General features: G+C 35.5%; 4 protein-coding genes and 1 long non-coding RNA gene across 5 annotated transcripts; 4 read left to right on the forward strand and 1 right to left on the reverse strand.

Moving 5' to 3' along the window:
• Positions 1-855: 855 nt before the first annotated feature.
• Positions 856-4705, forward strand: LOC114403495 (transmembrane protein 184B-like). The gene is made up of 6 exons (XM_028366519.1): positions 856-1321; positions 1514-1587; positions 2282-2431; positions 2746-3031; positions 3496-3729; positions 3915-4705. Exons 1-6 carry the CDS (start codon positions 1175-1177, stop codon positions 4278-4280), a joined length of 1257 nt encoding a protein of 418 aa, XP_028222320.1. The 5' UTR covers positions 856-1174; the 3' UTR covers positions 4281-4705.
• Positions 4706-6418: 1713 nt separating this feature from the next.
• LOC114402819 lies at positions 6419-7100 on the forward strand. Its single transcript, XM_028365502.1, has one exon. The coding sequence runs from the start codon at positions 6585-6587 to the stop codon at positions 6918-6920; it is 336 nt and encodes a 111-aa protein (XP_028221303.1). The 5' UTR covers positions 6419-6584; the 3' UTR covers positions 6921-7100.
• Positions 7101-15083: 7983 nt separating this feature from the next.
• Positions 15084-16185, forward strand: LOC114402227. The gene is made up of 5 exons (XM_028364722.1): positions 15084-15228; positions 15301-15405; positions 15504-15576; positions 15668-15763; positions 15841-16185. The coding sequence occupies exons 1-5, from the start codon at positions 15101-15103 to the stop codon at positions 15940-15942; spliced, it is 504 nt and encodes a 167-aa protein (XP_028220523.1). The 5' UTR covers positions 15084-15100; the 3' UTR covers positions 15943-16185.
• A 49-nt stretch (positions 16186-16234) lies between these two features.
• On the forward strand, positions 16235-16841 carry LOC114403144. Its single transcript, XR_003664603.1, has 3 exons — positions 16235-16348; positions 16466-16555; positions 16756-16841. It is a non-coding gene; the product is annotated as an uncharacterized LOC114403144 (long non-coding RNA).
• A 5321-nt stretch (positions 16842-22162) lies between these two features.
• LOC114402054 (uncharacterized mitochondrial protein AtMg00810-like) lies at positions 22163-24321 on the reverse strand. The gene is made up of 5 exons (XM_028364596.1): positions 23549-24321; positions 23245-23440; positions 22763-22831; positions 22331-22492; positions 22163-22222 (listed from the first exon to the last, which is right to left on the reverse strand). The coding sequence occupies exons 1-5, from the start codon at positions 24319-24321 to the stop codon at positions 22163-22165; spliced, it is 1260 nt and encodes a 419-aa protein (XP_028220397.1).
• Positions 24322-72089: the final 47768 nt, after the last annotated feature.

Below are 72089 nucleotides of genomic sequence, written 5' to 3' on the forward strand. Positions count from 1 at the left end.
GTAGTTTGCGTCGAATATCAAGAGCTAATATGAAAAGAAAGCAATTAAGTAAGGTTTCACCATTTAGTCCAAAGGCATGATTAGAGAGCTTCTCAAAATGTTGTTGGTAATCTGCCATTGTACCATACTGCCACAACTTAAAAAGCTTAGCTTGATGGTTCTTGTAAGAGGACGGCCCAAAGCGAACCTCCAATGCACGAACGAAGGTTTCCTAATCAACAAGCTGGTTATTGTTAACATCCATTTATGCCAACTTAGGGCTTCCCCCCTCATATAAAAAGCCACAATAGACACAAGTTGATAAAAGGAAACTTGGTAAAAAGCAAAAATTTGCTCTACTTGAAAGAGCCAATCCAATGTGTCTTAACCATCAAAAGGGATTAACCGAAGTTTGGATAGCCTTGCGCTCAATGGGTCGTTAGTGCAATACAAGCACCGCCAGGAGGAGGTGGATTGTTGTAGGAATGCGCCCCCGATGTGGGGGATAATCCTATGCCCTATTCCATTTGTTTGGAGTATGAGAAAAAAAAGGAAAGAAAATACAACTAATGAAATATTTTCTTTTACTTGATTGGAGTGAAAATGAAAGGAAAATTATTTTATAGATACAAAAATTAAAATTTTTCCTTCTTTTTATTTTCTTTCCAATTCAAATTTTAAACTTTTCTATTTTCCTTCCATCCTACCTTCCATCCCACCGTAGATCATAAGATAAAGAATTTTGGAGGAAAAAAGAAGAAGAAGAAGAAGAAAACAACTTTCTAAATTCTGAAAAGTGAAAAATATTAATAATATAAATAAGAAAACGAGAAAAACAAATATTGAAAGCATAAAAATATACGGAATTTATTATTTTATTTTTGTACCGTTGTGCATGTTCCCACTGGGAAGAATAGAAGGAAAAAGAAAGCGAGAAATTGGGTACTTTGTCTCCCCTTCCGATTCCATCATCGCCGCCATTATTCGGTGCCCGCTGCATGCACCTTTCCTTTTTCTCTAATCCCTATCATCCAACATCTTCTCAGATCTAATCCTTTTCCCCTTCCAAAATCATACTCCGATTGCGCCTAGGGTTCAGACTTCGAATCACCGTTTTCTGTCATGAATTGGACTCCGTTAGCAGTACACCTCGCCTATTCTTGCTGACGGAGGAGATTCAAAATTTGGCCGCAAAATGGTTCCAATCTTCTTGTACATCGTCGCTTTCATTTGCACGTGCGGAGCCATTGCGTTGTCCTTGCTTCACATTTATAAGCACCTTCTCAATTACACCGAGCCTACTTATCAGCGCTTCATTGTTCGGATCGTTTTTATGGTCCCGGTTAGTCACTCACTCCTTTTCAATTTTTATCATTTATCGTTCGTTCTAATTTTGATTGCGAAGATTTTGTTCCTTTTTTGTTACAATTACTATCTTATTTGTGCTTATGTGTTTCGTTGTAGTTCATTATTTCTTTTTAAGAAATAAAATCCTTTGTTGATCTACTCAACTTGAAACTTAATTTTCTGACAGGTTTATGCGTTGATGTCATTCTTGTCACTTGTTCTACCACAGGGTTCAATCTATTTTAATTCAATCCGGGAAATGTAAGTTATTCACTGTTTCTGTATTTGTTGTGGTTGCTGCTATATTAAATTTTAATTTTTTATTATTTGCGTTTTGTGTGTTTATGTATCATGGTTTACATGTGTATTTTGTTCATATATGGTTTGGGAGGTAACATGTATCCAATTATGGCTGAATTGTATGGGCATATGAAAATATGAACTACAAGCAATACTTCTGCTCATGTCTTGCCTTTGTGAAAGTCATAAGTAGTTATTTATAGGTGCCATTCTGTCCAGAAACCCCTTGAAGTTGCGTCTAGAATTTGCTTTTTGATATCCTACTCCGGATGAATTCCAATTCCAAGGATAAAATTTAGGTTTTGACCTTTTAAAGATTGGTTTAACTTATGTACATTTCTGATCAGGTAGCCACTAAACTGTGCTTGAGAGTAGTATTATTATTCCCATATTCTGTTGATTATGTGACTGAGGTGGCCAAGGAGAGTGTTGCAGCAGCAACTGTGCTTACATATGCAGTCATAATCCTGAACGGCACTTCCTTCCCCCGCCCCCTCTATTAATGTGATTTAACTCTCTTTTACATTTTTTAGTGCCCCTGTAAACTTTAATTCTCTAATCTCTTGTTATTCGTTTAAAAAAATAAATGGATTTATGCCTATTTTATCAACTAGAAACAGTGCATTTAGTAACATTCTCTTGGATGCTTTTTCAGCTATGAAGCTTGGGTTATTTATAATTTCCTATCGCTATGTCTTGAATGGGTTGGTGGTCCTGGATCAGTAGTCCTAAGTTTAACTGGACGGGTTCTCAAGCCATCATGGTTTTTGATGACCTGTTGCTTACCTCCTCTGGCGCTTGATGGGTGAGTTTTTACTAATCTAATATTACAAGTTTCTGTGCCTCAAAATGTTGTTTAATATTCCTTGAAAACTGATCCCTAGAATTTTTCAAGGAATTAATGTTTTACCTAACTTTTGTGAGTGGGATTATGTAAGTAGTGCTATTTGAAAAATAAAATACTTTTAATAGATTTTCGCAAAATGTAAATCTTGGGATCCCAGGGAAACAAAAACTCTGGTTTGAACATGTAATGTGACAGCTTGATTTTTCACCAAAAAAGCTTGATTATTATACCATAGTTGATGATCATCTCTCATGCCTGATCTTTTTTTGCAGGCGTTTTATACGTAAATGCAAGCAAGGGTGCTTGCAGTTTGTGATTTTGAAGCCCATTTTAGTTGTTGTTACACTTATACTTTATGCAAAGGGAAAATATAAGGATGGAAATTTCAGTCCAAAGCAATCATACTTGTATCTTACAATCATCTATACATTCTCATACACAATGGCTCTCTATGCTCTTGCTTTGTTTTATGTGGCATGCAAGGATCTGCTTCAACCATTCAATCCAGTCCCAAAGTTTATTATAATAAAATCTGTTGTATTCCTAACTTATTGGCAGGTACTTTTCATGCTTCTTTCTTTTAATGGTCTATTCTTTCCTTGTATTATTAAACTCTATTTGTTACTTTGTGTAAGTTATCGGATTTTACTTCTGTTGTCTTTCACTCTTTTGCTCAAAACCCCAATTATTTGAAGCACATTTGCCAACTGCATTTATCGCCAACAAAAAAAAACTATTTGCATAGTTCAGAATTGATTATAATAATAATAATAATTATAACAATAATAATGAAATCAAAACACAATGACACCTGTGCTTGTTTGTGCATGCTAAGATGTCAATTTGCTATATTTCCATGATTTTTTTTGAGCTGTATTACACTCACTTTTGCTGATTAATCAAAAGTTGCTGTGCTATGCTATGGGATCTATTTAGAGTTTGAAAATGACTCACTGTTAATTTTATACCATATCTCCGCCAGAGGTCTGAAGCTGGACAATTTTTTGTTTCTGATATCTTAGGGTGTCTTAGTTTTCCTTGCCGCAAAGTCGGAATTTGTTAAGGATGCAGATGAAGCTGCTCTACTTCAAGATTTTTTCATTTGCGTTGAGATGCTTGTTGCTGCTGTTGGCCACTTTTATGCATTTCCATACAAAGAGTACGCTGGGGCTAACATAGGTGGATCCCGTGGGTTGACAGCTAGCCTTGCTCATGCTTTAAAGTTAAATGACTTTTACCATGATACCGTCCACCAGGTCAGTCACTTTTAATATTCTTCTCTTAGTTTTGCTGTACCATCATAATTCTATTCATCAGGTTCAATGCATGACTTTGGAACCATCATGTTGTAATTCTAGTTCCATGGATTTTTCTGTATGATTCCGTCCTTCTTTTTGCTTCTTTAATATTTGCTGACAGTTTGATATTTTGCTTCTGGCAGTTTGCACCAACATACCATGATTATGTTCTCTACAACCACGGTGGTGAAGGTGAAGAGGGAACTAGGAAGTATAGATCACGAACTTTTGTTCCAATTGGCCCAGAGATGGACACAGTGAGAAGAAATAAACATTTGTTTGGAAGCAAGGCAGATGACGTACAGATCTCAAGTTTTTCTTCAAATAGTAGCTCTCCCTCAAATTCTGGTCCCATCTCTGATGTTCCACATTCTGGTGCAATGAAATCTTCCTTACTTGTGGATGTGTCAAATTCTTTGTCTGTGCCATACGATATGACACTTATTGACTTGGATGCATCCAATTATCCTGAAAAAGTTCCAGCAGCTGATAAAGCCGGTACTAGGTGACAATGAGGAACATTCAGAGCCAAGTTAGTGGGAAAATTGTCATTGTTGAAGAGAGGAGAGTAATAGGGGCATCCTACATCTTTCTCTTCTAGGAGAGAATTATGAGTAAAGTGTGGTTTGTTTGATTCCAGGAAAGCCTGTAGGCAGGTCTGGCTCTTACGTCTGTGTCAATGTTGCTTAAAAGCCCTAATCTCTCCCAAGTCCCTACTAAACCAATCATCTTGATAATTGGTCTTCAGTCTTGATATTGTAATTGTCTCCACTGATTGCGTATCGTGTGCACATTGTAGATATAGAAATGGTTGGCTAACTTCAAACTCAACAGCTCCTGAGTGAATTTCGATTAGAACTCAATTAAGTAATTGATCGGTTATCTTCTTCTCCGCACCTTGAATCAATACCCATCACTGTTGGATTTCATAGAATGTCATTGTCACCACTTTTACCTTTTTAAAATTTGCTGTGTAGATTTTTACTCCAAAGTTTAAGTTTCTGCTTCTGGAACGTCTCGTAACGCTTGCAGGTCCACATAAAGGACGAATATAAATATCTACTGTATTACTGATAACTACTCATGTAGCTGTATCACGTGATCCAATCTTTAGTTTTCCAAGAAGGATAAATTTTTACAGTTGCTTTGAGTCAAAGGCCTCTCGTAGTTGAAACCTTGCACGACCGATTTTTTCTTAATTTCATATCATGCAAGTTGAATTATACTAAAATGTAGTATCTGTCTCTACGACTACGACAAAAAAGGGAGAGGGTATTATCAATAAACAATGCCGTTTTTCCATCATGATCACAGATAAGATGTAATGTAATATCTTACATGCCAAACGACTCTGTAATTCCTTCATAAAATAAGTTATATACAATGGGGACGCCTAATACTCAAGCATCTTTATATATTTGTCTATTCATTGTCGCACTCATCAATAGATGTTGAATATCTCATGCTTCCAATTCACACAATCAATTATAGTTATCTTTAACATGTAGTGATCATCAATTCATCATCTTCATAAATCATAATCATACAAATCCTTTAACATTGTTGCTATTTGCAGATGTATTTAGGCACTGTCTGCTGTTGTGGCCAATGTCACGACGTTTGGTGGTGACAGTAACTGCTGGTCCTTTTTTGCATTCATTGGCACACGCCTAGGCTCATGTTTTAGTATGAACCGCAACAAACACCAACAAAGCCTTCGGGCCCCACGGGTTTGGGAAATGATGCTCCCTCATTGGACGGTTCTGATCCAACCCTACCAAAATATCCATGGAGCCCACAACAGTAGGAGCAAGTTTGTTTGGACTTGCATGGACTCATACGGATAATGAATGAGGAGGTCATGGGACTTTGTTTCGGCTCATATTATTTGGTCATGTATATAAAAAATAAAATGATATGGTCATATTATATAATAGACTATATACATAACTAACATAAGCAGCCATAAGTCATAACCATAATTAAGGGGCAAAAACAGGAAGTAAAAAGAGAAGGGTTAAACATGTATATGGCCGATCACAAAAGTCACCGTCCATCTAAGTGAGTATTTTTTTTTTCGATTAAAATTTAGGAAGAGGAGATAACACCTAAGTTTTAGAATAAAAATGTTCTTTAACTCAAACATGTAATACTGAATCTTGTTTTATTCTACTCAACCAACTTCTTAAGTGCACGTTTGTATTACTTTATGTTCTCTAAAATCACTTTAAAATATCAACTAATGAAATTAAGGTTAGTGTTCTTATGTTTGATCTTGTGTTGAAGGTTAAAATTGATTGAGTTGAAATCACTTTTAGTAGTTTTTATCATGGGATAAAAAATATATATCTTTACCGAGTTCCATTAATAACTTTTTAGAATAAAAACATTCATACAAATCACTTCAATTTGAAATTAATTTTAATTAAATTTTATAAAGATTCACTCAAATCCCATCTCCACGTGTAAAAGTGCTTAAAATAATGCTACAGGGTAAGGAAGAAAAAAGAATACAAGTCATGTGTTTAGACTTTAGCTACCACGGTGGCTTTACAAACATAACAAAGTAAAAATAGGGGCGTTGAATTTCTACAGTAGAGGGTTCAGACCCCTTATTCTTCTCCTCTTTCACATACTTGCCTTGATTATTTAATCTTTGACGAAACCGTTTTTTCTATTAAATTTTTTTAATGGCTCTGACTTGAAGAAGACAGAGTTAATTATATTTGCTTGTATACTTCTTTTCCCTCTCTTCTTAAGGCACCCTCTCCCATACATACTCCACCATTTCTCTCTGATTGAAGTATCAAAACATGGGTGGTGTGAGTATGAATCCAGTGTTTAGGAGTGAAGTACCATTTGGGTATTACTGCTACAACAACAACAACAACTACTCTGAGCAGAACAACACCATGGTGGAGAAGAGACAGCTATTCCTGAGAAGCTACCAGTTCTGTAGAAAGAAGAGTCTGACAGAGAGAATCAAAGGGTCTTTGGTTCGTGCCAAGAAAATTGTGTGGCTAAGGCTAAGGTCTGCTTGCAAACTCAGGAGGTCCTTCAAATGCGCTTTCTATTACCGCAGGAGAAGGTTCTTCCAGCTTTTACACAGCAACAACCGCAAAACCGAATCTTCTTCATGTTTATGGTAAACAAAAGAGACACCACAACTCGTCACACTCAAGACACCTCTGATCTTTTATTCTTTCGTTTCTATTTGTCATTAACCAGTTACGGTTTCTCAATATGAGTTTGTGATGGCGATTTGGAACTGATGTTGCTTACATAATATTGTTCATTAATCACAAAAAGAGTTTGGCTTTGCTTCTGTTTCTTTTACTTGTTTAATCATTTTGCACGTAGCATCATGAATCGTGCCCTTTCTTTAACTGCTCCACTATTTTAGAAATGGAAATATGGAAGATGTTTCTTAGGTGTATTTCTTAATTTTAGGTGTATTTTTTAGGTAACCATGTATAATAAAATTAAGGGATAGAGATAACTAAAATGTGATATATAAAGCTAATTTAATCATATTTAGCATTTCCATGTATGTTTTCATTTTTTGCCAAAATTGAAGTGTTTGATTAACTAAGTTGGGCACAGAAAAAATGGTCAATTTCTAAACCAGGATTTCGTGCATGTTATTAGAATTAGAAACTTAATCCCAATATTATAGTATAGTAGTACAAATTCACATACTCCAATGGACATTAGCATCATGTTCTCTGGGAAGTAGTTCGAGATGCTTGGTTGTCTTTGCTCCGGCAAAGCTGCAAGGGCTGAGGGTTATGGTGGGGGACCCTTTGTTTGTTTAAGAGAAAAAGCAGGGAATGGGAGTGTGATTGCAACTTGCAATTAGGTCCAAAGTTTGAGTTCTCTAGGATGGAACGAAGCACAAAAAGTATTCCCAAGTTCCAGGTTTGAATAATTGATTGGAGTGTCCCTTGCTCAACATAGGCTATTTGCATTAAAAAAAATTATTCGTACATCATAAGTCATAACTATATGATTTTTTTTTGGAAAATACTAATAAAATAAATAAGACGTGAGAAAAGGCTGTAAATATATTTTAGTTAAATAACATAACTCTTTTTAATTTTTCTACTTTCCCAGCTGCGTGGCATACATTTGTCATTGAAATGTAACCATACCCTTAAAAATGTAACAAAAAAAAATTGCCATTAAAATGGTCGGAAGTACCATAATCTTTGCTATTATCATTACCACTTTCCAGTTTCCAATTAAGTTTCAAGGTGTTTCTTTTGAATAATTCATATTCCTCACCTATGTGATTCAATTAAGACTTTAAGACTTCAAGGGCAACCATATTTGGTGGTTGCTTCTTGTTTCTGACCATCAAATTTATTTATGGGGATGAGGCATAAAATGATAGTGTGAAAAAGGAGTAGCACACAACTAGAAAAGTTATTAAAATTCCTGTTCAATTTATTCACTGTCCAATACAAAGTACACCAGCTACTTCAAAACTTTTTCCACCGAAACAAGCTGGCACCTATCAATGTATTTTTCATCTGTCTGATTCATGTGGCATTTGTAAGAAAATTCAAAAAAGTACTACACTTATTATGATACCAAGTATTCTTTTCCAGGCATAGAGAGCTACTAAATTTTTACTTAAGAAAAATATTTATTGCGCATTGAAATATATTTTTATATAAAACAATATGATTTTACCAAATAAATCGAGAAGTACCAGCTAGAAATAAACAATTATGAATGGTGAATTGCCTTCTCCAAGTTGAAGCAATTTTTATCCTTAAATCAGATCACTTATACCAGGGGTCTAGCCAATTTGGTTCGTTGAGCAAGTACGTAAGCTATTGTAAGTAACTATCTTCAATTGCAGATCACTCATAAGTCATAACAAAAATAAATGAATAAATAAACCTAGAAATATCAATTCATAAGTCATTCTGTTTTGGAATTAAAATAGAATTTATTTATTTTGGGCTTGAGCTTGAATTTATTTAGTTATATATATAATAACATGATCTGCTCCTTCATAAAACCAGATGGCTATCTTCCAGTGGTCGAATTGAATCTACGCAACCTCACTCTGATTAACAAATTGTTGTAGTCTATTTTTGGTGACGATTGTGAAGCAACACGTTTGAAAAGCATTTTCCACTCCCAATCTTGGCAGATCCATCCATTAATTATATAAAAATACATAGAAACTTATAGAATATTACTAATATTTTGATGTAAAAGTACTAATGACCTTAGCGCTAAGTTTACAATAGCATTGAATGCGAATCATGGATTTTCTTTTTTAATGGATAAGAATCCTGCTGGCTGCTTCTAGTAGAAGAAAACGAAAGCTACTCTAGAATCCTGCATTCCTGCCTATGAAAAAACACGCAGAATTATTAGATGCGGGTTTTAACTTTGATAAATAATAATTATTTTTTTAGCCCAAAACTTAGATAAATAATGCAGTTAAAAAAAATTTAGGTAAATAAAAGGCAGTGCTCTTAACGTATTTGCAAATAATTTAAAAATTAATAAATAAAAAGTAATATTTCAAAAAAAATATTAAATGTTATATTTTAAAAAATATTTTAGTTCTTTTAATTTATAATAAATACTATATATATTGATAGTGTAAATATATTTTACAAAACTTTCAAAATAAATACTATATATTGATAGCCTATTTGTATAATTTTACAAAACTTCAAACTTATATTATATAGTGTATTTTACTCTTTTTTTAATAATAAAGTTGATTTTGATCTTTTATCTCTTAAAAAATTTAATTTGTTTCTTTAACTTTCAAACTTACAAAGTTTTCCTTCCATTAGGTTAGAATTAATATTATTAGTGTCTTATATTTGAAATATTAATTTTATATAAGCAAATCCCTATAAATCTTAAACTTTTCCGGATTCAACTTTTTTAAGGGAATGATTGAGGGTCTGTCTGAGAGACGATAAAAAGCTATTGTCAAAGATGATTTCTGGTGCACCCGTAACCGTTTCAGCTCCGCTTTCTCTCTTTCTCCCCCTCGGTCTTGTGTTTCTCTCTGGCCAGGATGATTTTTGTGCAATGGTTGTGTCCACCCCCTTCTCCCGCTACTTAAACAGTTTCGTACGTACTACTACAAATGATTTTAGGGTTTGGTTAGTTTATGGTGTTTGGTTTGCTTTTTATTTTTTATTTTCATTTTCTGTTTTGATAAACATGTTTTTAAAGTTTAAAGAGAAACTAAAAATAATAAAAATTTATTATACATTAACTTTTTATCTTTTCATATTTTTAGATTTGTTTAAAATTATATTTTTTGTCATCGTATTTTTATTCTACTCAAAATAAAGTTAATAATTTCAACTTAAAATATAATGAGATTTTATTGTTTTTATTTTCTGATTGTTTTCTGTTTTCATTTTCACTGAAAATATTTTCAAAAATTCAATCAAACACATTTTTATCACTATTTTCTATTTTCAATAAAAATAAAAATAGAAAACAACTAAACCAAACACCCTAATTTGCTTGTTAAAATCTATTAAATTTTTTAAAATTTAATAGATTGAAATTATTATAGTGGCAATATTGTTACACCGTCGTTACGTTAAAACTAATTATTTTAAAATATAAAATATTAATTTCATTAGTTTCTAATGGACAAAAGGACAATATTAACTCAAGTTAAAGTTCAGCAAAAAAAAAATACTCAAGTTAAAAGTTAAAGGACTAAAATAATTTTTTTAAAAGATAAAAACTAAAATAATTTTTTTAAAAGATAAAAACTAAAGCGAATTTTACTATATAAAAAAGTAAAGAAAAAATTTATAACCTCGCTCTTTTCTGTTTATCTTCAATTTAGATTTTTTTTCTTCTCAATTCTTCTATTTTGTCTTCCTTTGAAAAAAACAAAGAAGGATATGGATACAAGACCCATTGGGGCATTTAAAATTTTAAAATATTATAAAATTAATTTATTGTTTCCAATTGAACGGAATCTTCAAAAAGTCAACAGTTTTTTTTTTTTTTTTTTGCAAATTCACACGCCGTAACATCCGTGCCAAGCAAATCGAACATGAATATATTTCAATCCAAATCTTCTAGTCGTTGATAATGAAAGTTTATTTATTTATTTTTTTTATCTCTGATTGGCACTTATATCGTTGTGAGATTATTTGACCGAGGATGATATATAATAAAACACTCCTTACAATAGTAAATCTAGAATTGAACTTAACATATTGTAAGTAATAATACATCCATGACTATGAGCCACCCGCGGAAATTCAGATAGCTTACTAGTGCATTGTTTAGGTGAATAGTAAGATATTGGTTAAAAAATTAAAAAAGATTTTTTTATTTGAATGCATATAATTTTGTTGCATATGATATATTTTTTAATTTTTTTCTATAATTTTTATAATAAATATTTATTTTAGTTCCTTAATCAATGTTCCAACAACATTAGTTAACAAGATCTTATTATTTATTATCACATTGGCATTTTAAAAAGATAGTTTTAGTGTCTTTTTCCGTGCGTACTTTGTGAATACTTAAATAATCATGTTCAAATTCATTACTCATATTTTTATTACGTAAAATTGTTATATCTTTAATTATAAAGATATAGTTGTTAGATAGTTAATTAACAATATATCTCACAAACTTGAAAAATGATTTCATGACAATATCGCAATATGTTTTAAACTTTATCTAGAGTTCATTTAGGTTCACGTAAATAGATAAAGCCACTGCATTAGTCCAATATTAATACTACAAGTTGAATCACGGGACCATAAACTCAATACCGGACACCATAGAGGTTGAGAACTTTCTGTCGACCTTGCATTGATGCTTAAACATGAGAATTGATACTTAATATGTTAACAACACGGACAATATAAATCACAAGAATGCTATTATAGATTCGGTTGGAATATTGAATCATTGGGTCAGAAATCAACCTACTGAATCACCAATTAATCTGTATGATCTGATGTATATTAAAAAAATCTAAATAATTTCATAACGTGTAATCTTGTACATTTAAGATTTAAAGCTTAATAAATTTAACATATTTAGAAGTATGCATATAGTTATGAATTAATTTGGTTAAAATTTTGAACATGCAATATACTTTTTTTAGAATTTAGTTTAAACAACCTTAAGTTAGAATTTAAAATATATGTCATTATTATACAATGACGGCATAATCTAATACATACAAATTAGTTAGGAGAAAATAAAAATTGACACCAATTTTATCATTTCAAATTTTAAGATGCAGTTATACTTGATGAAACAAATAAGAAAATTATAAACAATACACTTCTAAAATATAAATTGAATTTTCTTATATGAATGATGTTGTTCAACTATTAAAAAAAAAAACTCAAAATATATAATTTGTTGAATCAATTAGATCACCGAATCACTTATTCAAGATTGGATAGCTCCATAAACCGATCACAATGCATAATCAATATATCCAACAAGTGACTTGAATTGTTGGGTATCGATCCGACCGATGTGAGCCAAGTCCACGAACTATGCTATAGTCTATAGCCAAAGGAAAAGTAGTACTACTATAACTAAGTCACATAGAGGCTTCTAGCTAATAGATTGTCTATCGATCTTTTACACACTAAACATCTTTTTGTATATTAAGTCATTATAAATGTACCATTGAATTTCGACTCGTGCAAACTACAAAAAATTCTCCTTGAACACTTAATCACTTAGACCAATTTAGAACACACTACTACAAAAAGGCCTTTCTACGACACAGTTTTTAAGACGGACCTGAAGAACCCGTCGTTGTTGTCAACACGGTGGCAATTCCGTAATTATTAAAGTTTTTATGTGCAGCGTTTCATGTTCAACGACGTTTGTATTTAAGCCCGTCGTTGTTGAAGTCATCAAAGACGGTCATGATGGCTGGACCGTCGTAGAAATAAAAAATACAAAGTCGGTGTTACGAATCACCGTCGTAGATTTTTGAGTTTATATATTCTCGCAACAAAGCACCAGCGCCCTTGCTTGCCTGAATTACAACTCGAAAAACCTAGCGCCTCGACTGCAACCCTTGAAAAACCTAGCACCGCCGTGAAGTCCGTCCCGCTACCAGCCTGAGATTTAGGTTGTCGCCGTGAAGAACTTGTCCCTGTGACCCGCTGCTCCCACCACCGCTACCGCGACGCAGGCGAAGTCGTGGGTTTTTCAGACCTTTCCAGTGTTGGTGAAGGTAAGCATGTCCACTATTTTGAGTTGTGTCTTGGTATTTTTTGTGAAAATGTTGCCCTTTTGTGTTTAATTGTTAGTATTTGAATTGTTTGTGGTTGTACCTTAACATAAAACAAAAACCCTATTTCCCAATTTGTATCCCTTTCCACTCATTGTTCATGTTACGGTAGTAGTGTTTGAAAAAAATTAATTGTGTGAAACAAGTTACTATAGTATACATGTTTGAACTGCAGGGTGCTATTTGGAACTAAGTAGAAGAAGGTCACACCCTCAAACTAAGCACACAAAGGTGCGTTTCTTCTGAATCTGAAAATTATGGTATCCGTTTGCACTCATTGTTGTTGAACGCCTGCATAACAGTAAAATTATGGTATGCAATTCGTAATAATAAAAGCAATGTTCATATGTTTTTATGATAATGCTGCACTTCAAAAGCACATTACAGTATGGTTGTATTGCTGGATTGGATTCTACTTTTTCTATGGCTGGTTTTGACTGTTCTGTATTGCATTGTATGAGACTCATTGTAGGGGAGAGAATCAATACCCAATTAGGAGTAATCTGAGTCTCACCTAATGAAACCATGATTCAAGATTTTCTATATTGGAATGAGTGTTTTTTCTCTGTGAGCTTGTGACCACAAAGGTGCCAAGTGAACTGGTTATTTATGCATAGATATTTAGCAATGATTTAATGGCCCACCCATCTATCCTTGTTTCCTGCCCCCAACCACCCCACAAAGATCATTCGTACATACGTCAATCGAGATTGTACTTGAATAGTTGATGTCTTTTTGTTATGATTATGCATCAAATATTAAGAGAAGAGAAGAAAAAAAAACTTATTAATTGACTAATTAACTTGTAACCTACCTCACAGAGAATTAGACAAATTCGTCATTAGGTGGCTGATACAGGGAGCTGGTGGGATAGAGGTGTGAGATGATATTGAAGGTGGAAAAGACTGTTATTTATGTGGGAGGAAGAGTTACTTGGAGAGTGGATTGAGAATAAATTTGTATTGCGAATCACAGATTGCACCATAGCAGTGACAAGTGCAGAATTTCTCCAACTCTCATCCTTTTTTTTTGGAAGGCTGAAAATATATATATATTTTATTAATAAGTAAACCAATACCAGTGGTACCAGAGATTAAAATTACAAAGCACCAAGAGATTAATGGTTTCAGCCATGATACATATTGAGTTTTATCTAGTCTTTATTGTGAATTGAAAAACTCAACTACGTATCACGTAGAGATTGACTAAAACTATAGATACATAGATCATATCATAATTTCTACCAGACAATAGTATAATTTTCAAAATGAAGAGCTTCCGGTGAACATGAATGTAGCCAACATGAACAGTAGAAGTTGAAAACTATTTCAGTTGTTTTTTTGCTATATTGTCACTTATAAATGTGAAAATCCAATCATATATATTAAGAAACAAAACAGTGAAAAAAGTTTGGTGTTTCTTACTTGCAAGCCTAGCAACAGAGTTCCATCTGCCTTCACCATGCAACCTGACATACTCAACAAGCAACCTGTCCTCTTCAGCAGTCCAAGGTCCCTTCCTCCATACCTGCTCCTCTATGACACCTCTACCCATATGGCCAGCCATAACTTCCCCCCAATACATGGAATAAGGCTTGAAGTTTGTGCTTGGATAAAATATTTTCTTCCAATTTCTGTGACACTGATTTAGGTCTAGTGTTTGTTGCATATTTTGAGTCTAGTATTGCATATTTATACCTGCTTTGTTTTGATCAATAGTATGACACTGATTGTTAAGCTTGAACTGAAACTTAGAGTCCAACAACTGCTATTCGAGTTGGATAATTATTTGGCACTAGGTTTTGGAAAAGTCTAAAAGAAATGCTCTTGGGTCATGGCTGGAATAGAACTTTGAGAAAGAAATATGTCTGAGCTTAGTCCTAACAAATTAGAGTCATTAATTGTAGTTATTATTCAATTGATACCATTGTTAGGAACTACATAGTGTTAGGAACAGCATAGTGTTAGGATGCAGAGATGGCAATGCTGGTGGTTGGCTCTAACTTGGTCCACTTGGAGTCAGATATTCAGTCAAGGTTTCATGTATGCATTCCTTGAGCCACAGTCGTTGGTTTGTTCAAAGGATAGACGCAGCGAATGCGAACAATATCTTGAAAGATGGCTTAAGGAATCTGACCGAGAGGTGTACATTGGACCTTACTTCCATCAGTAAGTGCTATTTAACAAACATACTTCAAATGATGTTTGGGTGTATACGTATCTAATGTGAATGACATGCAGGGAACATTGGCAACTCATAATTTTGTGTCCTAGGCAACATGTTGTTGTTTGGTTCTGTTCTTTGCGTAGGAAACCTGATATGCATATCAAAGCTACAATTAATAGGTTATCTCATACCATATAACTTTTTGCAAGCCTTCTTTAATGGTCATTATTGATTGACATTTTGTTGTATATGTGTTGATGTGGTTTTTTAAAAGCAGTGTAATGACAAAATTGAAGAAGACCTTGTCTCCTGAAACTAAGGCAGTTGCACCAAAGTGGATTGAAGTAAAGGTAAGTCAGCTATGTACCATGTGTTAGTGTTGTCTAGTTAAGTCATGAACTTATGTAATGTATACGATGTTCAAATGTTTTCCATATGTAGAGTCACGTTCAAACCGGCTGTTATGAATGTGGATATTACATAATGCATTGGATCTGGAACATCATAGCCAGCGACATAAAGAGTGATTGGTCCATGGTATGCATAAACTTCAGTACAATTGGAACTGAATTTTTATATTTGCAGTACTAACTTACAATTATGAATACTTGCAGTGGTTTGCTAATGACACACCGTTGGACATCGGCATCATCACCACAATTCGAAAGAAATGGGCAACATTTTTTTTAAAGACAGCAATAAGTCAAAACGGCTAATGATGGCGTTGGAGTATTTTTTTCCCTGTATTTGAGACAATTGTTATGTTATTTGACACAGCGGCTATTTTATTTTCGGTCATGCTACTAATATTCTATTCTTAGTATTACCTACTCAATTTCATATAATTGTAGTAATATATTGTCTTTACCCCCTTCTACTGCATTGCATCTGCATTTGATTACCACAGCAACAATTTAGTGCAGCTATAGTACCACCAAGCTTGCCACTGCAGCAGTTAAGTGAACAAATGAAGTGTCCACAGTCCTTGGATGGTTGCTTGGTAGAGGTACATGCTAATAACTAATAAGATTTCCTGTGCAGGGTATCATTGTTTTTGCATGACTGATGGCTACCTTGGGGCTGGAGATTTTGGTTGAATCTGCCTCAAGTGTTATTTTGAAGGTAATTGAGATAATCTTTTGTTGTTGTTTGTTTATTATATACCTAAATTTGGGTTGAAGACTAGTTATTCAACATGTGGATTATCTACCATAATAAGTGATTTTATCATTTGAGCAGATGATATTATCATTTGACCTTGCTTTTGCTTTGATTCCGCTCCTAAAGTTCAGTAGCAGCAAAGTGACTAGCAGCACAAGCATTGAAGAGGTGTGTTTCCTCCTTGTTTGTGGATTCATGAACTATAAGTTAATACATGAAACTGAAAAATGTTCTAGTTATAAAATTTGATTAGCTAGGCTTACATGAATTGTTGAATTGATCAGCTAGGCATACATTATATCAACTGTTAGTGTCATTTTTTCAGTCTAATAATATTTTGGTTGATATTATCATTATTATGATTAAAGAGATTGCAGGGATTCCAAGGGAAGGGGACCAGGGGATGAAAAATATGATTAAAGAGAGTTCTTGAGGAGTTTGTCACATGCTCAGGTAATTAGTGCTAAAGCAGTTGGGTGAAATTCTCATATTTTGAATGCTGCATGCAATTAATATCGTCATTTGATGAAATGCAGAATCTTCCTGACTGGTTTAGTGCATGTTTCATTGATTGCATAAGATGTAAAATATTATTAATCAAGAGGAGTCTTGCTTAATTGACTTCAGTGTTGAGCGTGCTGCATTTGTCTTATGTACTAGTTCATTCATTTATTTAATTTTAGTTGACAACTTCTGGAATGGTGATATCAAAATATAACCTATGAAAGAGGATAATCTTGTCAGCTAATTGTTGAGTGGTTTATTTTTTTGTTTTGTCTTTTATGTTGCATTTGATGACTTTGTTTCTTTTCTTGTAGGGAAGTGGAAGATTTTGCACGAAGGTTAAATTCTGCTTGGACTGAAAGGATGCAAATTTGATCTTTGGCCCAACACAGAAGACTAGTAACAATTTCTATGAATAGCAATGGTTCAACGCAGTTGTATATAGGTATGTTCTATCTATCTTCTCAATATTCGCGGTGAACCCTACTTGCTGCCTTGTTTTCTATCAGAAGCATCATTAAATTTTGTTGACATGCACATGACTGGAATCAACTAGTTATAAGTTACTTCATCACTCTCATGCATTTCATTCATCACATACAACACTCTCTCCAAAGTTCAAATTAAGACTGAGGGGTGAGAAAGAGACAATTAATATGGGTGCCGGTGTACTTGCAATTGGTTCTTGTGCAATTGGTCTATGCAGTGATGAACATTACTTAAATGCTTGCAATAGAATCTGGAATGAGCCCTCTTGTCCTTGTTGCTTATCGACAACTCTTTGCTACTGTGTCCATTGCTCCCTTTGCTTATTGGCTCGAGTGGTAATTATATATATATATACCCTATCTGGTTTTGTTTTATTTTCATATATATAAACAATGCATGCATGAAAGGCTTTGATGAACTTTGAACCACCTATAACATTCTCACTGTGAGTGTCACCGTCGATATCCCTTTTCTTTTGGTTGATGCATGATTGTGTTATTTATCCTTTAAATGTATTTATATATGTTTGCTGTATATAAATGTAGCTTTGTTTTTGAAATTTGAATGGTATAACCCAAATTTTGTGAGCAGGCAAAATACTTCAACGACGGTCCTTATGAAAACCCGTCTTTATAGCCTTATTTACCAACAACGACGGGTGCTCCAGCCACCGTCGTTGAAACCTCAAACAACAATGACGGTGTACACACCACCGACGTTGACATACTACCAAACAACGTCGGTGGTGAGCCCGCCACCGATGTTGACAGGAAACAAAACAAATACGGGTGTTATTGGTACCCGACGTTGATATGGACAACAACAACGACGAGTCTTGCGAACCCGACGTTGAAATGGACCAAAACAACGACGGGTTGTCTAATATGTGCGTCGTTGAATCCTTTTTTATAACGTCTATTCTTTTATAGCCACTGACGTTGTATTCTTGCATTACAAAGACGGGTCCTAGGATGACCGATGTTGTTGTTGTCGACATACAACGACATCTGGAACAAAGACGGTGTGGGGCCCGTCGTAGATACCGGTTTTCAACCGATGTAGAAGCTTCTTTTTGTAGTTGTGACACATCATTACTATTATAGATAAAGATATCATAGTAGATGATGATAGTAATAAAAAGTTAGAATTTTCGATTTTGACATCAGAAAATTAAGTCATTAAAATAATTTTTATGATATGGATGATAAAATATCATATCATAAAATTTTACTCATGATCTGAGCCATTTAATAGATAACTTTCTTCTCTGCCATAAATATTTATTGTGTATACCCATTGAAATTTCGGTCCAATTACGGTCCTTGATTGCATGTAGAATTTGCTGGTGACTACCGTCTTTTTCTTTGCAACCAACTACTACCAAAGCTACAATGAATCTGATAATTAAGTACTCACTAATTGCTATTCTATTTAACTTGTAGAAAAATATCATAATCAGATACAAACTGAAAATACTTCATAGATAATAAAACGCAGCGATCGAGTCCTCTACCTCATAGCCTTTAATAGCAAAATGCAATTGTCAATGACCAACATAAAACAACGTACATGTGTAAGCAACACATAGAAATGTAAGTAAATGTAATTATTGCAAAACTTTGACGTGTGATCTTTAAGTAAACCAGATTTGGAAGATTGTTTCCGAAAATTTAACAGCCACGACAATTTTGAATCTAGAACTTCATGAAAATAACGACGACACTTGTATACTTTTTTGAGGTAGACTTCTAAAATTTACAACCACGTACATTCACATTAATTAACTGGCTTTCTCAAAATATAACTACGCCCACAAGTTTGGGGATACCAGTCATTTTACATTTGAAGCATGAAATTAGTGTGTGAAATTGAAGTTGAAATTAAAATTGGATTTTAAAAATGTAACTAGCTATGATATTTGAAAGTTCTTATGTAGTAATCACAATTTTAAATTATAATTTTGTAAAACTTATAAATAAATCTAATGTTTTCAAATTTTAACCTCTACGATCTTCTTAATTATAGTTTCTAATCTTATCTACCACATTATGCAATTACTTAGATTTGACTAAAGTGAGAAAAGCGTTATTTTAGAAGATACGTTATAATAATAATTATGAATTAAAAAATTTAACTATTGAGACTGTGATCAACTTTAGATTTTTTTCATGCATGCATTTAATTTCATCACAAATCTCAACAGTTGAAGATTTAATTAATAATTGGAGTGCATTTTATTATCTTAAGCAAAATTGCTCATTTTAGGAGCAAAATCTTTCTTTCTCCATGACAGTAGATACTATTGCTGCTATAAAAGGAAAAAACTAGACAATAACAGTCCATGGGTTTTTTTTAAAAGTAAATATACCTTCTCTCTCCTGCTTTTTCCCAATTTAGTTACTCCTGCTTTTTCCCAATTTAGTTACTTTGTAATTTAATTATCAATATATATTATTTGAAACTTTCTCTCTCATTTTTATTTTTTATAATTTAAAATATTATAAAATATAAATATTATATTATACAGTTTTTTAATTAGTTTTAAAATTACTTATTTATTAAATTAAATTTTACAATTTTGTTTTTTTAATTTTTTTAAAGAAAATGATATTATTAAATATAATTATTTTTGTTTTATTATTTAATTTACTTAACACATTTTTATTTAAAAATACTTTAAATTAAAATATATTGAAATTTTATGTCTATTGTATAAAATAGATGTATCAATTATTTTTTACTGTGTTTTTTAGTTTATTTTAATATTACTAACTAATTTTCTTATTTTTATAATTAACAAATATAACAAAAAAAATATCAACATCACATAAATTTTAACTACAAAAGTACATACAAAGTAACTAAAAAATTGTATTATAATTTTATCCATTTTTTTATTTTTCTTTATCTATATATTTTTTTTTAAAAAAAATAAAAAAACAAAATTATAAAATTTAATTTAATAAATAAGTAATTTTAAAACCAACTAAAAAAATTATATAATATAATATTTATATTTTATAATATTTTAAATTAAAAACAAAATAAAAAAGAAAAGAAAAAGTTCAAATAGTGTATATTGGGAATTAAATTAAAAAGTAGTTAAGAGAAATTGCAAAGTAATCCCAGTAAAGAATACAACTATGCACATACATTCCATAGTTAGGCAAATGATTGGTTTCGTTATATATTTTTCAAGGGGCATCAATCATTACACATGCGTTCAATATTCCGTTTCTCACCAACTTAGCTCTATAGCAATATTTAACCGAGCCTCAGAATGTAAAAGAACATCTTACTGACAATGCAAGTGATTTATAAGTTATAACAATGTGTATGTAGTAGTGTCATCTTTCTTGATAGAGAAATAAACAACCAGTAACATTTGGTTGTTCTTATTCCTTTCGAATGAAATGGTCTCTAATAAGAAGAAAGCTTCTCCCTTGGGGATTAAAATTTCTCATGTTTCAGACTCAGGGTAGGACATATTGGGAATAATGAGGTTGTGGAGGAAAATTTTTGGGCAGACATAGCTTCGGATGATGATGCCAACATCACTGATGGGATCCAAGGTTCGAAAGACCCATACTTTGAGGTGGTTCTTTCTAAATCGCAGAGAAAGAAATTGAAACAGAAAGCATTTAGCTCCTAACCTTTGGTGCTTGTGTAACTGTTGTTTATCTCCTAATGTTTTGTCCTATTCTAACCAACAAATTTCTTTTGCAGTCTATGTCAATGGAAAGCTTAGTTATGTAGCTGTCATTTATGGAGCCACCAATTATGTTAAGCGTAGGCAGCAGCTTTGCAGACCTTAAATGTAGATATCCTGGTCCTTGGGGTGTTCTTGGGGGACTTCAATGCGGTGTTGGGTGCCCATGAAAAACAAGGTGGGCTTCTGCCTCTTAGAGCCTCTTGAGATGACTTCTCCGAGTGGTCTAACTCCCAAAAGCTCACTCATCTGGAAGCCAAAGGAACTTTTTTCACTTGGTCTAATGGCAGGAAAGGCTCGAAAACAATAAAAAGACAATGTGGTGGGTGGCACCTCTTGTACTAGTGTAGCAAATATCAGTGTGGCACTACCACTCTCACGTTCCACGAGCTCTGTAATACACCAGGGTTTCTGAGCTGGGTAGTGCCTCCTCTTATAGTTTAAAGCCTCGCATGCATTATAAATAGTTTACCTTTAGTGTGTAGCTGGACATCACAATTTTATCAATTGTTGATCTATTTTCATTACTACGACCAAATGTGGAGGAATGGAGTGTGTCAGTTGGCTCCTATTGCAGTGTTACAATTTGTCATTCTTATTAAGGTGTCTTTAATTGTGCTATTTCAAGTTATGATTGAATGTTTTATTGTACAAATTTCAAGTACGAAATCGTAGTATATTTCTATCGTAGATGGGATACTTAGGTTTACAAATAAGTAATAAATCATTTTCAGGCATACTATCTCCTTAATTATGCTATGTCAGGTTGAAAACATGTTTCAGTTGTACATGAAATGCGTTGTAAGTTGATCCTTTTGTGAAAATATTGATCTATGTATTATTTGCAATTTCCAATCGAAGCACGATTTCACTTTATTTTCGTAAAAATACATAATTTCTAATCTAAAATCATATTCAGACATTTAAATAGTCGGTGTTTTCAAAAGAAAAAGTTCCTAATATAATATGTTTTGTGAGTTGACAAAAAAAAAAAAACAAGTGTATGCCAAAGAGAGGTAATCCATAGAAATGCAAAATAAAGATACTACGATAGTTACAACAAAAAATAATGATTAATCATCCTCATCAAGATACACACGGTTAAAGTCTATTGCCAAATCTTGTGCCCTCTCCTGATATATTTAGGAAGGACCACCAGTCAAAAAGATGGGCATTGGAGAAAATACATTAGGTGATTGGTCCCAATTTGCATGGAAGGGTGGAGGGAAATAAGGAGTTACTAGGTTAGGATCATACGACGGAGGAGTGAAATTCAAGAATGGATATGTGGTGGGGGAAGGCTGCGGAACATACGATTGTGGAACATAAAATTGTTCCTCGTGACGCAAACCAGATGCATGTGCCTCTAACCTCGACAACTGATGTTGGGAGTTATACGTGAACTGAGTAAAATCACCAAAAGGTTGTGAAGGAGTCACAAAAAAGTTCCATCCATGGGTTAAGCCGGAGGCGTAGGGAACTCCCTAGTGTCGTGTTGGACAAACCTTCTTTGTCGATGAAGTCTGTGTCCTTCCCTATGACCTGCGCCAATATCGACATTATTTAGTGGCTATGGAAAATGATGGCATTGGTGGAAGGGCTTATTGTGTTGGAATGAATATGTGATCCATTTCATTAAGAGCTTGCAACACATTTGCAGCGCCACTTCTAACTTGATCAACAACATTAGGTTGCCAGTGTTGTGGAGTCATAATGTGATACATTCGCTTCGCCATACTAGCCTGCAAGAAACACAAAAATGTAAACTATCAATTATAACCACAAAAATCAATTTCATAGTCAACCTCCATACCAAAAAATTATTTTTACTTACCACATAGTTGACCTTTGCTCCCTCCTAGCTAATCCACCGCTGTGTTCGATCTCAGTGTTGGAAGAAGAAGAAGATTTTATTTCATTTGTCACTCAAAATACAAGAGTATGATCCCCTATTTATACTATAATAGAGTGACTACTCACATAATTGCTTATTCAAGAATATTGAATGTTCACATAATTGCTTATTCAAGACTTTTGTAACTTATAACTTTACAACTTTCATCTTCCACAATTTAAGGCTCATAAAACTTGCTATTATTATTTTTCTAATTAATATCTAACATCCTCCCTTAATTGGAAAAATTCTTCTGCACACCAGTCTTGCTCGCAATCTTCGAAAATCTTCAAATTTGAGAGGCTTGGTGAAAATATCCGCAACTTGATCTTGAGTTTTCACATGAGTCAATTCTACTTCTTTCTTGGTAATGCACTCTCTAATGAAATGATACCTTGTATCTATATGCTTACTTCGTTCATGGAACACCGGATTCTTGGCAAGCTCTTGTGCAGATCTATTATCAACATAGATCTTTGTGCTTTCCTTTTGCAACAACTAAAGTTCCTCCAACAATCTTCTTAGCCAAATGGCATGACATGTGCAAGAAGTTGCAGCTACATACTTGACTTTACAAGTAGAAAGTGTCACAATGCCTTGCTTCTTAGAACTCCATGTAAAAACACAATCACCCATAAAAAATACAAATCCGGTAGTACTTTTTCTATCATCAACATCTTCGACAAAATCACTATCACAAAATCCCACAAGCTTATAGTTATTGGAGGGAGAATAAAACAATCCAAAATCAATTGTACCCTTCAAGTAACGAAGAATTCTTTTTGCGGCCTTTAGATGAGGAGAGGTAGGAGCCTCCGTAAAGCGACACACAACTCCCACCGCATATAGAATATCAGGCCTTGTATTGGTTAGATACCTTAAACTCCCCACAAGACTCTTGAAGACTGTGGAGTCTACCTTCTCTCCTTCATCAAACTTTGATAACTTCAAGCCACCTTCCATAGGTGTGTTCACGGGATTGCAATCAAGCATATTAAATTTCTTCAACACTTCTTTTGTGTAGCTTTCTTGTGAGACAAAGATACCATTCTCCGTTTGCTTCACTTCCATTCCCAAGTAATATGACATGAGTCCCATATCTGTCATATCAAATTCACGAGACATGGATTCCTTGAAGTCTTCAAACAAATTTGGGTTACTGCCGGTAAAGATAAGGTCATCCACATAAAGACAAATAAATAAGACATCACCATTATTAAAAGCTTTAACATAAAGAGCATACTCATTTTGACAACGAACAAACCCATTGTCTTGGAAGTACTTGTCAATGCGAGTATTCCATGCCCTTGGTGCTTGCTTTAGATATTCCATCACCATTATTAAATGCCTTGTTCAATTTCAAGACTTTTCCTTTTTGACCTTCGATGACAAAACCCATTGGTTGTTCAACATAGACATCTTCTTCAAGATAGCCATTTAGAAATGCCAATTTTACATCAAGCTGAAAAATTCTCCACTTCATTTGAGCTGCCAAGGAAATAAGAAGACAAATGGTCTCTATGCGGGCAACCAGTGCAAACACTTCATCATAATCAACTCCATATTGTTGCTTGTAGCCTTTAGCTACAAGTCTTGCTTTGTGTCTCTCAACCTCTCCTTTTGCATTCTTCTTGATTTTGAACACCCATTTGACTCCAATTGCTTCATGACCTTTGGGAAGGCTTGATAACTCCTAAGTGTTGTTCTTCTCAATGGCTTTGATTTCTTCTTCCATGGCTTGTCTCCACCTTTTGTCTTTCATTGCTTCATCAAAGTTTAAGGGTTCACTGTCAACAAAAAGACAAAACAAATCATTTATAACTTCAGTTTCATCATATAATTCTTGAATATTTCTCATTCTTCTTGACCTTTCACTTGAACTCCCTTCGGAAGATGATGAGGCTTCATTGGTTGAAGGAGTTGGTGAAAGAGCTGGAGTTGAATCATTTGGAGTCAAGGCTTCTTCATCTATTTCTTCAAAGTACGGGAAAAAATCATAAGTGTCTTCTTTCTCCTCCCAATTCCATGTGCCTTCTTCATAGAACTCGACATCTCGGCTCACAATTGTCTTTCCATTGTTTGGATTGTACAATTTGTAGCCTTTTGAACTTGCATCATAGCCAATGAACACATGTTTCTCACTCTGATCATCAAGCTTGAATCTTCCTTGGTCGGGTACATGAGCATATGCAATGCTCCCAAATACTCTCAAGTGATCAACTCTTGGCTTCACTCCACTCCATGCTTCTTGTGGTGTTTGATCTTTGACATTCTTTGTTGGGGAGTGATTGGACAAATAAACGGCACATGCAACAGCTTCGGCCCAAAATTCCTTTGACATATTTTTTGCCTTCAACATACATCTAGTCATATTAAGAATAGTTCTATTTTTTCTCTCCGCTACCCCATTTTGTTGTGGAGATCTAGGAATCGTTAGAGGGCGATGAATCCCATATTTTTCACAAAATTCATTAAATTCTTTTGATGTGAATTCGCCACCTCTATCGGATCTTAGAGCTTTGATTACATAACCACTCTCCTTTTCAACAAGAGCTTAAAAATTTTTAAAAGCTACAAATGCCTCAGATTTTTGCTTTAGAAAATAAACCCTAGTCTTTCTACTATAATCATCAATAAAAAGCAAGAAATATTTATTGTTACCACATGAAGGAGGATTGATTGGGCCACACACATCGGTGTAAACAAGTTGGAGAGGCTCCTTTGCTCTTGAATTAACTTCTTTTGGAAAACTCCTTCTTGCATGCTTTCCAAGGAGACATGCTTCACACAATTGATTAGGATGGTTGATGTGAGGCATCCCTTTCACCATCTTCTCCTCTCCTAAGGATTTTAGTGCTCCAAAATTCAAGTGCCCAAATCTCATATGCCAACACCACGATTCATCTTTTATGCTAGCCTTCAAACATTTTGCTTTATTGGTTTTAATGTTCAAAGTGAACATTCTATTTCTTGACATAAACACCTTGGCAATCAAATTAGAATTTTGATCTCGAAGCCATAAACAACAATCTTTCATATGAATTTCATACCCTTTTTCAACAAGTTGTCCCAAACTCAAAATATTGCTTTTTAGTTTAGGAACATAGTAAACATCCGTGATTAATTTGTGAGCACCATCTTTTAAAGAAATTAAAATGGTACCTTTTCCTTGGATTTGCACCTTGGAAGAATCCCCAAAAGAAACATTTCCTTTCACCTTCTCATCAAGTTCCACAAATTTCTCTTTGCATCCACACATGTGATTGCTTGCTCCATTGTCAAGATACCATAAGCATTTGTCTTCCTTCTCACCATTATTAAGTGATAGTAGTAGTGTTGGTTCTTCAACTTCTTTATCTTCTTTATCATCAACAAGATTGACCTTCTCTTCAACATTTGTTCTACACTCCCAAGAGTAATGGCCATATTTATGACAATTAAAACATTCAACATTAGATTTATCATAACTCCTTTCATATGCTTTTTCATAATTGTTTCTACCTCTTCCTCTTCCTCTTCCATGACTTCTAGTGGATTGATGGCTCCTCCATTCATTATTGTCAAAATTATCACGACCACGTCCACGATCACGTCCTCTTCCTTGGCTGGAGCTGTCTTGCAGTAATCCATAATAGTTAATGGAGTTATTAGAGGTTGGTCATTGAAGAATTGTTCTGGAAAATCAGCTACATTTACTGCATTAGGTTCGCCGTGAAAAGGTTTTAGTAGAGAACAATGGAAGACTGAGTGAATGCGAGTTCCTTCTGACAATTTCAAACGATAAGCTACCGCACCCACCTTGTCAAGTATCTGGAAGGGACCATAGTATCTTTTGGCCAACTTGCCGAAAGTTGCCTGTGCCCCTCTAGCGGACCTCTGTCGGTAAGGACAGAGTTTCAGAAGGACCCAATCCTCGATTTGAAAAGAGAGCTCCCTGTGTTTGGCATCTTCATGACGTTTCATGGTCTCCTGTGCCTTTAGTAACTTCTTTCGAATACTATGAAACACTTCATCACGGTTGGTCAACATGTCGTCCACAACAACAATGTGGGAAGATCCCGCAAGGTAGTCTGGAAAATTGAAGGGCTTTCGTCCAAATGTCACTTCATATGGGGTGGAGCCTATTCCTAAGTTCCACGAAGTATTGTGGGACCATTCCACCCACGGAAGCAATTTACCCCAAGTTCCCGGCCGGAGGTAAACAAAGGAACACATGTACTGCTCGATAATTTGATTCATCACCCCACTTTGTCCATCACTCTGAGGGTGATACGCGGAGCTCATCCTTAGCTTCATGCCACTTAATCGAAAGAGGTTTTGCCAGAAGTGACTGATAAATAAAGGGTCTCTGTCGGAGACTAGACTCCGAGGAATGCCGTGCAACTTAACGGCGATGTCAACGAACAATGATGCCACCATATGGGTCATGTGTGCTGCAGGTAACGACCCCAAATGAATGCCTTTTGAGAACTGGTCAACCACCACAAGGATAACTGTCTTCCTCTAATACGGCGGCAATCCCGTGATGAAATCCAAAGATAGGTCCTCCCATGGCCGCGCCGGCACCAGTAACGGGCATAACAATCCTGCAGCGCGTTTGGTCTCATACTTGGTTTGCTGGCATTCAATGCAATTGGCTACAAATTCGGCAACATCTTGCCTGAGTCCCGGCCATTGGAAGCTCTCCGATATATGAGCAACGGTTTTCGCAACTCCCATGTGCCCCCCAGTTGGTGTTGGATGATACTCCGTAAGAAGGGAGTGGATAAGTGGAAGGTCACGTGGCAACCAAATGCGACCCTTCTTCAATAACAGGTCATTCACAATAGTGAAGTCAGGATGGGATTCAGAAGAGTGGGCAACATCTTGAAGTTGCTGAGTATATTGGGGTCTTGGCGCAATTGTCTGTGTAGTTCCTCTAGAAAGGTCAAACATGGTACTGAAAGAAGCAATGACATCGAGGCAGTGTGCTCAGTGTGCTCCGGCAAGCGGGATAAAGCATCAGCAACTTGGTTATAGGATCCAAAATGGTACTGGATTGTAAAGTTGTACCCCATCAAACGAGCCAAGTATGTGTGCTATTCTAGAGTCTGTATGACCTATGTAAGCATTTCCTTAAGGCTCTGGTGATCGGTAACAATCGTAAATGGATGCCCCAACAAGTATTGTCTCCATTTCTTCATGGTCACCGTGATTGCAAACAATTCGCGCACATAAGTTGAAGATCGAAGAAGCTTTGCAATGAAAGGCTTGCTGAAATAGGCAATGGGGTGCCCTTGTTGTGACAACACCTCCCCCATTCCGATACCAGAAGCATCAGTCTCGATAGTGAATGGTTGGTGAAAGTTAGGTAAGGCGAGGATAAGAGCTGTGGACAGGGCATGCTTGAGACGATCAAATGTTGTCTGAGCCTGAGGAGACCATTGGAAGGGCTCAATTATGGTGGCCTTGACCAGGGGGTCTGCAATCATGGCATACCCCTTTATAAAGCGTCTGTAGAAACTAGCCAAGCCCAGAAAACTTTGCAAAGCTCTAGTGGACCGAGGTACCGGCCACTGGGCTACGACGGCGACCTTGGAAGCAACATGTTCAACTCCACGGGAGGAAACTAAGTGGCCCAAATATTCCACCTACGATTGTGCAAATGAGCACTTAGAAAGCTTTAGAATAAAATTGTTGTCAAGTAATACCTGGAAGGTGAGCTCTAGATGTCGCAAATGATCAGAGAAGGAGGAACTATAAATCAAAATATCGTCTAAGAAGACGATGACAAAGCAACAGAGATAAGGCCGGAAAATGAGGTTCATGGTGGCCTGAAAAGATGATGGGGGCATTACACAGCCCGAACGGCATGACCTTGAACTCATAGTGACTGTGATGAGTCCGAAATTTGTTTTTGGAATGTCACCAAAGTGCATGCGTATTTGGTGGTAGCCTTGTAGCAGGTCGAGCTTAGAGAAGCATTGAGCACCGCCTAATTCATCGAGAAGCTCATTAATCGTAGGTATCGGGAACCTATCTTTGATTGTGATTGCGTTTAAGGCTCTGTAATCGATGCAGAAGCGCCAGGATCCATCATGCTTCTTCACGAGCAAAATCGGGGGCGAGAACGGACTGGTACTGGGTTGGATCAAGCCATTTTGCAGCATAGAGGCAACCTGTGCTTCAATTTCTTGTTTTTGAAAGTGTGGGTACTGATATGGTCTCACGTTTACGGGTGTAGCCTGAGGCAGCAAATGGATATGGTGGTCAGTTTCTCTAGTCGGAGGCATGGCATGGAGGGGATGAAACAGGGCACCAAACTTAATGAGTAATGTTCGAATGTCTGCCGGTAAGTCAACACTAGGATCAGGGGTGGGATTTGCCGTAAGGACCGTAATGTGGAAATAGAGGCCAGGACCCTGTTTGCGGAAAAGTCGCTGGAATTGTGGGGAAGATAACATTCCAAGGTTAACATCCTTGTCTCCTTGTAATGTCACCAATTGATCATCATAAAAGAACTGCATACTCAATTTGGCATAGTCCATGAGGACAGGTTCCAAGGTTCTGAGCCACTGAACACCCAAAATGATATTCGCGCCCGAGATAGGTAAAACATATAAATCAATGGTGAAGGTGAGACCCTGCATCTCGATAGGAATGGCTTCACAAACACAATTGCAGGTGAGATACTAACCATTGCCCACTAACACCTGCAAGGGCTTCGTTTCGTGGCAAAGTAAACCCAATTCAGTGACAAGCTGATGCTGGATGAAGTTGTGGGTATTGCCCCCATCAACCAAAATGATCATTGGATGACCAGAAAGATGTCCCACAAGTCAGAGGGTCTCCGGGGCAATATGGTCTGCCAAGGAATTAAGGGAAATTTAGGTCGGGTACAAGTCCAGGTTATCGGGCAGCTCAGGTGGTGGGTTATTTGGTGGGTCAGGTATTGGTATATGAGAGGGGGTCGGGTCTAGCTCATCAGAGATGAGAACGAAAAACCTAGAAGAGCATTTGTGTCCTCTATGATACTTTTCTTCACAGTTGAAACAAAGCCCCTTCTCGCGGCGGAGGGCAATTTCATCTGGGGAAAGATGTTTGAGGGTTGGGGGTGGGGTGAGACGAGGTGTTGGGTTCAGCAAGGGGGGAAGGGAAGAAGCTGTTATCTGAGGGTTAGGGCGAGGTTGGGAGGGAAAGGGGCTTGGGGTTGGTGGCCGTGGTAATGGTCGTTGGTCGAGGACCTTCTCCTCCTGTAATCGCGCAAGCCCGGCAGCCTGCACCATAGAAAGTGGCTGATGGGCTTGGACCTCTCGACGAATCTCGGGGAAAAGGCCCGATATAAAGCAACTCAACAAAAGAGGAGGGGAAATGCCAATGACATGGGTAGCAAGATCTTCAAACTCAGTTAGATATTGGGCCACAGTACCCTTCTGTGTGAGCTTAAATAAGGCACCAGTGGGATCATCGTACGGCGTTGGAGCGAAGTGAGCACGCATGGCTTGAAGAAAAGATGACCAAGAGGTGACATGGCCATTCACATTCATCCACTGATACCAAGCGAGTGCGCGACCTTCCATGTAAAACGAAGCCACGGTAAGTTTGTCTTGCTCTGGAGTACCATGGTACTCAAAAAATTGGTTGATCTTAAAGATCCAACCCTGAGGCTCAATGTCGTCGAATTGAGGCACGTCTAACTTCATACAATGTGGTGATGCAGGGTTAAAAGGCGTAGGGGATAGAGGGATCTTTATAGGGCTGGGTTACGGAGAAGGGTTTATGCGTTAAAGGAGCTCTTTGATTTGGAGGGTCAAGGCATGCACAGATTCTCCAAGGTACATGTTCTGGTTTATGAGGCGGAGCAGGGCATCCTCCAATTGATCAGAGGAGCCTAGATCCTTCTCAGGGTTAGGCATAATGACAACGAGAGCACCAAAAGTTGATACGAAAGAGGGAAAGAGTTGCTGCTGGCTTCAAGGGCCAGTGCCTCCTAGAGTGAAGGGATAAAGAAGAACAGAGAAAAAGGCAGGAAAGATATAATTGTTCTTATTCATTTGATGATTATTACATACTCATATATATAGTGAGATGCCTAACGGAATTCCTATTCCTATTCTAGGAATATTCTTTGCTAATGGAATTGGATAGGAATGCTCCCTAACAATAGACAATGATCTCAGCAAATCCTCAAATCCACCTGCTAGCTCAGCAAACTTCTTCCTCACACATACTCGTTGAGGTATGAAGGTTTGATAATTCTTCTTTTGGCTCTTATTGCTTGCACCCTTGTTTCTGCTATTATGTTCCCTTCCTTTGTTTTTGCAAGTTCTGCTCCTGTTATGCTATCATTAAGTCACATAAAAATTGTTGAATTTTTCCTCTTTTATTGCTTCTTTTTATGTTAATCGTTAGGATTTTGGCACCATCTGAGTTTTTGTCTAGTAGGTGCTTAAACTAGTAAATTTATACTGTTTCAGTGCTATATTTTTTGTAGAAACACAAAACAAGGCTTGGAAGAGAAGTTGAAGTTCTGGAGACTCTTGCTTAGTGCACTATACGCGCTTAGTGGGCAGCATTCGCTCAGCATGAAGAAGTCACACGGAGAAGCCTGATGTCACATGAATGCGCACTTACTCCTCGCTTAGCGCGTAGTCACACTTAGCGTGAGGTCACGAAAAAACAGAACAGAACTGCTTTTTAAGTGAGGAATAAGAGGGGGGAATGATAATTCAACTTCTGACAGAGAGCAAAGGTTATGGTTCATGAAAGAAGAAGGAAAATCAACCATTAGGAGCCATTCTTTTCCTTCATCTCCATTCTTCTCCACTTTTTTCACTCCTCTGCACCCTTTTGCAATTGTAAGCCTCTCGTGACAATGAGAGGCTAAACCACCTATTGTTGGGAGTTTAGCAACCAAAAACTCTTGATGTAATGACTCTTACTATCTATTTAATATTATTTCAATTTCATTGTCTCTTTCCTGTGCTTATTCTCATGCTTATGGTTTGATCATCCATATTCATGCTATGTTTTAGGGTTTAGGAATTGGAAAATGTTTATCTCTTAAGTACTAGAAAAGAGCATCTAAATAATTCATCTCTAGGTATAGAATGATGTTATTTAGCCTGTTGTATGCATCTTCGTTAATTATACAATTTAACTAGTTTATCTCTTAAGGGATTAGGGGAGGAATTAGGTAAATTAGCCTTTTTTGTGTGAAGAATCATGGCTAAAGTATATGAATAGATGTAGGTGTTAATGGGAATAGTATTAAATAGAGAAAAATCATTAACATTGCATCAAGAGTAGTTTCAGTAGGCTAAGCCCCAACATATCTGTATTCTGCATCAACCGTCGCTTCACCACTCCAAGTGTTCGTTTTTCTCACCTTGCACATGCTAGCTAATTAGTTTAATTTACTGTCAATTCACTTTTAATTTCACATGTTACAAATAGTTGAACTAATCCATTTATTGCTTGGAAATTGGATATAAACAACTCTGAGTACAATCAAAGTCCTTATGGACTCGACACTCGGACTTCCGTTTTACTTTACTACTTAGACGAATTGGTGCACTTGCCAATGAGTTAAAAAGTTTTTAGCGCTGTTGCCGAGGACTTTGTCCTTTGTACTTGGTTGTTTGCATATTCCAATTTTAAAGCAATCATTCTTTATTCTTTAATTCTTTATTTTAATTTTGCTTTGTAATTGATTCTTTAACCTTGTTAACATGTGTTGTAGTTGTTTTCCTTCATGGATGCGAGGTGAAACTTCAAAGGACGACCTTGTTCCATTGAATCTGGAGATTGAAGCAACTTGTAGAAAAAAAACTACAACAAGAGGGAGGGAGCAACAGGAGGTGCAAGCTAATCAAGGAGATAGAGGTGCCTCATCCTCTGTATCATCCTCTTCATTTTTTGTGATCTTTGAGGAACCAACGATGACCAACTCACAGCCAATTTTTGAAGAACCCATTATGGTAAAAGACCAGCCACCGAGGGTGACTTTAGAGGATTACTCTAGTTCCTCTACACCATAGTATTTTACCAGCATAGCACGATCAGAAGTTCAAGCGACCAACATTATATATCTACACTGCCTTATCCAATTGATTCAGGGCAATCTCTTTCATGGCCTACCAAATGAAGGCCTATATGCTCAATTTGCCACATACATAAAGATATGCAACACAGTGAAAATAGCAGGAGTCCCAAAAGATGCCATCCGTCTCAACCTATTTTCTTTTTCCATGGCCGATGAAACAAAAAGATGGCTTCACTCATTCTAGGGGAATAGTTTGCAGACATGGGAAGAGGTGGTGGAGAAGTTCCTGAAGAAGTGTTTTTCAGAGTCTAAGACCGCTGAGGGGAAGGCGGAGATCTCTTTATTCCACCAATTCCATAATGAATCATTGAGTGAAGCTCTTGACCGCTTCCATGGTTTACTCCGGAATAGCTCCTTGATGCTTCCGTTGGTGGAAAAATTAAATTGAAGACCCCTAATGAGGCTATGGAGTTGATTGAAAATATGGCAGCTAATGACCATGCCATTCTCCGTGATCGAGCTTACACATTCACAAAGAAGAGTCATCTTGAGCTTACATCTCAAGATGCACTACTAGCTCAAAACAAGCTCCTGGCCAAGCAAATAAAAACCCTCATGGAGACTCTGAACAAGCATCCTCAACAGTTGCATGTTGTGCAACCTGCTTCATCTTTAATAATGCAAGTTGGGGGATGCAACATTTGTGGTGGATCCCATGAGTCAGGCATGTGCATGGCTTAGGATGATGCATCCAAAGAGGTCAACTATATGGCCAATCCAAACCGTCAAAAGTTCCATCATGGGGGACATTCAGGGTACCATCAAGGAGGAAATTTCTCTCAAAATCAAGGCCAAGGTTGGAGATCCCAATACTTGTGGCCAATACAAAGAAGAACCTTAAGGAGAAGTGTAAGGCGGTTCTCACTAGGAGCCAAAGGAAGGAGATTGTTGAGAAGGAGAAGAGAGTTGAGGGAGCAGTGGAGGATGTGAGTGATGATGGGGAAGGAAAGGATAAAAAGAAAAAAATGAGTGAAGAAAAAATTGAAAAAAATGAAAAAGAAAAAGTGAGAGTAAAGAAAGTGGTGATAAAGTCTTCACATTTGAGACCAAAAGTCAATTGGCCCGGGAGGTGAGAAATAAGTCCCAGTGAAGGAAGCCCCATATCCCCTAGTGCCTTCAAAGAAAGAGAAGGAGCAATATTTTGCTCGTTTTCTTGACATCTTCAAGAAGCTGAAGATTACTATTCCCTTTGGAGAGTCCCTACAATAGATGTCTTTGTATACCAAATTTCTGAAGGACCTCCTCATAAAAAAGGGAAAATATATCAACAATGAGAGCATTATGGTGGAAGGAAATTGTAGTTTTATGATCCATAGAATTCTACCACAGAAGTTCAAAGACCCAGGAAGTGTGATCATCCCATGCTTTATTGGGACTGTGTCAGTGGGTAAAGCTTTCATTGATCTGGTGGCAAGCATCAATTTTATGCCTCTTTCTATGTGTCGGAGAATTGAGAACCCGAGGATAGCTCCCACTATAATGACTCTTCAACTAGTAGACCCCTCCATTACATGACCATATGGTGTAGTTGAAGATGTCTTGGTTAAGGTTCGCCAATTCACCTTTCCGATGGATTTTGTGATAATGGACATAGAGGAGGATTCTGATATTCCCTTGATATTGGGCCGACCATTCATGCTTACCGCAAAATGTGTTTTGGACATGGGGAATGATAACTTAGAAATGAGTGTGGAGGACCAAAAGGTTACCTTAAGCTTGTTTGAGGTGATAAAGCACCCCACTAATAGCAAAAATTGCTTCAAGGTGGAAGCAATTGAACAAGAAGCTGACTGTCTTGTGCAATGCCTGACTTTTCACTCCATATTGGAAAAGGCCTTGATGAATTTTGTTGATTGCTTGACCAATGAGGAGGAGAAGGATCTTAGGGCCTGTCTAGAGGACTTAGACAGATTGAAGGAGATTTCCTCAGGGGAATATGCCTTTGAAGAATTGAAGAAAGACAGCACAACAGAGAAGCCCAAAGTGGAGTTAAAAGTCTTGTGTGCTCACCTGATGTATGTGTTTTTGGAAGAAAATGATGCCAAGCCGGTAGTGATCAACAATGATTTATCTTCAGATGAAGAGACACTTGATGGAAGTGCTCAAAAAGCACAAGGCAGCTATTGGGTGGCATATTTTTTATCTTAAGGGAATTAGCCCTTCCTACTGCATGCACAAGATCATGATGGAGGCTAATTATAAGCAAGTGAGATAACCACAAAGAAGGCTTAATCCATCCATGAAAGAAGAAGTGCAGAAAGAAGTCCTCAAGTTACTTGAGGATGGACTTATCTACCCCATTTCTGGTAGTGCTTGGGTGAGTCCAGTCCAAGTGGTACCTAAGAAAGGTTGGATGATTGTGGTCCACAATGAAAAAACTGACCTCATTCCAACTTAGACTGTCATTGGATGGAGGATGTGCATAGATTACCGCAAGCTCAATGATGCCACAAGAAAGGATCAATTTCCTTTACCATTCATGGATCAGATGTTGGAGCGACTAACTGGAAAGTCTTTTTATTGTTTCTTGGATGGCTATTTGGGGTATAATCAGATTGTAGTAGACCCCAAGGACCACAAAAAGACTGCTTTTATGTGCCCTTTTGGTGTCTTTGCCTATAGAAGGATGTCATTCGGGTTACATAATGCACCAGCCATCTTTCAGCGATGTATGCTAGTCATTTTTGCTAACACGGTAGATAAATGCATTCAAGTGTTTATAGATGATTTTTCAGTATTTGGTCCTTCCTTTGACTGCTGCCTGACCAATTTGGAGTCAGTGCTGAGGCATTATGTTGAAACGAACCTGGTGCCATTTCATGGTCCAGGAAGGAATAATGTTGGGCCATAAGATCTCAACTTGGGGGATAGAGGTGGACAAAGCCAAAATTGATGTCATTGAGAAGCTGCCTCCACCAATCAATGTAAAAGGCATTAAGAGTTTTCTTGGACATGTTGGCTTCTATTGGCAATTCATAAAGGATTTCTCAAAAATTGCCAAGCAATTGAACAATTTAACAAGGATGCAATTTTTAAACTTAATGAATAATGCCTGGCAACTTTTCAAACTCTGAAGGACAGACTTGTGTATGCTCCAGTGATGGTGGCCCCTGATTGGAGTAAAGAATTTGAGCTCATGTGTGACGCCAGTGATTATGCAGTTGGTGTAGTTCTAAGACAGCGAAAGGATAAGGTATTCTATTCCATCTAGGACAGAGGAGCTGGAAATCCAGGATGAATTTCCCAATGAATCCCTACTATCTGTGGTTGAGAGACCTTGGTTTATAGATATTGTAAACTACAAAACTGTTGGTATCATTCCAGATGATCTCAATTGAAATCAGTGGAAGAAGTTTCTCCATGATGCATGTTTCTATGTCTGGGGTGATCCGCATTTGTTCAAAACTGGAGTGGATAATTTTTTGAGAAGGTGTGTTACCAAGGAGGAAGCCAAAAGTATAATGTGGCATTGTCACAATTCCCCTTGTGGTGGACATTATTGTGAGGATAAAACAGTTGCGAAGGTATTACAAGCTGGATTTTTTTTGCCTTCAATCTTCAAGGACGCCCATGATCATTGAAGTGAAGGTATTTGACAATTAGGGCAATGATTTTGTGCACCCTCTACCATCCTCTTATGGGAATGAGTGCATCTTGGTAGTTGTTGATTATGTGTCCAAATGGGTAGAAGTTGTGGCTGCCCCAGAGAATGATGCCAAGACTGTCATCAAGTTCCTAAAGAAAAATATTTTCTCCCACTTTGGGGTCCTAGAGTGCTAATCAGTGATGGGGGTTCACATTTCTACAATACACAATTGCAAAAGGTACTAGGGCATTATAATGACAAACATAACGTAGCTTCACCTTATCATCCCCAGACAAATGGCTAGGTAGAGGTGTCCAACAAAGACCTGAAGAAAATTCTAGAGAAGGTCGTTGCATCCTCAAAGAAAGATTGGGTTATAAATCTGGATGATGCCTTATGGGCTTACAGGAACGCTTTCTAGACTCCCATTGCACTATCACCATTTCAGATGATCTATGGGAAAGCTTGTCACTTACTGGTGGAGATAGAGAACATGGTTTATTGGGCCCTCAAATTTCTCAATTTTGATGAGTCTCTATCTGATGAGAAGCGAAAACTGCAGCTTGTAAAGCTGGAGGAAATGAGGCTCAATGCCTATGAATCCTCTAAGATTTATAAGCAGAAGATGAAGGCGTACCACGATCAGAAGCTGCAAAAGAAGAACTTCCAGCCCAGACAGCAAGTGTTGTTGTTCAATTCCAGATAGAAGCTCTCTTCGGGAAAACTCAAGTCTAAGTGGTCTGGTCCCTTCACAATCAAAGATGTAAAGCCTTATAGAGTGATTGAGTTTATGGGTCCTACCTTAATTGACCCTGAGCAAAGCTGGATTGTTAATGGTCAAAGGTTGAAGATCTACAATGGTGGCAATATTGAGAGACTGACCACCATCATCCATATCCAGGATGTAAAGCCTTCACAATCGAAGATGTAAAGCCTTATAGAGTGATTGAGCTTATGGTTCCTACATTAACTGACCCTGAATGGAGTTGGATTATCAATGGTCAAAGGTTGAAGATCTACAATGGTGACAATATTGAGAGACTGACCACCATCATCCATATCCAGGACCCATGAGGGTGTCTCACGTCAAGCTAGTGACATTTACTGGGAGACAACCCAGGATTTCTGACCTTATCTTTCCTTTCTTTAGTTGAATTGTGTGATTGTCTGTTACTTGCTAGGATAGTTGGGTGTAGACCTTGAATTAGGATAGTTGTGCCTTAAATTTTAATAATAAGGTGGCCTTGTTGTAGTTGTAGGGGGTTGTGAAAATTCTACGAATGTCTTGCATGATTTGAAATGATTGAAATTGATTAAGTGTTGGTGTAGAAATGATGATGCTAAGTCTAGAATGGTCATCCTGCGCTAAGCGCGCATCAGTGCACTAAACATGTGTTTATTGTCACGAGAGTCATGCTTAATGCATGAACTCTCGTTGAGCACGCACTAATTCCCTATGAGCGTGGTGAGTCACGCTAAGCCCAAATATCTCTCTGTCTAGACATACTTCAAATTAGGCTTAACACGCAAGCAGGTGCTAAGCGCACCAACTCCCACTAAGCATAACCATTCGGAGAATACAGGTTAGGGTTCATGCAAGAAGAAGGAAAATCAACCATTAGGAGTCATTTCTTCCCTTCATCTCCATTCTTCTCCACTTTCTTCACTCCTTTGCACCCTTTTGCAATTGTAAGTCTCTCATGACAATGAAAGGCTAAACCACCAATTGTTGGGAGTTTAGCAACCAAACACTCTTGATGTAATGACTCTTACTATCTGTTTAATGTTATTTCAGTTTCATTGTCTCTTTCCTGTGCTTATTCTCATGCTTGTGGCTTGATCATCCATATTCATGCTATGTTTTAGTGTTTAGGCATTGGAAAATGTTTATCTCTTAAGAACTGGAAAAGAGCATTTAAATAATTCATCTCTAGGGGTAGAATGGTGTTATTGAGCCTATTGTATGCATATCCATTAATAATGGAATTTAACTAGTTTATCTCTTAAGGGATTAGGAGAGGAATTAGGTAAATTAGACTCTTTTGTATGAGAAATCATGGCCAGAGTATATGAGTAGATGTAGGGGATAATTTGAATAATATTGAATAGAGAAAAATCATTAATATTGCATCAAGAGTAGTTTCGGTAGACTAAGCCCCAACATATCCGTATTCTACATCAACCATTGCTTCACCACTCTGAGTATTTGTTTTTCTCGACTTGCACATGCTAGCAAATTAGTTTAATTTTATATCAATTTACTTTTAATGTGACATGTTACAAATAGTTGAACCAATCCATTAATTTCTTGGAAATTGGATATACACAAGTCTGAGTACAATCAATGTTCCTATGGATTCAACACTCGGACTTCTGTATTACTTGAACGAATTGGTGCACTTGCCAATGAGTTAATAGTATGTTTTGGAACCATAGTAATGGCTCATCACATGGACCAAGATGCACTTCCATAACTACCGTCATAATGAAAATTATATTCAATCTTGAAATTTCATCCAATCAAACTTGTAATTAATATTTTACTATACAATACATTTTTACTAATTATATTTTTCCCACAAATAAATTACACAACAATAATTGTCTATTAATTCCTCTATCAAATTATTTCTACACGGATATCTTTTTCAACAACTTTAAATTGATATTAAATTATTTTGATAAAACAAAAATAATTTCTACAACACAAATAAAATGGCACTCAATCTTATAACAAATATTATGAAATATAATTTTAACTACAACCTATCACAAAATACAACAAACAATCATTATGTATTTCTTTCCTTTAAAAAAAAATTTTGTTCGACAAAAATAATATACAACAATAATCTTCTATCAAATTATTTCTACAACTTGTCAACAACTTTCAATTTCTATTAATTTATTTCAATAAAACAAAAATAAATTATACGACACACAAATAAAATGGCATTATTATAACAAATATTATGAAATAAAAATACACAACAAAAATTTTCTATCAAATTATCTCCACAACTTTTCAACAACTTTAAATTTCTATTAATTTATTTTAATAACATAAAAATAAATTATACAACTCACAAAATATAACTTGTAACAAAATACAACAAACAATAATTTTGTATTTATTTCCTACAAAAAAAATATTTTTCCCACAAAAAAGTTACACAAGATTTTTCTATTAAATTTTTTCTAAAACTATATTTTTTTCAACAACATTACATTTCTATTAATTTATTAGAATAAAACAAAAATAAATTCTACAGCACACAAACAAATTCTATAACAAAATACTATATACTTCAAATCCTAAATGGCAAAACAAATACAATGAAAGAAATAAGACATGCCTAGATACCAAACCAACCAAGCCTGCAACTCCAACAACCACCGCAAAACACCAACACCAACAAGCAAAACAAACACACACAACAACAAAAACCACCAAAAAAATTGACCTATAAAAAAAAATGCAACCAATATGTAAACAACAGTGGTGGCAACTCCTACTCCTTCACCACCATTTTATACACAGAACATAGGTGCAAGTGGCGTCACCTTCTAGTGACAAATTACATAATGGTGCCACCAACTCCTCTTACTATTTTGACTAGGGAAGGTGTAGTGAAACCGCGGACCCAAAATGTCACTTGGCACTTGGCTGACCGATGCCACCAGGCTTGCACCGATCTGCCACTGATTTGACCACTGCACACGTTGGGAACCCATAAACTTAAACATGTAACTCCTCTTTGGCTGGTGCCTCCTTCATGATGAACAACAGGGTTGCACCTCCTGTTCACACTTCATTGGAAAATGGACTTCATGAGGAAACAATAAGTAGGCTAGCGCCTCACTTAAGTTGTGTACCAGTGTGGTGCCACCTTTGCTAATATGGAACTTGAAAAAAAAGCATGTACCAGGGTAGCACTTTCTATGTGGTGCACCATTGACTGACACCACTCAAATCCCATCTGACAAGAATAACTCACTTTGGTAAATAGTTTTGAGACTAACCTATATTGATAATTACTTTTTTAAAATCACTCAAATTGATTTAAAAAGCTGAAGTTGTTTTCTCCATGAGTAGGTCTGGTGCCCCCAGCTGGATGGTTTTGGGGGACATTTCTACCGCACTTACTGGGACATAATAAGGATATTTTTAATTTTTTCCTTCAATTTTTTCTGTAGAATTGGCTCCTCCCCGGGTCAAATTCAAACACAATAGCTTTCATTCCAAAGACCCCAACTACTGACAAGATTGAGTAGTATAGGCCTATTGCCATGGAAAACTTCCAATTCAAAATCATATCCAAATTTCTAGTAGATAGACTGGCTTATATTGCTCCCAGGATCATCTCCAATTAGCAAAGAGGTTTTCTTAGAGATAGATCTATTTTTGGTTGTATATGCATTACCTCTAAAGCGGTAAATTTGTTAAATTGCAAATCCTTCAAAGGAAATATTGCTATGAAATCTAATATCAGGAAGTCTTTTGACACCTTGGATTGGGCCTTCTTGGCTCATGATCTCAAGGCTTTTAGGTTTTGCAATACTCTTTGTAGTTGGGTGAGGTCCATCCTAGAATCAGCTAGGCTTTCTTTTTCTATTAATGACTTTCTCTATGGTTACCTCTCTTGCAAGGGGATTCGTTCCCTCCCCTTCTTTTTTGCATAGCTGAAAAAATTTCTCAGCAGAGGAATCCCTTACCTCTTTCTTTCCCAAGATATTCTTCCTATGGCTAGTCCTAGGAACTATTCTACCCCAACCCACTTGCTTTATGTGGATGACATTATGGTTTTTTGTAGAGCGAAAAAAAAAGTATCTCTAATATCCTTGACCTCTTTCTTTCTTATGGTCAAGCTTCTGGCCAGTTTATCAACCTGTAAAAGTGCAACATCTTTCCTGGCTAGTTGAGCCCCTAGAGATTGCTGACACTAAAAGACAACTAGTTTTCATATTGGTAGTTTGCCTTTCGTCTATTTAGGTGTGCCTATCTTTGTTGGAAAGTCGAGAACAAGCCATCTTAAGCCTATAGCGGATAGGATTAAATCTAAAATCCTATCATGGAAAGGATCCCTTCTTTCTTTAATGGGGAGGGTCCAATTGGTGAATTTTGTCATCAACGAAATGCTTCTTTATTCCTTTCATATTTACCATTGGCGCCAGGCTTTGCTCAAAGAGGTTGATAGATGCATCAGAAATTTCATTTGGGAAGGAGACCCTGATCAAAGGAAGTTGGTAACAGTCAGCTAGAAAAATGTTTGTAAACCTCTGGTTGAAGGAGGTTTAGGGGTGAGAGCTATTTCTATGTTGAGTGAAGCTGCAACTTTGAAGCTTTGCTTGAATTTTGTTCACTCTAATGTAAAATGTGTTGTTTTCCTTAGAGCTAGATTCTTAAGACACAAGCATCATCTTTCCTCTTTTAAAAAATCGTCGCTCTAGCTAGTTTTCAAGTGCCACTTTCATCTTGTGGCCTCTTATATTGGCTGGAATATAGGTTCTGGATCCAATGCCAATTTTTAGAACAACTGTTGGTGCTTAAATGTCTCTATTTCTGATTGTGTAGGTGTTCCTAGCAAGGAGAGATTGCTTCTCTCCTCCTCAGTGCAAGATTTCTATAGTCCTTTGGGTTGGTTGATCCCTAGTGAGCTTTTTGTTGCTGCATGAAGCCATTGATACCTTTATTCCGGCTTTGGACCAACAACGTGATTTTCCTATTTGGCAACCATCAGCGAATGGTATTCATTATTTGCAGGTTGTTGTCCAATACTTTTAGCCTAGCTCCCTTCCAATTCCTTGGGCGAAGCCTATTTGGTCAGCCTCAACCTTTCCTTCTCGATCGGCTTTGTTGTGGATAATCATGCTCAACTGTTTGCCAGCGAACGAGAATCTTCAAATGAGAGTTTGTGTGTATGTCTCTATGTGCACCATTTGTGGTCTGCACGAGGAATCTACCTCTCATCAATTTTTTTCTTGCAAGTTTGCTTCTTGCATTTGATCTTGGGTTCAATCCTTGTTTCAACATCAAATAAACACTGCTTCTTGTCTTTCCATTTTGGACATTCTTAATAGTAATTGGAGTGGCCAAGCTAAGGAAGTGGTAAGAGCTTTAATTGTTAATTCCTTTTGTTGGCTTCGCAAGAACAAGATATGCTTTGACATCTCTAACATTTCCTTTCTCAATGTTACTCATCTTATCTCCTTTCATGTCTCTTTAGCTGGATATTGTAACAACAAGTTATTTTCTCATTCCATAGAGGAATTTTATCTGCTCAAGTCTTTTGTTGTTGAAATTCATCCTCCCAAGGCTTGTCGTATTAAGCAAGTAGTTTGGTTTCCCCTCTAGAAGGCACCATCAAGTGTAATATTGATGGGTCCACTAGAGGTTTTCTAGGCTCGGATGACGGTCGCGATATCTTTCGAGATCACACTGGTATGGCTTTGGGGTGTTTTGTTGGTGATCAGGCCTTTATGCAAAGATTTTTGCGATAATCCAAGCTTTAGAAATTGTTAAGGCTAAAGGTTGGAGGAAAATTTGGTTGGAATGTGATTCTGAATTGGTTGCCTTGGCTCTTACGGATCATTCTTTGGTTTCTTGGTGGCTACGCAACTGTTGGAGGAACTGTCTCTTTTTGTGTAAAGATATAACTCTTTTTTGTTCTCACATATATAAGGAAGGAAACTCTTGTGCAGATAGGCTAGCTAACCATGGGGCTTCTGCTTCAACTCCTTTTTTTTTTGGGACTCTACTCCTAATTTTATTAGGATTGAGTACCTTAGGAATAAGACATCTCTTCCTAACTGCATGTTCTCCTAGCTTCCTAGTTGAAATATGTTTTGTCTCTTTTTTGTAAGCTTTTCATTCTTTTTATTGAAGGTAGGTGCCTTAGTGTTGTCCAGCTCTTTGTTGTAAGGCACTAGCACCAACATTTTATTAGAAAAAAATATTCCTTTCGACATAATAAACTCGTTTGCTCCTCATTATTATGGTTAGTAGTTATCCACTTGTCTTGTATTCCTACTTCCACCAATAGTCTATTACATTGAATCAATGTAGTCAATTATGCATAAACTTGAATATCTATTCACAAACCAAAAATTGTTACTTCTTTTTTGGTACAATAATCATAGTGAAGTTTGGGCTTTAGGGCTTATGACCTTTTGCAAACTATTCAAGCTCCCACCATTTCTCCAAAAAGCAAATTGTATCAGCAATATTCCTTTTCTTTGGAACATAAAGTTTTCTTTGGAGCATAAAGTTTAGGTGAGTTGAATTCTGGGGCTCATCAAGGTCAGAACAAATCTCAAGACTCAAAGAATGCTGATATAGGTACTTATAGATTATCCACCAATAAGGACCTCACATCGGTAGTGAGAATCGAATCCATGTTCAAGGACTAGTCTTTTGGATTGAGTTTTTTTTTTTTTGTTTAAGTGTTAACAATTGGTGCTTTCATTGAGAGTTGAGCCACAAAAAAGGCTACCTATAGGCTGGATAGGGGCGTTCATGAGTCCAGGTCAACCCATGACCCAACCCGACCCAATTATATTGAGTTGAAATTTTAAAGTATTTAGGTCAAATCCGACCCAATCCGATTAAGACTTGGTCATGAATGGGTTGGATAATGGGTTCTATTTTTTTGAACCTGACCCAACTCATACCATATAATTTAATTTATTGTATATATAAATTAATTATTAGATACAAAACACTTTAGTAATTTTTAGCTCTCATAGTTTATTAAATTAAACTACTTATGATTTTTTTTCCTTTTAAGTTGTTTTTATCTTTATCTTAATTTTGTTTATATTTTCACATGCTTATATCATACTTTATTTCTATCTCAAATAAAAACATCATATCAGCATTGAAATCATTAATTTTATTAGTCAAATATTTTTGTAATTTGATTTTTTTTTAGTGCATTTAATTATTATATACTTAAAAAACATTAGACAAAAACAAATTATTGTTCTAAAAAATTTATTTTTAAAAAATAAAAATATTTTTTAAATATTCAAGCCCAATTAATTCAACCTAACCCAACCTATTTATTATATCGGGTTGGGTTTGTAAAAAAAAATTGCACAAACTCAACCAAACCCATAAAATTTTGACCAGGTTGGATAACGGGTTTAGCCAAACCCAACCTGACCCGTGAACACCCATAAAGTTGGATTAAGGTACAAACCGAATATTGGTAGATGAGTGTAGTCGTCCAAGGGAATAAGGCAACCACCGGGTCAGTGTAGACATAGTGAAAGTCACGATGAACGTTGACCCTTAAAGGGGATGACAATGTTAGAAGTCTCACATTAAGTAGAATAAACTACTTGATGTGGGCCTTGAGGCTCTTTCACCTAATGAATTAGTCTTTTGAGTTAGGCTTTTTTCTTGTGTTCAAGTCCTAACAATTTATTTCTTATTAACTAGATTAACCTTTGTTGACTTATCAACTATATTCTTTTACGCAAACATTTGTAACTTTGTTGTAACTTTTATTCATAGTATATAGTCAAATATATAAACCTCAAATATCGCTCTAAATTTGAATTATTGAATCGATGCGTAACTTTCCTATATAGAACATTCAAGAGTTTAAATAAATATCCGATTACCAGGCATGTTGCAGTTCCAACTTTTCACTCCATAATTAAATATTGGAAGAATATTCAATAATGATCTTTTTAAGTAGCAACTATAGCAAGTGAAGAATTGTTTTTTTCTTTTTCAAAAGGGTTAGTTCTGCAGGATTGCTATTACTGGATCAAGATCTTCGTGATGCAGAACATACAAGTCCTTGAAATTTTGAAATAGTAGTCAAAAGGCTAAACTGAGATGATTATTAGACCCATATCTAAATGAAAATTATTCACAATCTAAGGAGCTCTAACTTCTTTTCCTCCACTCTCCTCCAACGTGGGCTAGCATATAGAAAACTATTTGAGTCATTGATTACGCAAAAGTTAGCAAAATCTACAGCAACATTATATACTATGTGGATGTCAACATAATTTTGATAGAATTTTATGCAATCCACTGTGGCCAAAAATATTAGGCCAAAATGGGGAAAAGGACCCAACATGATACTACAAGCCAACATTCAGTGATTTTACATTACCGGAAGGAAATAAAACTGTACATATTGCACACATAAAATAGTTAAAAATAGCTAAGTAGTACACAACATTACATCATTAATTGAAATTAGCCAACCGTGCAATCTGGTCTTTGCCAAGAAGAGACTTCTTCATGTTCTTATTGGAATAGAGTAAGGACTAAGGAGGTACAAGTTAGCGTTGAAGAAACCCAGCAAAGGCACCTTTGGATGCAAATCCTGTAATAAATAGGACATAAGATTGCTTCAGATTAACATGTGGTACTAAACACCGTCCTGTTTTATCTTTTCCTTGAACCTTCTTCCCTTGTTTCTTGGCCATACACACATGTCTTGGTGATGCTAAGTTCTCATCACACAATTCTGGCTCTTCCTTAATAGTTGAAAGCTTAGCCCTCAGAATCTCCTCCATGTCCTTCCTAGAGTCATTTCGCAAGCTTTTCCTGCTCGTGCAAGGCACCGATCGCCATATTTTCCTGCATGCCCTCCTCATTCTTGCTTCTAATTTCAATCTTCACCAATGCGCATATCCTCTAACACATCACACATTAATAAAACTATGCCTATTGATGATACCTTGAGTGACCTTATGACATCTTTGAGTTTTCAAATATAGTGCTAACTCTTCTCTCTATATATATTACTAAAAAAAGGAAGAGAGGGTATGTGTATGTATATGATCAAGGAAATTTCGATGAGTAGTCAGATTAGTTGGAAAGCTAGCAGCTGTTGAAAGGGACCACAAAAAGTTGTGATTGCCTACAAAAGCAATAATACTCATTCCTTTACAACTATGTTTTAATCATAATGAGCTTATAAATTATAGTTTTTTTTTTTTTTTTTGCCAACCGAACTAGCATTTCATTAGAAATCATGCAAAGGATTAAGTTCAGATTCCATTCATTATCTTTTTTAGTAGGTACTAATAATTAACAACACTTTTGTGTTCCGGGTCCAACTACAAATTTTCAAAATGAAATTCACTAAAGCAAAAATTGTAGGCTGGCTACTCCTACAATATTCCCAGTGCTCGGTTGTCATTGTCAATTGCTGTCGTTGCTCTCTATGGGTTTTTTCATCAAGTTGCTTTAAAATTAAAATTTGTGTTTGAAGGTAGAACACCGCGAACAAAGACGAAATTCAAATGCCAACGGTGATAATCTGCCACGAAATCCTTCATTAAGATATGATAGTACACAGTGTTCTCTAATTATTGTTCCACATTCATGTGTAGTAGTTTGCCCCCAGTAATCACTACAGAATTGACCCACCTGACTAGTGGCTAATTCGCTATACACGAAGCCCTTTATTTCTTCTCCAATAAATGCTTAATTTGGTCCTCTCATGTCTTAAAGATAGGACACTTTTACTGTTTTACATTAATTTTTCAAATCTTTTAATCATCAAATTAATCTTTAAATATACAAAAGTATCACGAAATTCAGTTTTTTTTCATCATTACTTCAGTCCTTTACATTTTGTATGAGAGATTAGTTTAGCAGAATTTTTTTAATGATTAATTTGATAAATTTTAGTATTTAAAGGACTATTTTATAAAAAAAATGAAAAAAAAAATCTAATTATTACCTCTTAATTTTTCAAATATAAAATATTCTTGATTGAAGGCTCCACATTAAAATTAGTCAGGGACGTAGGAGTAGGACCGTAGTAAAATCTTATATTAATTGTACATGAGAATATTCTGATTTCTATAATATTTAGTTTACATTAACCAAAAAAAAAAAACCGTCTTTGTGATTGACATGATGGCATTGATTTAATTAATATTTTATATAAATTTATTTATTCTTTTAGTAAAATGTATTCTTTGTTCAAATAACTGGCATGTCTCAGGCTCGGAGTATTTTGATGGTGGCTTTGTTCATTTTCTTCACGTAGGTTAATTTTCTTATTCGGCAAAGAGAATAAGTTTTCCCTGTGATCATGTAGTTTTATCAAAGCTAAGTTGACCAGATTTTTCTAACATAATTTACCTTGGGCGAGAAACAAATATTGTTTTTAATTAAGAAAAATATCAAGAAAATAGGCTTTTAATACGTGTTTAATAGTTATCATCAAAGATGAACAATGTGCCTGATAAAAAAAAATGAACAATTTCGTCACTTCAATTAGCTCAAGTAATGAAGGTGAGATTGAATTTGATCAAAGTAAACTCGGACCATGTGAACCAAAAGAAAGAAAAAAAATGAACTATGTGGAAATCCTGTGCATTTTATAAAATTTATTTAGCAAAAATAAATAGATTAATAGTTATTTAAGCGGGGAGTGCATTTTAGGGAATAAAAATTATTATTCTGTGTTGAATTAAATTTTTAAATTAGGTCATGGTGTGAGAAAAAAATTGGATGAAAGTCACTTTTGATGGCGAATACAAACAACTTGGAGTCGCGTTAGTTGTATCCGATCGTCTCACTTATGGTGGGTGGACTTGCATTCCTAGGAGAAGATGAAGGAAGAGCCGTGTGTGTTTCTTTTTTTGCTTTATGAATCATGATCAAAGAGCCTTACTTTCTGTTTACTCTTTTACTATATAAATTTTAAAAAATAGATAATAGAGATTAAAAAATTTAGAAAATTAATCTTATATTATTATTAATTTATTTATAGATTTTATTATTTATTATTAATATTATAAAAGATATATATGGAAAAAAAATATTATATTAAAAATTTAAAATAATATTTATTTTAAAATAATTTTTTTATTACACAATGGAGTAGTTTAGTTGTCGGATTTTGTAACTTTGTGTTTTTCAATCTAGTGGCTTCTCCAACTCCAAGAAACCTGTGTTTTAATTAATCATTGCCAAAAAGAAGTGTGATATACTAATTCTCGGTTCCAAGCTTACTGATACACTGATGGAATTTAGCCATGAGACGCAGTTCGTGGTCTTGATTTAACCTGCGAATGTTATGAGTATATTTCTTAGCTTCATTTTGTCAAAATCTAAAGTCAACTCAGTTTAAAAAAATAATTGTTTATTAAGAATTGTATAGATGTCACCTTTTATCTATATATATAAATTGCTATAAAAATATTATTTTTACAGTTATTTACAGATACTAATTTGAAGACTACTAATTATACTAATTTCAGATAAACTTATCAAATTAGACGCAATCCATAATGGGTCATATTAATGTTTTTGAGTTTTATCAAATTGAGCGAGTTTAATTGCGTGCTAGTAATGGGCCTGCTATTGGCACCCCTCATTCCCATTCAAACCTTTCTAGATGGTATTATTTATTTTGACAAAAATATCACCAGATAATGGTTTCCACTTTCCACTTGTGTATCTGGGCAAAATACAAGTTTCTGTTGTAGATAGGAGTTTTAATACACAACAAGAATAAGTTTTCTTTGTTATTATTTTTTTGCACCCCTACAGTCCTACTATCCATCGAAAACAAGTTTTTGTTGTATATATACAATTAATTGACATTGATGCGAGATCAACTATGTTAATTTGCAGCCCTTGTTTGCTGAAGAGAGTGGATGGAGTTGGTCAACGGGTTGAAATCATCAATTTAAATTATTTTCCCTCTTTTTTATTTGCATTACTATTTCAAGTGAGTATAATGCTAAAGAGATCTTGGGTAAGAATTTGGTGTTATGGATGATAATAACTTCTTTTCCTTCCAAAAAGATAAGGCCAAATTTAAGACTTGTGATTCGAGGCATTTATGAAGTTGTTTGCCTGTGATAGATTTCAGCCTTACATGAAATGCTCTAGGTATCAATCACTAGTGAGTTGAGTTGTGTACTACTCGGACTCAGAGAGCTTCCGTATTCGGTGGTCGACCAAGTAGGTTACGCGGAATCTAGAGAATATGATAGATATAATTACGGTAAGAGAAAAATTTTATCTTCTACTAAAATGATAAAAAAAATATCCCATAAAATCATAAATTATCTATTATTAGAGAAAAGATCAGATAGAATCATATCTTTCTCTATTGACATGTACTTAAGAGAGAAATTGAGATCTTATCATCCAATTTCATCTTTATAAAAGGGATTTTCAAGGTGTAGATAATCCAACTCTATTCTAACTAACTTTAAGATACCTGCTCTTACCTTTGTGCTATTAACTTGAGTGTCGGATTATCTTCCCAGGTACACCCCACCATTTGTGCAGGAGTATAACCATGAGAAGGTTTTACCAAATTCGATAAGAACAAGTTGAAAGATTGTATTCTCATCTTACATGACTTGTATTGTTGTAATGGCAAGGAGGAGAATCATCTTGTGTTTTTTTATATTATGGCAAAGATTAATAACTTGAGATCTTTATACTATAGCACTTTAAATTCGTGACAAACCTCCCTACATCTCCACAATTATCAAATTATCACTTTGAAGAAGAGTGTAGTTGGATGCACTTGTTATTTTGTACAATTTGTTACGTAACTAGCTATCTTTATCACAAGAAGCATGTTATTTAATTACACTACTAGAAAATAAGTTTTTAACATCGATCATTAAGGACTTTCAACATCGAGTTATTAACCTATGTTGAAACTACCGACGTTAAAAGTCTCAACGTTAACATCGATTTTCAGAAACCGATGTTAAGTAAATTACACAACATCGGTTTTATACAAAACCGAAGTCGTGTCATAAAAAAATAACAAAAAAATATATATTTAGAAGTCCACATCAATTTTTTATGAAACAACATCGGTTTTTCAAAAAATCGATGTTATTTTTGAATGACAACTCGATTTTCATAAAAAATTGATGTTGTTTTTGAATGACAACATCAGTTTTTAGACAAGCGATGTTGTCAGTCAAAAACAACATCAGTTTTTTATGAAAATCGATATTGTCAGTCAAAAACAACATCACTTTTTTGGCTGACAACCGATGTTATTTTTTACTGACAACATCGATTTTCATAAAAAAACTGATGTTGTTTTCTGTATTTTTTTTAATATCTAGTCTATTTTTGTAATTAGTCCAATTAATCTGTAAATTCAAAAGTAGTACCAGACTAGACAATTTTTATCAACCAATTTAAATTTTGTCCACTATATATAATTGAATATTTATAATGAATTATAAGAAAAATGAAAATCAATACATAAAATCATTTGTAACCCAATCTAAATTAACATAATAACTACTCTACAATTCTAAAATCACTTAAATTCCTAATGTTTGATTTTTAACTTTCAAATAATATCTTGTCCACTGAATGCGAATTGTCTTCATTCTCTCTGGTTCCAATGGTCTTTGATCAGTAAAATACTGCATGATATAATATAACACATAAGTTAATAAATGAGTCTAAATAATAACAATTATAAGAAAATGAATTAGTTTTGAAGTAAAAAATTATCGTTTCCCAGTTATCCTTGAAACCCTAGGACTACTTCAATAAAATTACTTCAAGATGAGTACAATGCGAATTACTTCAATAAAATTATAAGAAAATGAGTCTTAATATTGTGAATGTATGAATACATGATTTGATTATGTCAAAGAATAATCAAACAAGGTTGCGTTCAAGATTACTTCAATAAACATTCAAAGGTTAAACATTGCTTCAACAAACAAGCATTGCTTCAAGATTAATTAAAGATCATGTCTTTGCCTCAAAACAAGTGTTTCCAAGACACTCGAGGCTCTGGTAATCGATTACCAGGCAGTGTAATCGATTACCAGAAGACAATTTTGAAAAAATCAGCTTTTAGAAGAGTTTTGAAATTTGAATTTAAAAGTTGTAATTGATTACCATTGATGTGTAATCGATTACCAGCAACGAAACTCTTGAAATTCAATTTGAAAAGTCATGACCCTTCAAAATATAACTATATAATTGATTATTAGAAACCTATAATCGATTACCATTGAAAGATTTCAGAAAAAGCTTTTTGAAAAGACACATCTCTTCAAACCATTTTGAAAAGGCACGAAGGGCCTATATATAAGTGTGTCTGACTTCAAAAAGCAAGAGAGAGATATTCTAAGAGAACTTCATTGTCAAATGCTTTCTCAACAACTCTTAGGCAAACACTTGCAAATCTATTGAGAGTTCATCCAGGAATTTCAAATTGTATTATCATCTCTAAAAGAAAGAAAATCCTCTAGGAACTTCAATTTGTATCATCCACTCTAAAGGAGAGAAATCTTTCTGTTCTTCTCAGAAAGTCAATTGTAATCAAGAGATTGGTTGTCTCTTGAACTGTGAGTTTCCTGAACACAAGGGAAAGGGAATCATCGGGTGTTCAAAAATTATAAAAAGGATTTTTACAAAGATAGTGGAAAATCTCAAATGGGTTGCTTGAGGACTGGACGTAGGCACGGGAAGTGGTCAAACCAGTATAAATCGAGTTTGCATTTCTCTCTTCCCTTATCTCATTTATGTTATTGCAGTCAATTTTGTCTTGCATGTTTAAAGAATATTATTAAATTGATTTTTGCTTCTTCTTCTGCATTCTAAGCCTATTATTTAGAAGGAGATTAAAAGTTTGTTAGTGGAAAATTTTTGAAACTTAATTCATCCCTCCTCTTAAGTTATTGAGGCCACTTGTCTAACAAATATATTATTCTGCATCAAATTGTGATTGCCCAGATCTTTGTATAGATTGTGACTCGACGAATCCATACACATCAACATTCCTCACTCATATAATTGTCTCAATCATATGCCTATTGTTGTTAAAATATAGTACATTATGCATGAATATAAAACAATCAGTTAGGTAATATACAATAATGTAAAGTGACTTATTCTTGCTTTATGTGCAATAGGAAGTTATCATTATACACCCCAAACACGCTAGCATCCCATGGCATCTGCAATGAATTCAGGAAAAGTTGTGGAATGGTCAATGTCATCAGGTACATCGGATCGATGTCAGGATCCGCCATATCTACAGGTTTCGTCGGTCCCTCAACTACCTGCTTATCCTACACAATTAATAAATATTAAGCGAATGATAGTCAAAACTTGATTTGTAACAAATCATTTATTAATAATTATTAAAAAAAATAAAATGAAATACTTGTTTTAAAAAAGGCTTTAGGAGATGTGTCGGCCAAGCAAGGAAGGTGTTAAGTGTCTACCCCACTAACTGAACCACTTAAGTAGGTACAAGAACGCGAACATCAGCATCTCGGACTTCCTCAACACCAACCTTCACTTGATCATTGCCCAAAGGAACATTGTGGAAGGTTGTTGACTCCTCATAAACACTTCCAAAAGCAACGAGTCGGGGAGGACTGTCATCGACATACAACCCAAATTTGTCTGAGTCACCCATTTTTAGGTCTTGCCCCGGGGGATCGATAGAAATTTCCTTTGTGCTGACATGAGCAGCAGAAGGACCAACCTCAATCTCAAGAGGCAATGCGAATCCCTGCGATTGCATCTGGGACTGCATATGGCTGAAGGACATCATTAATTGTTGAGTCACGTTTTGTGTGATCGACTCCTCCAACTGGTCTTTGATCTTTTGTGTCAGCTGCTCTAGGTCTTCGACAACCATGGAGGAAAAGGTGTAGGAGCCCCTTAAAGCTAGTCAAAAGTAGTGTTTGATCGTCACACCGGCTCCAACAACACGGACACGACCAGGGTGCTCTGATCACCCAATGGCAACAGTCAATACATCCTGATGTCCATGGGCGACAAAGCTTCCCTATGAGGCCTTCTCCTCCAAGGAATCCTATAGTCAATAGACGAAATAATATTGGTTTACTCATTCAACAATTGTTATAAAAAATGACCACTGACAAATGAAAGTGACTTACAATCCTATCTGCAATTTCCTTTGCAGCCTCAGACGTCATTTGACTAGTTTTCTTCGTGCAGGTCATCTTCCACTTCACGTGTCATTTGATGGGAGATGAAGGATCAACGACTGTGTCAGTGCTCTCGGATTGGGCTGCTTCCTCCAATTGTTTCTTTTGCTTCTCCATCAACTTTTTTTCTAGAAAATCATATCCCCCATGAGACAACATGTGAGGGTAGTGTTTTGTTTCTGAATGGCCTGTGCCTTCTCTCGAACATCCTGTGACAATAACACATAACGGTAACTGGTCTAGTTGACAATAATATATAAATATGAAGATTTAAAAACATTGAAAATCAACTAACCTCCCATGAAGGATCTCTACGGCTCTGACAAAACTAGGTCCACTTCTCTTTGTTTATTTCGTACTTCTCGTAGACTTTGTCATCCTCGCCCTCCTTGTCGTGTGTCAGGGCCCATTTGGAGGTCAGATTTGACTTAAACTACCTCCACCGCTCTCCTACGATCTGAAGTATTTTTTTTCTTTGTCCTCAAATCGAATAATTCAGGGATATCAAATTCAGTCTGTGATAGAATAAATACATTTCGTAGTTAGTAAATTACAAATTATGATTTTTAGTACAACATATTACAACAACATTCAACATTTAATTGAAATACCTGAATATCCTCCCAGATTAGATCCTTTTGAGCAACAAAGACTTGTTCCCAATTATCATATATAACATCCACCTTGTCGCGAGTGACAATCCCCAAATATGTTCTTAATTTCTTTCTGTGGGGACCATCGACTTTTCTAGTGACAAGATCAACATGAACCATTGGTCTCTCCACCCCAACTGGTCTAGTAGCCAACGATCTGAGTTGTGTTGTTTTTTCTAGTCTTCTTCGACGAAGAAGATGAAGAAGGTGTTGCTGACTCAGGAGGAGGAGGAGGTGAGTTGGGTGGTGTAGTCATGTACCTGTCAAAAAACAACAACATTAATTAAACAACATATGGAAACTATATTAAGTTGTGTAACTAAAATTAACAAACCAAGTAAATATAAAATAAATTACATTATACGATGTTAATTAATTCTCTTTCATCGTGATCATTACGATTTGCGAGAACGTCGTCAACTTCTTCTTCTCCGTTGACGTTACTCGGCATTTGTGTGGAGAAAGGAGTGAGACAACTTTCAAGGGTTAAATCATCATCAATATTAACACCAATTGTTTTTCCATGTAGAACCACCAACCATCTTTCATCACAAGGATCTTCAACATAAAATACTTGTTTGGCTTGTTCAGCCATGATGAAAGACCCATTCTGATAAGCGAGCTTCTTTGGATCTACCAAGTAAATTTGAAATAATCGGTTCACACACCGATATTGCTATCTATCCACTTACACTTGAAAATACATACACTGAATTTTACATAATTAACCTCCCAGATTTCTTCAATGACTCCAAAGTTAGGCATGAAAGCTACACGGGAATTGTCATCATGCATAGTAGCAAAGTGTTGAGATTCAGCCCTTAGACTTACAACACTGTTTTGCATTGTACTTTTGTCGTCTTGTGATTTCGTGTAGAACGAATACTTGTTGATATCGTATCCTTGTCAAGTTATAACATTTCTTTTAGGCCCATCTGTTAACTTCCTTAACGTTTTAGATGCATTATGGTCATTGAAGATTATACCTTTAAACCAATTTAAGAATGTCTTGTTATGCTTTTTCAACACCCTATTCGTGGTCATTTTTTGGTTACCTTCCTTGACTAAGGCTTCGTGAAGAAGTATGTATAGCAGAGCTTCATTACTGTTATTCAATATATATAAATGAGTTTGTTGTAATTCTTCTAGACTTGGAGTAATAACATGCAATCTTCTTGAACCCTTATCTCTCATTCTCTCATCATGGCGAGACTCCAGAATCCCAACAGGTTTTCTCTTTTCCATGTACTCGAAACAAAACTCATAGCTTATTTCGCAATATACCTTTCAACAATAGAAGCTACAGGATGGTGTAGATTCTTTGTATACCCTTTTAAGATCTTCATGTATCACTCAACCGGATACATCCACCGTAAATAAAAAGGGACCGCAACATTTAATTTCCCTCACTAGATGAACAATTAAGTGAACCATGATGTCGAAAAACGAAGGAGGAAAATACATCTCTAACTGACACAAGATAATAGCAACCTCGTTTTCTAGCTCATCTAACTTGAGAGGATCAATAACTTTGCTACATATGGCATTGAAGAAAAAACACAAGCAAGTTATGGCACGCTTGACTTTCTTAGGCAAAATGTCTTGTATCACCACAGCTAACAGTTGTTGCATCAAGACATGGCAATCATGAGACTTTAAGCCAATTAACTTTAGATCCTTCAATTGCACAAGACTCTTAATATTTAAAGAGTATCCTTGTGGTACTTTGACACGACATAGACATTGACAAAAACTTATCTTTTCCTTTCTAGACAAAGTATGACAAGTTGGAGGCAAGTATATTTTCTTACCATCAAACCTTGGATGTAACTGGTTTCGTATACCCATCTCAACTAGATCTTGGCAAGTATCCAAACCATCCTTTATCTTGCCTTCAATGTTAAGAAGCGTGCCGATGACACTATCACAGACATTTTTCTCGACATGCATAACATCAGTACAATATTTGACATCTAGATTGGGCCAGTATGGAAGATCAAACAATATAGACCTTTTTTTCATATGGAAGTTTTACTTTTTTTCCTTTTTTTGGGTCTTTCCAAAAATAGAATTGATGTCGTCAACCCGCTCAAGAATCTGTTCACCAGTTAACGGTATCGGCGCAGTATCATGCTCTTGACTTCCATTAAAAGCTTTTTTCAATTGCCGGTAAGGGTGATAAGCTTTCAGAAAGCGTCGATGCCGAGTGTATACTATTTTTCTTCCATGTTTCAGTTGTACGTAGCTTGTGTCTTCTACACATATAGGGCATGCACGATGGCCCTTAACACTGTAACCATTCAAATTCTCGTATGCTGGAAAGTCATTAATGGTACAAAATAGCATTGCACGCAACTTGAATGTTTCATTTCAATACCCATCAAACACAGCAATCCCCTCGTCCCGAAAACTTTGTCAAGTCGCCAATCAAGGGACTGAGATAAACATCAATGTCATTTCCTGGTTGTCTTGGGCCCAATATCATCATAGACAATATCATGTATTTTTGCTTCATGCACAACTAAGGAGACAAGTTGTAAATTGCTAGCAAAATAGGCAACAAATTGTGTTAAGTGCTTAAATTACCATACGTATTCATTCCATCACTAGCAAGTCCAAGCCTAAGATTTCTTGCCTCTTTGCCTAATTTTGAATACAGACTATTAATCTTCTTCCACTAAGAGGAATAATCCAGATGGCGGAGCATTCCATCACAATTTCTCCCATCTGCATGCCATGTAAGGTCTTTTGTGTCATTTGCATTAGCAAACAAACACTTGAACCTTTGAATGATCGAAAGATACCATAACACCTTTGTTAGGGGGCCTTTCTTGGTGCTTTCATCATTGCTACACTCGTCATCATCCTTCACTTTGTACCGTGATACCCCACACCAGGGGTAGTTGTGCATTTCTTCAAACTCATTTATGTACATTATGCAATCATTAGGGCATGCATGAATCTACTGGTACTTCATACCCATCGGACATAGTATCTTCTTTGCCTAATAGTAACTTTTTGGCAAGGTGTTTTCCTCTGGAAGCATATCCTGCACCACTTGAAGAAGTGAAGTGAAGCTTTTGTCACTCCACCCATATCTGGCCTTGACATTAACCAGACTTAACACCACTAACAAGAGGGTCAAAGATTTCTTGCACCCCGGATACAAAGCCTTCTTAGAATTACTTTGCAATGTATCATACATAGGGATATATGCTTGATGAAAAGATTTTTGTCCAAGATCACGAATCATTTCCTCTAAGCAATCTCCCATTTGTACATCAACCGGTTCAGATTGGGAGTCCCTCTGCATGTTTGTCAAGTAGTTGTCTTCTCCCGTTCAAACAGCTAATACAAGGACATAAATATTTTTCATCTTTATCCGGTCGACTTCTTTCAAAGGCGAATTCTAAGAACCGTTCCACGTCTTCCTCATACAAAGGGCTCATGTGACTTACGTTCATCCAACTTCGATCCATCTAATTATTAACTCTGTGATACTCACAAAGTTTTTTGATGCATGAAAATCTCACTTTTTCATTAAAGGTCTAGTCCTATCCCATTCATGAAGACATATTTTTATAGTACATTCATGTGTCAAGGTTAAGTATCTTTTCTTAAATTTGACGAAATTTCGGTAGCATTTCGCATTGGTCTTCAAGTATATGATATGAAAGCGATGAGATTAATTCCACGACAATCAAGCATGCATTCAAAGAAAAAAGAGAAATGCATTGTACCAAAATTTCATCAAATTTAAGAAAATAAACTCAACCTTAATGATTGAATGTACTATAAAAATATGACTTTTCCCAAACTGTCCAAATGGAAAATTCAAGATTCAATACAACGATTAGTACAAATTTTCCACAAGAATCATTGTATTCAATCTCAAACGGGATTCTAAGGTTCACTCATCATGAACTTAACTTGCATATAAATCAATACTCATTAATGACATAAAACAAGGTAAAAAAGGAGTCATAAGAAAAAAGACCCTAACAAAAGTAAGAAAGACATTCATACCTATGATAATGGTCATTAACAGTCTCCAACAATGAATATCGTAATCACAATGCAAACAACAAAAGTAAAAGTGCCTGCAAAATTACATAAGCAGTTAGGCTTGAGTTTGCTTGACTTTACTTTAGGCACTTTATTATCTTATGTCTAATGGGAACGATCATATTATCAGACTATATTTCATTTGATTTTATCTTGCTATTAAAGTCTCTGAATTCTTGTGCATAAGCATCTAAATCTAATGATAAAATATTTTACCAAGTTCATTTGGCAAATAACATTTTGTGCTGAATCCTGACAAGTAAATGTTGGAGCAAGTTTATTGGTGGCATGACAAATACAGGCCTAGGAAGCATGCATAAGCTACGTTATGATTTAGGCAATGTGCATCACAAATATTCCAGATTACACCAGCAGTTATAGACAACACGTCTTTCAAAATTACAAGTTATAACAACCTTCACAAAGGTCTACAACAGTGAAAGCATGGGTCAAACATGGAGTAGCAACCCAATAGGCAAATAGTAGTACAAACTTGACTCTCTTGTCTCCAAACAAAGATTGCTTACAATTATTAATTCAAGGATTGTGATATTGTAGGAGTTAAGATGACACACAATTATTTATGATAATTGATTAGCCAAAGTAGACAGTTAGAAGAAAAACTTTATTGAACTTGCTATAATAATTTTAAATAGAGACAATTAGCTTGCTTCGTACACATTCTACTTTAAGGCTTTTATATAGGAGGCTAACTCACAAGTGTATAAGGAAGGCCTACAGGGCCCAATCTTTGGCAATTGGTCACGCAATGCTTCGTGGTCACTTGCAAATCACCACGGATAAACAACATTATGACAATGTACAATATACATTTCATGTTCAACTGATTTCAACATTAATTCCAAACTATTTTGAGAATAAACTTCTTCTATGTGTGTGTGAAGAACTAATTTCTTCATTCAAACTAACTTCAATGTAAGACAATGTTTCATCAACAAAAGTAAAACACAACAATGAAGGAATCCCAACGAGTTATTAGCTAACTAAAAGAAGAACAAACCTTGGAGGACAGTCATGACTGACTATGGCTGACGGAACACAACGATGACAGCTTCACAGAACAAGCGTCTCAAATGCGTACTGATGCCGATGAACAATGACGATGAAACCGACAGACAATGGTGAAAGTGACGGCATCACAGTGGTGAGAGTTGCGAGTGACAATGATGACAATCACGAGTCACAGTAGTGAGAGTGCTTAGATGCTGTGGGGAAAGGGGGGTTTGGGAGAATGAGCACGGGGCGAGAAGTGTTTTGAGTTTTTAATTAACTTAAAATAGAACATTAATTTTTTAAAAATCGATGTTAATGATCTTATGTTATTTACGAGTATGTCATCGCATTTTTATTAACATCAATTTTTTTTTCTAAAATCGATGTTAAGCTACCGATGTTAAAAATAATATTTCTAGTAGTGTAAGCAAGGGATTGTTGGCCGTTTATATATTGGATTTGGACTCATTTCAATACATAATTTAACTTTGGTAGACCTTAAACTTAAACTTTCACTTTATTACTAATATGGAGAACTTTTGAGCTGCAGGGTATAACTAAACTGACCTTCAATGACAATGCTATGGCAGCGAAGCAGTTGGTGTAAAAGTTACTTGGCATCTTCTCCAGTGAATTATGATAATCCCATTGTACACAATTTGATTCATGAAATTAAGTTACTGAGATTGCACACTGGATCTCAAATTTCCCTTCTTTTTTCCACTAATCAAATTTCCCTTCTTTTTTTTCCCACTAATCATATCCATGATTAGTTACGTAACTACTTTCAGAATCGGGTGTAGACTATATTGGTTGTGGGAGTGGGATGTAAAAGCATATTCTTCTTAGTTCCTTTATGTTTGTGTGTTAAACCGTTTCAAAGATGTGTAGTTTATGGCCTCAAAATGAGTGTAATCGAGACAATCGAATTACACCAAAGAATTTCACGCAAGTATGGCAGCATTAGTCATACATAGTGTGAGGAATTTGCAAGTACATTATGACGTTCAAAGTCCTGCTTAATTAAGTAGAAAAATGACCACCCAGTAATATCTTCCTATGCTAAAATAGTTAAATAGAAGAGGGTAGCCACTAGGATTTAAGCAATAGGTTAGGAGGAACTAATTAAATCCAATTACACCACTATTTTGGGCTTGTTAGGAACTTAAAGCTCCGTTACGAGCAATATGTTTGGTCAATTCTTTGATTCTAGCACGTGCTGTATAACTGTGTTGATGAAGGTTTGCATTTTATAATCATACATTAGATAAAAATGAAATTGATGTTGGGAAACCGAGGGATATAAATTATTTTGGAGATCTTTAATGGATCACGAGCCAACCATATTCTATGACTCTAAGATTACATTTGCAAAATAAATCAAAGCCTTATTTATGCATTAAAAGTGCATTGAAATACATGTTACAATAACTTTGATGATGTTCATGAATTTTATCGTAATTTTGATTCACTGTTTTTTTTCCTCATTAAAATGAGGCAAATTTCCCCATTTGGTCTCCTTTTGCAAACTTATTCCCCAAATGGGGCCGTTTTGAAAGAATTTCCGCCATGGTGCTGTTTTGTACGTGGTCTGCATGGATTTTGCATGCAAAACGCAACCTTCATTGGCGACTTCGTGGGCACAGGACACGTGGACGGCAACCCGCTGCTGCGGCTGGCGATTTCAGGTTGAGGAGCGTCCCGCCGATGAAGCTGGCGATTTCGAGCCTGTGCTGAAATCGCAGCTTTGACTGGCGATTTCAGACAGGGTACAGCCTAGGGTTGCAGGACGTGCAGGACTGGGTTGCAGGACGTGCAGGACTGCGTTTTTTACTTTTTGGGCTTAGGGGAGAGTTGCCATTTGGTCTGGCGATTTGCACACAAGGAAATCGCCCATTCCAATGGCGATTTGCACCTGCTCAGTGTTTATAAAAGCTGCTCAGTGTTTATAAAACTTACCACCATCTGAGTGCTTCGAGTTTCAGTGCCTTCTTCACAAGTTTTCAAAACTTACCACCATTTAAATTATCAATCTTCAAGGTCCCAACCAAGCACTGTTAGCAAGCATTTTGTTGAAAGTCCAAGCACTGTTAGCCTCATTTAAATTTGCTCCAGTATTTTGTTGAATTAATTTTTGTATAAATTAGTTTTATATGTTATATGCCTATTCGTGTGTGTTGAAACTTTGTTTATGAGCTTAAGTAAATTGATAAATATTATGTATGTTAAAAATTGTGTATGGAAAATGAAATATTTTTTATCAATATTAAAAATTTGTGTATGTAAAATAAAAATTGTTTAATATTATACTTTTAACTGTGTTTAAAATTAAAAATATTTATAGCATCATATTTATTTGAAGTAAGTATTTTGAGTGTAATTTTTTCTTAATATGAAGTTGTAATAATTTATTTCTTAATAAAAATTGTTTAATATTATAATTTATTTCTTAGCACCCTGTAAGTCCTAATTAGTATAATCTTTGGCAAGGACTTTTAGAAAAATATGGGAGATCAGTAAATTGAGACTTTTATTAAATCCTTTCTTATATATATTTATGTTCGTCCAAGTTGAAAATTTTAAAGGAGAAAAATATATTAAGTTAATTATATTAGATTTTAATAATTAAAGATGGTTGTAAAAAAATATGAAATTATAAGTTCACGTTATTATTGATTGTTTTAAATTAATTAGCTCTCTATTTTTCCTCCTTATAAATTGGAAACATTTAAATAAATATAAACCTTGTATGTCCGCTATTTTGTTTCTTCTCTTCCCCGTTTTTCCCAATTTTCAAACATACTTAAAATTTTAATCTTAATTTTTCACAGCTCAATTATTATAACCGTCTAACATCCTTTTTTGTCCATATTTTTTTTTTAACATTAATTATCATAAATTTTTTTACTTTAATTTATCTGCTTCGTTCCTCTCTCTTTTTCCTTATAATTAAAGTGAACACATTCGTTGAGAGTGTGAAATCATCATTTCTGCAAGAAATTGGAGGCTCGTGTAATTTGAATCATGCAAAAGCCATTTTCACTAATATGAAGTATGATGTATTTTATTTTGTCTTTAAAATGACTATCTTGAAATTGTTAATTAATTTTTTTTAAAACAAAAATTGAATGTGAAGTTCCAATAAATGAATCTTTTGTGTGATTACATTTTATTAGTTAGGATTTAAACTTTTATAAAATTGTTTGTCTTATTTAAGTGTGTCGACGTTTAATTTATTTAAAGATAATAATTTTGATTACATCTTGATTAGTTTAAAATTACTACATTAAAATTACTACATCTTAATTATTTAAAGTGTCTTAATGTGAAATTGATTTGAAGTGAATTTATTTTTGTAAAATAAAGTTTTATTTTGAAGTTCAAGCAAATTTTTTTTGTCATATCCATTTTATAAATTATTTGACGAGTTAAAATATTATTTTTGTAGGTAGACGATGAATTCAGTTATAACAGTGTTGTATTTCAATGGAAGGGTATATGAAGATAATGATGGTGTAATATTTGAAGGCAGTAAAAAAGCCATTCAGATTAAACGTGGAATTAGTTTCAATGCTTTGAAGAAAAAAATTGGAGACAAGGTAAAGTTACAAAATAATGAAATTATTTCTGCTATTAGTTGTAGATTTTTAGTGTCAGGAAAATATATTGCCTTGCAAATTTGTGATGACGAAGACGTTGAAACGATGTTGGAAAGTTTTAAACAACAAGAACAAATGTCAGTTCTTGAATTGTACATAGAAAAGGATGTGGCTGGTGGTTCAATGTTTCATTCTGCAAATTCGCTTACATCATGTGGAAATTATTTATCTAATGACGAGACACAACCGACAACAAATATGAGCAATTTACATATTGACGAAGACGATGATGACGACGATGATGATTATCTTGTGTCTAACTCATACGTTGAAGAATCTTTAGACGAAGATGACAGTGTTGACGGTGTATCCGATACCGACGATGAAGTCACCAACATTCCTCAACCAGTAAGGATTGTTCACCCAGCAGAAGGTATAATTTGCTGTACAAAAAATTTAGACTACATTTATTATTTGATGGAAATTCCATTTAATGGTAAATAAGTATGATTTGAATTTTTATTTTGAACTGTTAGGTGCACAACGAATTGAAAATCCATTTTGGAATGATGCTATGCATTATAACAATATCAACTGGAGTTATCCTGATGAGGAGGAGATTTGCGGTTTGGAGTTGCCGTCGACCTTTAATATTGGCCAAGAATTATATGTTGGCATGGAATTTGATAGTAAAGATGCGGTCAAAAATGCAGTCAAACAATATGTTATGAAGGTGCATCAAAGTTTCAAAGTTGTTGAAAGCAAATCGAACAAGTATGTGGTTTGTTGCTTGAATAAAAGTGCAGAGTGTCCTTGCCCTTTCTACATGAGGGCAATTTTATCTAAAAAAACAGATACGTGGAAAGTCACACAATGGGGTGGACCACACACATGTTTGAATATGACCATCACACAAGATCACGAGAAACTTGATTCTGATTTAATCGCCACTTGTGTAGTAGGTACGTATTTTATGTTCATATTATGTAAATTTTTTGTTAATTGTCATTTAAATTTTGTTATGTTATTGACAGGCATGATCAGAGAAGATCCATCAATAAAAATTTCTTTGATTCAAGAGAGGATTAACAGTGAATTTGCCTACAAGGTGTCATACAAAAAAGCTTGGTTGGCCAAACAAAAAGCCATTGCAATTGAATATGGCGATTGGGATGAGTCATATGCGAAACTTGGGTCGTGGCTAACACACATGCAAAATCATTCCCCTGGATCACATTTTCAAATACTACATGACGATTTTATCGTTGGGAATACGGTTAGTCGCGAACATCGTCAATTTCATAGAGTTTTTTGGACTTTTGGGCAATGTAAAGAGGCTTTCAAGTACTGTAAGCCAATCATACAAGTTGACGGCACACATTTGTACGGAAAATACCGTGGGACCCTCTTGATGGCCACATCACAAGATGGAAATGGTGGTGTCCTTCCTCTAGCATTCGCGGTGGTGGAAGGTGAGACATTGACAGCGTGGTCATGGTTTTTGGCACACTTGCGTGAACACGTCACAAATAAAAGTGGTATTTGTCTAATATCTGATCGACATGCGAGTATAAAGTCCGCTGTCGCTAACGAAGCACTTGGTTGGCAACCTCCCCACGGTTATCATGTCTACTGCGTGCGACACATAGCAAGCAACTTCAATCGGAAATTCAATAATGCCAAACAAAAAGAAATGTTAAAGAAATTGGGTAAGATTTCATATTTCATGGTCAAGTTTATTTAACTTTGATATATACTTAAAATTCTTATTCATAACTAATTTGATGCAGCCTATACTCCTTGCAAGCACATTTTTGATCAAAATCTAGAAAAATTTCGTGAACTGAGTCCAGCCATAGCAACATGGATTGATCGCATTTCAAAAGAAAAATGGACGATGGCTTATGATAGAGAAGGACGTCGGTATGGCCACATGACAACCAACCTCTCAGAATGTATCAATAAGGTTTTGAAGGATTGTCGCAACATTCCCATAACAGCGTTGGTCAAATCAACGTACAGTAGGTGTCGAAAATACTTTGTTGAGCGTGGCCGCCAAGCCCAAAGACAGTTAAATGAAGGACAAATATATTGTTCAAAGCTTGTTAAAGAACTTAGAAAAAATCAAGAACAAGCTTGTTCGCACATCGTTCGCGTGTATGATATCCACTCCACAAGGTTTGAAGTTGAGGAGACCTTCAATCCTATTACGCAACGTGGCGGACAAAAGTGGGCTGTTAACTTGAATGGTCATTATTGTCAATGCGGAAGGTATTCTACGCTTCACTATCCATGTTCACACATTATTGCAGCTTGTGGTTACGTGAGCATGAACTACTACCAATATATAGATGTTGTTTACACAAATGAACACATCTTAAAAGCTTACTCCGCACAATGGTGGCCTCTTGGGAATGAAGCGGCCATTCCTCCTTCTAATGATGCATGGACACTTATCCCTGACCCAACTACAATTCGTGCGAAAGGTCGGCCAAAATCAACAAGGATAAGGAATGAGATGGATTGGGTCGAACCATCTGAGCACCGACAAAAATGTAGTAGATGTGGAGCTGAAGGGCATAACAGACGTCGCTGTCCAATGCAATCTGAGCATGGGAGTTGTTCAAATAATTGATTTATGTATGTTACTGAATTGACTTGTATTTTTTTAAGTTCTCTTAAATGTATTGAATTTGTCGGGTTGAATGAATTTGTTAGTTTATAACATTACTTATTTTGATTTGTGTACATTACTTATTTTGGTTTGTATACATTACTTATTTGTAGGGTTCAATGAATTCATTTCCCTAAGCGCTAACTGTTACCACTAACCCAAAACCCTAAGCAGTAAACCCAAATCACTAGAACCTAAACCACAAACCCTAACCATATACCCTAAAGACTAAACCCCAACCCCTAAGCAATAAACCTTACCCCTTAGCCTTCATGGTGAACCCTAAACCCCAAAACACGAAACCCTAACCCTACACAATACACCTAAACCCTAAACCATAACACGCCAACCCTAAACATAGGTAGAGTGAAAGTGGGGAGTCCAATGCTTTAGTTAAGGGTATTCAAATTGATACTAAAGGAGAACTATCTACAATGATGGAACTATGGACTTTGTCAATGTGGAGTATCTGGACGTTTGACTTTAGTTAGTAAAAGTACTTAATTTTCGTTAGTGTACTTTATTTTTCTAGACGTTTGGCTTTTCTAGAATGAATTTCATAATTGTTGACTACACGTTTGGCTTTTGTAGAACGAATTTGATAATTCTCTGCTTCATTTTTGGCTCCAGTTGTTCCAACTCGTCAATAAATTTGTATGACCATCGAGGAACTTTTTTACGCATTTCGTTTATTGTAATACACTTTGTTCTATTTCCATTTACTATTGTTTTTTCTTTGAAATCAGTTCTAATTGCATCAAATAATATTTTTATTATTTGTTTTATTTGTTCTTCATAATTTCTTTTTATTATTATAGTTTCATGCGCCACATAAACTATACATTGGTAATAAAAATTCATAATAAAAAATAGAAAAATAGAAAAATTTAAATTAATAAAATACATAATATTAGTAATAAAAATTGTCACAAGTCCCTAACCCTCACCCTAACCCTAAACCTAACCCCTAAACACAACCCTTAAACCTCAACCCTAAACCCTCACCCTAACCCACAACCCTTAAACCTCACCCTAACCCTAAACCCTAAACCTCACACTAACCCTTACCCTAACCCCTAAACACTAAACTTACACAATAAACCTAAACCCTAAACCCTAAACACTAAACACTAAACCCTAAACCTAACCCCTAAACCCTAAACTTACACAATAAACCTAAACCCTAAACCCTAAACCCTCACCCTAACCCTAACCCCTAAACCCTTACCCTAACCCCTAAACACTAGACTTACACAATAAACCTCAACCCTAAACCCTAAACACTAAACCCTAAACCTAACCCCTAAACCCTAAACTTACACAATAAACCTAAACCCTAAACCCTAAACCCTCACCCTAACCCTAACCCCTAAACACTTACCCTAACCCCTAAACACTAGACTTACACAATAAACCTCAACCCTAAACCCTTACCCTAAACCTAACCCCTAAACCGTAGAATTACACAATAAACCTAAACCCTAAACCTCACCCTAATCCTAAACCCTAAAGCCTAAACCCTTAACCAACCCCTAAACACTAGACTTACACAATAAACCTCAACCCTAAACCCTACACCCTTACCATAAACCTAACCCCTAAACCATAAACTTAAACCTAAACCCTGACCCTAACCATAACCCCTACACCCTTACCTTATACCTAACCCCTAAACACTAGACTTAGACAATAAACCTAAACCCTAAACCTAACCCTTAAACCCTAAACTTAAACCTCAACCATAAACCCTCACCCTAACCCTAACCCTAACCCCTAAACACTAGACTTAGATAATAAAACTAAACCCTGAACCTTTACCCTAACCCTAACCCTAAACCATAAACCTAATAGTTAGTAACAACAGTTACATTCGTTAATACATCGTTAGTTAGTACCAATAGTTAGATGCTGGACAAAAAGTGTACACATTAGTAAACCTTAATAAATATGATGTCATACATTAAGTGTCAAAGTGAAATTACAAACATAAAACAACAAATATAAGCAGAGACATTAAAATCATTCATTATCATGTCTGTGGTGACGTGAGGATGTGCCACATGGTCGATCCCATCTTCGTGCTTGACGATCGGGATTTCTTCTGTCACGATGCCTCGCCGGTTGTACTTCCTCAGCCTCAGCAGAGAACTCCTGACGCAAATCAACACCTAATAAGTCACCCATATCAGGTATTGCTCCGGGTACATTCCATTGCGGAGCTAATGGGGCGTCAGGTGTCACCATTGGGGCATCATGTTGCTGTGTAGGAGTCATAGTCGGCCATGAAAAATGAGGTTGTGTTTCCGCAACACCACCAAATGAATGTGAGCTTGCAGACATATCAGTGTGATGACCTTGGAACGGATACTGATACATCTGTGAAGGATACTCCGCAAATGTTGGTGGCGTGTAATACATTCCATGGCCACGCTCCTCAATTTGTTTCTCATATTCTTGCGCTTCCACAGCCTCCCTTCGTCTGTCAAAACCGCGAGTTTCAACACTTGACTGAAGCATGTGAAACTGCTGCGGTGGGAATCGACGCTCTGATGTTGGACCATGTGCCGCCGGCTCAGTGATTCTCTCTTGCTCTTCTGATAAAATCGTGATCTTCTCCACATAAGGCACGAGATCATCCACTGTCCATGTGTTCCTCCCTTGCGGTGACACCATATACTGTAATGTCTCCGCAACTTCAGCCTGCAATTATTAGGGTTCACACATTAATTCCCATGCTTTCAAAAATAAATTGAAGTTAAAAATTGAAAAATAAATTAATACCAATGTAGCTGTCTTAGCATTGTTTGGGTCAACAAACATCTTTGTTTTTCGCCTATACCACACCATGTAGTCAGAGTTAAAACTCAATAGGCCCTCCTGTCGAGGATACACGTCGACCCTAAACTCAGCTCGATTATTCCATTGGCTGATCATTGGGGCCAACAGCTGGAACCAATTTTCAGATTGTTTGCCTTTCAGCGTTAGCCCATGGATATTTAGTGGTTGCGAAGGACACTCGGGAATAGGTTGTTGCATCCCAAATTGTCGCAACACTCTATCGGGTTGGTGCCACTCAACAACATGGAAACAAATTAGTGGCACCACCGCGCACCACGCTACGCTACCAACCAAACATATCGGAGGCAACGACGACATAACAGTTGCTGTGTAAGGCTCCCACAGAAACTGCATACAATAACAAAATTGTTAATTTTCACTTAAACATGACATTGTATTAATTGTTTAACGAATTCATTATGATCTTCTTACCTCATGTCTTTTCATGATATCCAACTTGCGACGAAATACAATCAGATCATCATTCCCAATATGCTGATTTCCACGTCGCAACCACCTAACAAAAATATGAAATCATTAGTGGACACGCGTTACATTATTAGACCTATTCAAATGAAATCTTATTTTTAAAACAACTAACCTGTGTCCGAGTGGCTTATTTTGGATCACGGGAGGAGTCCTCTTTGGAGCCAAAGTCGTGCATCGTTCCCATGCCCACATTTGGATTAAGATGCACATGCCTCCGATTGATTTTATTTTGTAATCGGTAGCACTGCACATCTCTCTATATAAATAGGCAAGCACGGCAGGTCCCCATGCATAAGTGCTGCACTGCTCAAAGTCCCGTAAAAATTGTAGGTACCGTAGGGAAACTTTGCTGCTGCTTTTATCAACAAATAGGACTCCTCCTATGAACCTAAGAATCCATGCACGGGTAAACCTTTGTAATTGTTCTACATTCCCGTCATGGTTATTGATGTGTGAAAAATGATGAGATAGCCAGCTTAATTTAACGACACTGCCTTGGAGTTCACCTTCTTGTGGTCTGACTCCCAATAATTCTTCACACAATTCAGCCCAATCCAGATTCGTTTGACCAATCAATGGTGCCCCATCAACACGCATACCTAATAATACTGAGACATCTTGAAGAGTAATCGTACACTCTCCACATCTCATGTGAAATGTATGTGTTTCGGGCCTCCATCTTTCAATCAAAGCAGTAATTAATGAAGCATTTATTTTTAAATAGCCCATCTTGATTATCCAATAAAAACCGCATTGCCGAAGAAGAGGAATAATTTCCTCTGGAATTTCTTCTTCCCCTTGATACGTGGGGACAGCTCGTCTTATGTGTAATTTGCGGTCTTCTTCTCCGTTCCAAACATGTTCTGAAACATGTTTAGCTTGCATCCATAGTACATCTCCATCAATCGGACCAGACTTAATTTTAATATTTGATGAAGATGATGACGAAGATGCCATTGATACTGCAAAAAAAAAAATAATACAATAAATTCGCATAATAATTTATACATTAGTTATAAAGAAATAAAACTAACTACATTTACAATAAAATAATTAATTATATATCCCACACAATTTAAATTTTAATAAATAACAAAATATATAAAGAATTTATTTAAATATATAACAAAATTTATTTAAATCTATTGCGTAAATAAAATAAATTACATGCAATTTTTTTTTTTAAAAAATAACATCATATATATATATAGCCATAAATTTATATAATATATATACAAAATTATATAACTAACCTAGCATAGCAAATTTAAATATATGTAATTAAAACTAAACCTACACTAAATAATTTAAATTAACAAATTAAACCTAATTTAGCATTTCAAACTAAAACTAACTAACACAATTTTTTTTTTAAAATAACATCATTTATCATTTTTAATTAAAACTAAGTAAACATAAATTTAAATAAATAACATAGATTACCATTTCAAAATAAAACTAACTAAATATAAATATATAACGTAATATATATATTTACCTACAAAAACTAACTAACTATAACTTCACATAATATATATATTTAATGTAATCTAATATATAACGTAATATATATATTTACCAAAAAAAATTAACATAATATATATACAAAATTAAAACTAAACCTAATATCATATAAATCTCATATAGAAAACTAATCTATCATACAAAACTAATCTAACATAATCTATCATCAAAAATTTATATAATGTATCACTAAATTACCATACAAAATTTAAATATATTTCACTAAAACTAAACTAAACATACGACTAATGTAACGGAATCTAACATAAAAAATTTATATCAAACTAAACCTAAATTAGCATACAAAATTTAAATATATTTAACTAAACCTAAACGTAAACCTAATATTATTTAAAACTAAAAATAAATCTATTGTACAAAACTATAATTATCAAACTAAACATAATTTATCATTTCTAACTAAAACTAACTTAAAATAGGAAACTAATAACATACATTATTAATTATAATCAAAATACAAATAAAATAAATATATTTAACTAAACCTAATATTATTTAAAACTAAAAATAAATTTATGGAACAAAACTATTTCTAACTAAAACTAACTTAAAATAGGAAACTAATAACATACATTATTAATTATAATCAAAATACAAATAAAATAAATATATTTAACTAAACCTAATATTATTTAAAACTAAAAATAAATTTATTGCACAAAACTATTTCTAACTAAAACTAACTTAAGATACAAAACTAATAACATACATTACTAATTATAATCAGAATATAAATAAAATAAAATTTTAATTAAACAAACTTACTATAACTGAATTTATTTTAGGAGAAAGCTTCTGAAACTTAAGAACCAGCTTCCTCTAACTTCTTTTTTCTTTTTAGCTGAATGCTCTAACACCCCAAAAGTAAAAAACACCCACGTTCTTCCTTTTTCTTTTCTGCTGATCCTCTAACACTCACGTTCTTCCTGCCTTTTTTTTTCCGCGTGATGGTCTACGGGGGAAAGGGGGGGATTTAAGCAAAGCAAACCGCAGTTCCCATTGGCGGTTTCGGGAAACACCAAGTCGCCGGTGCTGTTGGCGACTCCCTGCACGTTCAGAGCCTCGGAAATGGCTTCTGTGGCTTCTGTGCCTCTGCACCCTACGTTCGTAGCCTTGGAAATCGCCAGTCAAAGCTGCGATTTCAGCACAGGCTCGAAATCGCCAGCTTCACCGGCGGGACGCTCCTCAACCTGAAATCGCCAGCCGCAGCAGCGGGTTGCCGTCCACGTGTCCTGTGCCCACGAAGTCGCCAATGAAGGTTGCGTTTTGCATGCAAAATCCATGCAAACCACGTACGAAACAGCACCATGCCAGAAATTCTTTCAAAACGGCCCCATTTGGGGAATAAGTTTGCAAAAGGAGACTAAATGGGGAAATTTGCCTTAAAATGAACTCTTTTTATCACTAGCCAAATTTTTACCCTGTATGCATTTGTGGATAGAAATAGGTCTGCTAGCTATTATAAACAAATGGCAGCCACACATTTTTTTTGGTAGTTGGATGAAAGAAAAATAAAAAAATAAAAAACGATGGAGGAACAAAAGAAGCTTAATTTTGAAAAACTTTTTTTTTCAGCCGCACATCTGTTTTAACTTTCTTTTTA

Source organism: Glycine soja, chromosome 20 (assembly GCF_004193775.1).
Source record: "Glycine soja cultivar W05 chromosome 20, ASM419377v2, whole genome shotgun sequence".
Classification (NCBI taxonomy): domain Eukaryota; kingdom Viridiplantae; phylum Streptophyta; class Magnoliopsida; order Fabales; family Fabaceae; genus Glycine; species Glycine soja.

Excerpts from the sequence above, each read along its gene's own strand:
- LOC114402819 (XM_028365502.1), top strand. The coding sequence starts at position 6,585 with ATGGGTGGTGTGAGTATGAATCCAGTGTTTAGGAGTGAAGTACCATTT.
- LOC114402227 (XM_028364722.1), top strand. The coding sequence starts at position 15,101 with ATGTATGCATTCCTTGAGCCACAGTCGTTGGTTTGTTCAAAGGATAGA. Across the intron at positions 15,229-15,300 it reads ATTGGACCTTACTTCCATCA|GGAACATTGGCAACTCATAA; the intron begins GTAAGTGCTATT and ends AATGACATGCAG. Across the intron at positions 15,406-15,503 it reads ATCAAAGCTACAATTAATAG|TGTAATGACAAAATTGAAGA; the intron begins GTTATCTCATAC and ends TTTTAAAAGCAG.
- LOC114402054 (XM_028364596.1), bottom strand. The coding sequence starts at position 24,321 with ATGGTGATGGAATATCTAAAGCAAGCACCAAGGGCATGGAATACTCGC. Across the intron at positions 22,493-22,762 it reads AACCTAATGTTGTTGATCAA|TTCACGTATAACTCCCAACA; the intron begins GTTAGAAGTGGC and ends GATTTTACTCAG. Across the intron at positions 22,223-22,330 it reads CGTCGTATGATCCTAACCTA|GAGAGGGCACAAGATTTGGC; the intron begins GTAACTCCTTAT and ends TAAATATATCAG.
- LOC114403495 (XM_028366519.1), top strand. The coding sequence starts at position 1,175 with ATGGTTCCAATCTTCTTGTACATCGTCGCTTTCATTTGCACGTGCGGA. Across the intron at positions 1,588-2,281 it reads TTTAATTCAATCCGGGAAAT|CTATGAAGCTTGGGTTATTT; the intron begins GTAAGTTATTCA and ends ATGCTTTTTCAG. Across the intron at positions 3,730-3,914 it reads ACCATGATACCGTCCACCAG|TTTGCACCAACATACCATGA; the intron begins GTCAGTCACTTT and ends TGCTTCTGGCAG.